The sequence below is a fragment of the Genypterus blacodes genome, unplaced genomic scaffold (assembly GCF_046128005.1).
Source record: "Genypterus blacodes isolate CSIRO-AG114 ecotype Tasmania unplaced genomic scaffold, CSIRO-AGI_Gbla_v1 ptg000118l_1, whole genome shotgun sequence".
In the NCBI taxonomy this organism is placed as follows: domain Eukaryota; kingdom Metazoa; phylum Chordata; class Actinopteri; order Ophidiiformes; family Ophidiidae; genus Genypterus; species Genypterus blacodes.
The window spans coordinates 1,059,621-1,131,123 of NW_027466921.1; the positions used below are offsets into that span (position 1 = coordinate 1,059,621).

Here is a 71,503-nt window from a genome sequence, read left to right on the forward strand (position 1 = left end):
GACAGGCGTGTCGCGGGAGGAGGATTGGATTGTTTCATACTACTGCGTAAACACACGATTGTGTATTCTTTGTTTTTTTCCGTCTGTTTCTGTGTCTTTTGTTTGGACAGGGGATTTACTCTGTGATTGGAGGACGCCGTCGCTCCTGCAGTCGCTCTTCTCTTTCAGCTGCTGTGCAGTTACTGTCATTTTGTTAATTTCGGCTGCCTCTTGCACACAAACACACACGCACTCAAACACACTCACACACTCACACACATTCACTACAGCCCCAGTGTAATGGGAGTACTTGGTAGAATGACACTGTGAGCCAGGTGATGTTGGCTCTGATCCAGGCTGGAGCAGATTTTCCTCCTGTGTGATTTGTTGATGTCAGAAACTTTCAGGCGTGATGAGTGACAGGTACACACGCCCATGCTCATCAGAGTTCATCTCCTTCGTCTTCCTCTCTGGAGCCTTTTTCTTTGCTAATTCATTTCCGTTGCCAAATGAAATGTAATGTTATCACTCCTGCATGTATCTGAAATGTGCATCGCTTCAATCCTCCAACTCTGTCTCTCTGTCTCTAATAGTCTTATGTGTGTACGAGTGCAAACGATGCTTTATGCAACTTGTAACACTTTTGAGTTTACTTGTTTGAAAGCTGTTTCATGATAGGAAAATTGCGCTCGTACTCACACTTTTTAAAGATGTATGCATACTCCTCTTTGTAGTCATTGTATAGCGACTGAGGGTTGATGGCTTTTATAAAGAATAAAATTTCTTCAGGTACGACATAATTTTTCCTCTTTTAGCAAACGGTGTGTGTGTGTGTGTGTGTGTGTGTGTGTGTGTGTGTGTGTGTGTGTGTGTGATATGAATGAGGGAGGTTCACACATGTACAAGGTGCCTGCAGTGCTAACTTGGACCTTCATGAGGCCCACGTTTCCACGGTTACACAAGATGTGGGGGCTTTTTCTCTCTTTATCCCTGAGTGCTCTATGATATGACCGCCATGTTGCAGATCAATCCTCCAGGTTTTCTTCCGTTAACGTTGAGTGAAATGTTTCTGTTCACATTCTAAAGCTCACCTTACATAATCTAATATACGATCAAAGGTCAAACCCTCATCTTTAAAAGCAGTAATGTAAAGGGTTTGGGTCTGTTGGCTTCTCCTCTGTAGCAGTTTGATCCTGGAGCTTCCGGGCTCATAAATGTGACGGCAGGAGACGATCCCGCTGCTTTATTTCCCCTGACAGCACTCGGGGATGAATCAAAGGGCTTCTCTCTGAATCAACCATGTCCTCCCTGACTTTATTTATGATTCCCCACATACACACCAAATGAGATGTAGGCTATAGTCCAGGCTGCAAACACTGTCGCACTCTCTCTCTCTCCCTCTCTATCTCTCTTTCTCTCTCTCTCTCTCTCTCTCTCTCTCTCTCTGGATATATTTATTCACAGAGATGCATAACGACAGGAGTAAAAATGAGAGATGACACACAAACACTGTTTTCCTTTATGGATCGTCACAGATGAATACAATTTCAGTCCACTGGTTAAGAATTGACGAGGGCATCAGAATTGACGTCTGTCCTCTTTATTTGTCCCTTATTAAAATGAATAGCCCTCTTTTTATAGGTTTCTACGGTGATAACATCACAATCCCCGGCTCTGATTTGATAAATAAAGGCCAAATTTACTCTCGCATTGGGAAGTTTGCTTGTTTTTTCCCTTTACTCAGACGTTTCCCATCACTCATCCCAAACAGGTCATTGGCTGCTGTCGCATTTTACTTTTTCATACTTTGTCACAGCAGCAGCAACAACAAAAACACAACATTGGCATCATCCAGTAGGGAGACAGCATCTTTGGATCTCTCTGTTCATCAAAATGTCGTATCACAAAGTTTAGAACATGAATCAAGCAGTCTATGAATACGTGCTCAGTAAAATAGATCAGAATAACACTTATGATTATGAAACATTTTTTTTATATTATATTTTTAATAAATAGAGTGTGACACAGCAAACATAGAACTTTTTTTTGGTAAATATGTTACATTATAAGGCATTTTTCAGGTCAGAAGGCACTGGCACAAAGAAACACAAACACACACACACATGCTAATCCACAAGTACATAAAGAATAGAATAAAATAAATAGAATAAGACAATCCCAAACAATAAATAATGAACTGAATCAAGGACAACACTGGTAAGGTCTGTGTTGTAGAAAGGCAAAGTGCTGATCTGCCCTCTGGTGCTGATGGATGAAATATTGCAGATATTCAAGTTAAGATTCCACTCAATTAAATGATTTCTGCAGTTTATGTGACGTTAATGAAACATTTGAACTTAATAGATCCGAAATGGTAATAAGTCTTAACTGTAAATAATGGCTGGCTGCTTTGTTGACTGATTCTGGTGAATTTGGAGAGATTACAATACTGTGAAAAAATGTAAACCTATAATTCAAGTAAAATAATGAAGTAGTGATGTTCACCAATACATCTTTGTTTTGGACATTACGTCATATTGGAGTTATTTATTCAGAATGTCCAAATGCATATTTGCAGCCCCTTAATGCATAGCAATGGGATTTTCATTTCATTTCAAGTTACTCTATAATGCTTTCTGTCAGTCAGGGTGGACACACTGAGTGGCTGATAACTTCACTGTGCTACCTGCAGTTTGGACTCACTTTGGTCAAATAGGAGCTGAGGTGGAGGCTGGTTTTGACCCGTTTCTCCCTTTGGCGCCTGTTACAGAACCAGACTCGGACCACTTCCTTCTCCAGATGGAGGCCTTTTGCTATGCGGGCTATTTCCTGGGACGACGGTTTACTTTTCTCAATGAAGCTGCGCTCTAGAGCCTCCTTAGCGCCCAGGCTGCAGGGGAAAGATAAAGTGAAAGTGAGAGTCTAACCATAATACTATAGTGGCCGTGTTTGCTGGTTTAGCCATGTTACCTGATGGTGGTTCGTCTTTTCCTCTTCCTCTCATTGATGCCCATTTTCTCACTGTACAAGGCTGAGGGAAAGCCAAAGAATGCACATGTCACAACTGATTCATGCGTCTCATGGGCTCAGGAATGACAAGTTTGATTCAAAATAATACATTTTCTTGATGAACGACATAGCTGGGATAAAATTCATGTTTTTCTTTCTCCTCTTTGACTCCTGATCTAAACGCATTCAGCATGAATAGACGTCTGTGTGACTCACCACCGGCCTGCTCGGCTTCTTCCAGCCATTTAGCCAGGATGGCTTTCAGCTTGCAGGCGTTCTTGAAGCTGAGCTGGAGATTTTCAAAGCGGCAGATTGTGGTCTGACTGAACTCAGAGCCGTGCACCGCAGCTAGCGCCTCGCCTACATTAGTCTGTGTGTAGCCTGCGTTACCAAAGGACACAAAAATAGAAAAAAAGCTGTTTACATCATCCACAAACAGAGAAGCACACAGGGATTTACAAGCAATATCTGCTATTCTAAAATTTAGTGAATCAGGTTACTTCCAGCAATCACAGGTATTTATCTTCACACTTTCAGGTACAGAAACCATTCAAACATCTCTCAGGCCTTCACATTTCAATCAGGCACTTGGCAAAAATGATCAGCAATTGCCGTCACAGCATGCATTTGTGGTGTTCTTATGTTTTCTTTAGTAGTTTTTTTTTTTGGCAGTTAACTGCTTCTGCATACTTAAACCTACAGACATCATTCAAACAATTCCTTTTCAGATAGGAGTTATGGATTTTGTGTGAGAGCCAGTTGTTCCACATGTGGTTTTCAGTCATCTTCTGCCTTCAGACTGTGTGTCTGCTCAATTGGCTGCACCAAACATTTTTTCAGGCCTTCAGTCTTTATTCTTCAAGGGTTCTTTTCAGCATTTTCACATGGATTTTCAGAAAGTGCCAGTTAAAAAATGCATTTTTTAAGCCATTCCCTTTCAAAATACATTCAAATTTCCTTAATACATTCAGATACAGAAACCATTCAAACATTTTTCAGGTATTTCAGAAATCAATCTTTCAGGCACTTGTTCAGCATTTGCCAAAACTTTCAGCGTTTGCAATCACAGCACATTTTCTTCAGGAAATGCATTTTCACTTATTCTAAGCAATAGTACACTCACCAAGTTTGATCCTCCTTATTTTAAAGTCGTTGGCAAACCTCTCCAGCTCTCGTATCTGTGGGGAGTCCATGGCAGGGGCATCCTCAACATCACGACTGCTTTTTCTATTAGGGTCTGTTTTCATCTCTCCCACACTGGGGCCTCCAGGGGCCTCATCAGATGAGAGGAGGGCAGAAGGCAGTGTGGAAAAACCATGGCTTAATGCGCAGGAACCACTGCTGAGACCATGATCAGGAAACTTGTACAAGCATGGAGTCAGAGACCCTGGGGGAACGGAGGGGGGCACACGGAGAGAGTTTGAAGAATTTTGAAGCAGAAAATTGGTTGGTAGGAGACACAGGAATGAGTCTGCTAAAATGACACAAACCAGCATGGGAACTTGTATTTCCCTACACCGTCCCTGACAGCCTTTTAACTTTCCTTTTGCCAGCATAAGAGGAGCTCACAGCCCCACCATACACACAGTCTGAAACATCAAGAATGTGAAATGCTGTCCTAGACCATTTACTTGTCCTCAAAATGTTATTTTGTTGAAGACCACTGAAACTAATGATGCTGAACTTTACTCTGTGATGGCTCTCAGTCATCCAGGTCATGGCATCCAAGGAAAGTTCATCCTAGGCAACTGGACTTGCTAGTAAGTGCTTGAAGACATTTCACCTCTCATCTAAAAGGCTTCCTCAGTTCTTCTTCAGTTCTGAACTTGACATCAACCTTCCAAACAGGATTACCAGCTGTATGGAAAGCTAGATGCCAGTTAGAACTGTATCTGAATCTTACAAATCATTCGCAAAGGTGCTCTGTTAACATTAACCGGTGGGATCTGTCTGTATTAATGAGGGGATTAGTGCCAGAGCAGCAGATGGGAGCTCAGTAAATAGAACTGGAATGTGATGCATAACTAATCTCAATGAAAAGGCAAAATTATATTTAGCAATTCCACTAAGAACAAACAATTATCGACAGGCAAATATCTAATATCCATAATCTCAGGCTTGTAATGTTAGCTGATTTGTAGGATGAGCCAACAGCAGTCTGACACACGGGACAAACACATTAGTCTTCCTTCGTAAGAACATCTTGTGAATATTGTAGACGCTGAAATCACAGGATGATTTGCATAATAATGATGAGCAATGCAACACTCCCCTCTTGTGTTGGCAGCTTTGCAATGCAGCACAATTTCCCACACAACCCTGTTAGTAGATGAATACACAGTACAGCCCCAGTGATTAATATTTTACGATCAATTATTCAGTTGTTTGCTTTTGGAGTCTTCGCCTCATTTAAACACACAAGGATATGACATTCCACAAGCAAACTAAAGGATTCCGTGTTGAAGCCTTTGCTGAATCTCTCTGGAGCCGCGGCGTCAGTGTGATAACAGTAACACAGAATGCGGTGACATCATCCCAAAACCCATCCCACCACCGATTCACACCTTCCAACAGCCTTGCTAGCTTTCTCCAGGAAACACAATCTGACCTCTGACTGCCTGCCAAGATGGTGTCATACACTTCTGCTGCTCCTTCAGTGATGCAACAGCCCACAGCGCTATATTCCCTCCTGCATCATGTATCTTACTCTAAGTTGTAGAAGTAGCTGTCTCCGCTCAGGCTTTGCTGCTGAAAACAGTCACACGCCTCCTTGATGTTTCCTTCCACGTAATTCTATGGATTTTCACCCCAGTAGAATGTGAAATGAAAGCCTTTGGAGGGAACAGTGATGCTTTCCCTTTCCATACTTGCATGTAACATAGTGACAGAGCTGAAGGAGCTAATTACTGCAGGTATTTTTGTTATTGTTTGTGTGTTTATGTCTCTTTATGAGTCACTAAGTTTGTAAAAAACAAAATCACATTGGTTTAAGTAGTGCAAAGACCAAATATTACCGTTACAGCCTTGAAAGAAATGTCCTCCGTCAAAACTGGACAACTGTGGGACTGCTATTCATTTCACATTTCATAAAGAAACAAACATTCTGCTGATTTTAAACTGAAATAACAAAATATTAACAAAACGCAACCTTCCACAGTTCAAGGTCTTCTTTTTTTTAACTTTCCAACTTCAAGACAAGAATGTAAAAACGGACCTGGTAAAAATCAATCCACTTCAAAATCACATTCAATTCAGCTTATTATTTGTCCCTGAATGCAGCGTGTTGACAAAGCATAAAAGTCAGAAAGCCTGATTGAGAGCCATGGAAACGAAGCTCAACTCCTTACATGCTGTAAGGTTTGTTCCACTTCCATTCCTCACCTTGAATTACGGAACTTTCAGATCGATACGATCAATATTTCAGTTTATTTTGTCCGATGACAGTTGTGTTGAAACCAAATCCCTACAGAGCTCCAGGCTGAAGCTCAGTAAACAAGTTTGAGGTTGATTACCAAACATATCAGATTTGAAATAAAACAAAAACAAACAAATTACCTGTTCAATTTACTAGGCTTAGTAGGCAGTGTGTGTGTGTGTGTGTGTGTGTGTGTGTGTGTGTGTGTGTGTGTGTGTCTCTGTCTGTGTGCGTCTGTGTGTGTGTGTGTGTGTGTGTGTGTGTGTTTGTCTGGGTCAGTGCATGTGTGTGGGCCAGACCCGTGTAGACAAGAGTGTTTAGTGTTGACTCATTACCTTGCAACGTGCTCGCACCACTGACCATGTTAGGGTGAGGAACGCTACACGTCTGCAGAATACGAGTCTGAGAGATGCTGGCAGAGAGCATTTCCTGAGCTGGAGGAGAGAGAGAGAGAGAGAGAGAGAGAGAGAGAGAGAGAGAGAGAGCACTGTTATGACCACATGTGATCATTATTAGAACTACTTCAGCTTCATCACCATCAGCTCTTGTATCATCCCTCATATCATCTCCGATCCCACAAATCTGCCCCGTATTGATATTCATACGCAACAGAGTGATGATCCTCCTTATTACCATTAATTACCATAATTATCATCTGCCAGCGCAGAGAGGTATCACCTTGGCCACTCACCTGTCATCATGCCATAGGTGGCTTGCTGGTTGCTATAGTGACACGGGGTGACGGGGTAATGTAGGCTGGGGGGGCCGTTGCCCAGGGTGTTGCTCAGGGTGGAGGTGGAGAGGTGCATGTGGGAGCGCTTAGACGACTGACCCAGGGAGAGTCCGGGCGGCACTGGTGGAGATAAATGTAGAGAAGTGAACACACACACACAGTGTAGATGACGACCAAGTAAGATCTCATCCCATCTTTCATTTGATTACTGCCAAAACTGATTTTTTTTTTGGTCCTCCGTTATATATCTGATGTGAGGTTAAACGTGTCTGCAGTGTGTTTGTCTATTTCTGAACGTTCACACTTTCATTACAGCACTTACACGGGCAGAACAACAATCTCTGGTGCCTTGGTGAACGCAGCGCAAACACATGACAGATCTCCTCCTTGCGTAAGCTTCTAAAACCAGCCTCAAACGGATCCGCGAGGAGGATAGGATGGCAGCGCTCCAAAACAAATTTGCGATTCATAGAGGGCAAGAATTGACCTTGAGACTTGGGATGTGAGAGATAGTTTGAAAACTTAATATAGCACCTAATCCCCGTGTTCCTCCCGCTCTGAACACGTGCTGGTGAAAGTTTTCCTCTGGCAAAAGTACAAAATGTAGCAGAGCATCTCCTGCAAATCATTAAATCACTTCATTCAATCAATTCATTTCACTTCACGTTCACTTCATATTAAAGATCAGATTTGATGAAGCATTGGGAAGCATAAACACAACAGAAATCAATTAATCCAACAGCAAATCCTGACTTTTGCCTATATATTAACATTTTACGCTCCTGACCAGGTTTCCCCCTCAGAATCCCACAGCGCTGACTGATTAGGAAACATTTGACAGGACGAAGATATAATTTAACTATCTAAAAATATTGAATGACTAATGTGCTGCATTATCTAATTTGTTCTATTCTGAGATATGACAATCAGCAGCTATTAAACCTCCAGGAAGTTTCTCCCCACAATGCTCCGTGGTGAGAAAGAAGACGTCTGGGAGTTTGTCGTACTGATAACACATCCTCAAAGCAATTATGCACAAAGTGGAGGCAGCTGGGCCAAAGCAGCTGATTAGGCACATTTACATAATTTACACTGGATTTGAATAAATGTATTCTCAATATAATTCATCCTCGCGCCGCCTGACGGAACCGGGCGAGGGTTGATAAGGACGCGTCGACACGTGGATCTGACCGAGGCGGGACGCGGGGGACAATTATCAGCTCAGAGAGGGGGCCACTTGTGGAGACGCGATCAATAGTTTACAAGCGAATCCCTGCTTTGTGAGAACAGGATGGGACGTTTTGTTAGTAAGGAGGTCAGCGTTTACCTGCGGACACCAGGTTGTGAGCGGCGTGGGTCGTGGTCGGCAGGCAGTCGCTGGCGGACGCGTGGTGCATGAGGATTGGCAAGGCCGAGTCCCCTCCTGCCAGCGTGGTGAAAGAGTCGGCGCTGAACGCCTGACACGCCATGCCGATGGAACAAATGGCGGCGAGGGGGGAGGCACAACTTGTCAATCGGATTCTTCTTCTTCTTCTTCTTCTATGCTTGCCTTCTCTTGTCTTCTTGTCTTATCTGTCCAGATGTTCTGTCGTTGTCCTCGTCCTGACTCGCTCTTTGCTTTCCTGGCCTTTTCGTCCTCGTCCTCGTCCTCGTCCTCGTCCTCGTCCTCGTCCTCGTCCTCGTCCTCGTCCTCGTCCTCGTCCTGGTATTGACGTCTTTCCCCCCCTGTCCGTCCTTTTCTCAGTCACTCTGGGTTAATTGTCGCTTTGGTTGCTTGGGGACGGCGTAAAAGTGTGATAGCTCAAACACAAACTACTCTAGGCCGCCATCCGTCACAGTTCCGGCCTCCGTCCAAGGTGAGCAGTGATGAACTTTGGCAGTGATTGGTGCGTCTGCGTCTCAGCCTCCAGCCTCTTCCTGCAGTGATTTCTCTACATAAACCAGCGCCTGTCATGTCACCGCCCCGGTCTAGTAGTGCAGGTATTTATATATTCCACCCACCACCGTCTACCGCCCCTCTCTCACCCATTATTTCCTTTGGAGGTGCTCACCCACTCACCCTCCCACCCTCCCCCTGTGGTGGGTGCTGTCCTTACCTGTGTTTGTCCTTACCTGTGTTCTTCCCATTCTGTTTCCAAAGACCAGGATTAGAGTGCAGAGCTGCTGAGAAACCTGATCCCCCCCCCGCCCCCCGCCGCCTCCCCTTCCTCACCCTTCCTCGTCTCGTCTCCCTGCTCTCCCCCTCTCTCTCTCTCTCTCTCTTTCTGTCAGTCACTCTCTCTTGATTACAGGCTTGAGTTATTGTAGACGGGGGAAAGTAAAATGAACACTCGAGGGCTCATTAAAATAACAAAGACTCGTTTTCGCTTTGTCGTAATGGCACATCAAGCACGGTTACTGCAAATACCCTCAACATCCTGAAACACTCGTTGTTTGACTAGCAAACTTTGGGGGGGAAATTGAAGAAGTGTTTAGGTGTGTACGTGTTGGTTTTTTGTCCAGTTTGACCCGGATTGACCTGAGGTGCTTTATGTCTCCGTCTGCTTGCTTGACCTCCGCAGAGCCGGAGAGCCTGCAGCATTGTGTCAGAGGAAGTGGCCGGGGAACCTCTGCATTGTTTCAGCATGGTGTCCATTTTGTGGTAAAGACAACAGGTAATCGGTTAATCGAAGGAGTGTGTCCTTTGCATGTGCAATCTCTTATGTGTGCGTGTGTATTTGTGTTTATCCTGGGCTCTGGACGACTATTGTTGATGTAGGTAGGCAGCAGGTGGAAGAAAGCATGTGGGAGGCAGTAGGATCCAACTCGCTAAACACGCAGTGTGAATCCGGACTGGACACGCTCGCTCCTTTAACAACGTCTCAGGCAGAGCAGAGCTGATAATTACGATCTAGGTCTTGGATAGAACAAAGGATTTTGGAAAAAGAATTGGAAAAAAAAGGGTGATTCACCTCCTCTGTGCATGGATTTCCTTATTTTCCAATTTATGGGTTGTTCCTGTTGAAATTCACACACCAATGAAACCGAGTGTAAGAGCCACAGCCTGAACATGCTTTGTTTCAAGAGGAAGAGATACCGTCCATGTTTCTGTTAATTGCCGAAACCTGGAATTTAAATGATCTTGTCTGTTCCACCGAATGAACACAGACGGTAATAAGAGCCTTTGTGACAATTTCCCCAAGCAGTGTAGTGAGAACTTTCCGAATCTTAACAAGGCGCTTCAAGGGTAAGACGTGATTATGTGAGAGCAAAAAAATATCCACCATCAGCATTACGATGGTTAAAATATTTATTTTGCTTCTTCTTTGGTTTCTGCCCAACGCCTCCCACTCAGGCTAAAGATCATCCTCCCATCTGGTAACTATGCTTATTTTGTCTCGCTGAGAGTGAAACACCTCTGTTCCATCCCAATCTGTATGCAAATATAAACCCCCAAATTTATCTGCACATAAGCCAAAGTTGCGTCCTCACATTTTAGACTTTGGACTTGCAGCAAAGAACAAGTCGCTACTATTACAATTACTGCAAACAGGGATAAGCACCAGGTGGTTAAAGTGCAGGGATGTTCTAATTGTGTTTCCTATGTGTGTGTGAACTGTTCATACCCTTTATGGACAAAAGCATAGGGCCACTTACACATTATACCTCCAGGAGCTTTTATGACATCCTATTCTTTCTACGAGATTGTGGCGTGCATCTGTGGGAATGTTTGCCCATTCTTCCAGAAGAGCATTTGTGAGATCAGACACTGATGTTGAGATGGAGAGCCGGGCTCTAGTTCATCCCACAGGTGTTTGATGGGGGCCCGATTGGGGTCAGTGGAGTTCTTCCACACCAAAACCACCCGACTCAGGCCTTTATGGAGCTGTAGGTATTGTGCCGATCGTCCTTGAATGCAGCACAAGCAGCTGATGATGTAACACCTCATGATGTAACACTTGATGGTGAATACTGTAGCTCCTACACACAAACAGCGTCTGTGTGTGCGCAAAAATATCGCTTCAGCCTTTCTATCAGTGCCGGAGCCACGTATTACACACAGGCGCAAGCAGCTGCTCAGGGGGGCCCTCGTCAGTCCGCCTAGGGCCCATAAAATGTCAGACCCGGCCCTGGTTTCCATACCACTTCACTGGGGCACCAACCAATCCATACACTCCCAGTACAGTCCAGTCAGCATGTTTTCACACACTCACTAAAGAGTTTTGTCTGTAATGCGATTGAGGAGAATTGCGTGCATGTAAACATATGAAGTCTCCACTTCTGATGTGATGAAGATGATGTCATGTTGGTTCTGTCTCCATGCAGAAACCTGATGTACTGCTGGTTTCCGTCTGCATGCTCATTAGTGTGTTTCCTTAAGTGTCAGATAGCCGTGGGTGTGTGTGTGTGTGAGGGACATCTGTGTGGACAGGTCCATGTCAAGCTGCTCAAGAGCTTTAAGAGGCTAAACAAGGGGAAGACAAGTGAAGGCTGAGGGAGCTGAAAAGCCAAACCTTTCCCACACACACACACACATACACACATACACACATACACACACCCACACACACGCATACAAACTTAATTAGCAAAAAGACCACGAGTCAAAGGGTTCTCTTCAAAGCACCTGTCCCACCCCCCCATTCACACCACGTACCCTATATACACATACACACACACATGCACCCACGCAAACACACACACACACACACACACATGCATACACACACAATTTATATTCAACTGTACTAGATTACAAGGGCTGTAGCAAGCACGAAAACAGAAACAGGAATATATTCTTACCCTCCTCCCATCAGAGACTCCCACCACACACACACACACACACAGACACACAGGTGGGAACAGAGCACAGTGGCACATTCTCACAGGTATCCTTACATACAGTGTGGACAGCAGGTGGACCGTGTGTGTTTGTGTGCATACATCTGTGCGTGTGCGCCGGTGCGTATGTGTCACAGTCGTGTGTGTGTGTGTGTTTGATGAAAAATAGCAAGACCCTTTGCTGTGCTTTGGATCACATAAAGCCTCGATAAAAACACAATGCAAATGACTCTTTGTGTGAAAGTGTGTGTGTTAAAGGTCACACAGCCACACATTCACCACAAGAAAAAATGTTTCTGTATTTCTAAAACGTTTCTAAAAGACTGTTTGGAATAGAAAACGAGATGCTGGTATCAAAGGGATACAGAGAGAGGAGGCTGCTGTGGACTTCCATTATCCTTCATCAAAGCTGAAAGTATTGCAGAATATAGATGTCTGGAAATATGCATTGGTATTATTTCTATTATTATCATTATCATTCTTATAAGGGAACTATTGATCATTCAAGATGTGTGACACAAATGTTCCTTCTCGTTTTCTCTTCTTTCACTCCTCTTCCTCTCCGACACACTCGTCCATATGAGCTGCAGTGCTTCCTTTACCTGCAGTAATAATGCTTATTATCCTCATTTAATTTAACCTCTCCAGCTCTCCACAACCTCCAGTTAAATTCGTCTCTCGCTTGCAAAAATGTGAAGTGTCACGGTGCAGCCACATAAAAATTCAGCTAATTAACCTATTCATTTCTCATAAAACCATGGAAAGAAAAAGAGGGGCAATGCAATTTAAGTAGTAAGTGTTTTCATGATACACTGTGAATCTAATCAAAATTACATTCCTGGTATCTTTTATTTTGAAACAAAAGGAAACAAAACAACTAAATCAATCTTGACAGTCGTTGCAAATGAGGAATTAAATCAGTGGTGTGTGTGAAGGTTCTCAGTCATCCAGGTCACAGGTATCCAAGGAAAGTAAATCTTATGCAACTGGATGTGCTTGCAGACGTTTCACCTCTCCTCTGAAAGGTGGAAGCGGAAAGCAGTGGCATTGTTGCATGGAGTGTGTGACGTGAAGACTGTGCACAAACAGAAGATATCTCTCCAAACATCAGCATAAGGAGACTTCTGACTTCTGAGCTGTTATACTTTAGAGATTCACAGCTGAATGTGTCTTTTGCATTTATAATAAATGCTGTAGTTTGCCGAGCGACTCTGCACTGCACCAAAAGATTCTTCACACGGCGACCTTGAATGTTCACTCCCAACAACCAAAGAGTACATTCTGTGGATTTAGTCAGGATTCAGACGGACGAGCTGATTTTGGTTTCACCCACAGAAACATGAGAGAAGGTGGGAGTGCTGGCGAGATGAACACAGCTTGTTTTTGACGCTCAGCATCCATCCATTATGCAGGGATGAACTCCGAGCGAGGCCTGTTGCATGCTCGACTCCACAGCGCTGGAGGTCAGGGCTCCTGATGAATATCAAGCGTTCCCCCATGCACCACTCCCACCGCCATCTGCCCTGTGCTGAGCCTGACTCACGCACACCAGGACATAAACACCACCCGGACCCTAATTTCATCAACATATTCAACAATGGTAAAGGTTAACCTGTCTATAGGAGGAAACAGGAGCAGTTCCTCCGTCTCTCACTGATTCCTATCTGTGTTCATTAAGTAAATGTCACTGACAAATATGACAGTATGCCAACATTCATCTTTCTCACCAGACTAAAAGCGCTTCTTGACTACATTTTCCTTCCTGTTCTGAGCTTCCATTTCCTCTTACAAGTTTTACATTTATTTTCTGTAATTTTCTGCAATCAGTCAGGCCCACAAAGCCAACAAATGTTAAAGGAGAAAGGAATGCAGAAAAGCATTCAGACTCTGCAATCTTGCTCTCGCCAACCGCTCCTGCCAACATATAAGAAGAAACAGTGTGTGTAGGGTGACAAACAAAGTCATCATTAACTTAACAGCTGCACTGAAATAAGGCAGAAGGAAAGGCTTTGAAAGAAACTAACCTTTAATTGAGGGAGTCTCATCTCCTCCTCATTCATCCGCCTCCGTTTGTCTGAATGGCTCCGTGTAAGGCTTTTAAAGAGCTGCAGCACATGTGTCACTGGCATTTTACCATTCAAAGTTTACCAATTCTGGACTGTTACCTTTCCAAAAATCAGGCAGTTATCATATCCAACAAATGCTCTCTGTAAATGAAGTGTATTTCCAGCTGGGAACAAACTAACATTTCCTTTTCCTTTGAAGTCTCATTCAGCCTGTGAGCTGTGTGTGTGAGCCCTCAGCGGTCCTCCTCAAACACAACAAGATTATTGTGCTTGCTCAATATATTTATTGCTCGGCATGCTGAATGTTTAAAGAGACTTTTATTTTACAATCCATATACAACCAGAGCAGTTTCGCCCTCTGTCTGTACATAGTCAACACTACATACGTGTGTTTGTCACCGCAGCTGTTGTCTTTATTTCTCTCCTGGCACGTTGTGAAGGACGCAAACACGCTGAATAACAAGGTAAAATGGTAACTCCATCACTGTAAATCAATGCTGAAAAGGACTGAGAGAATAAAGAATGAAGGAGGTGGAGGTCACACTGTTTTACATTCAGGACGGGGACCGTGTGTTTACAGATGCCACTTGCCGGTGTCTTCATACTGAAGCCTTAACTCACAGCTTTCCATTCAGAGGGAACTGTCACTCATACGAAGATCAACGACATGTTTGTTTGCAAGTCAAAGCCGTGATTCTGTTACAAAAGACAAGCGAAGGTGTGGAATACAGGACATGTGATAGCTAATGTGTTCATCTATTGTTACCTTGAATTAACAAGAAAATTGTCTTGTTTTCTCTAGAGAATCAAGTCAATTTAACAACTTCACATCCACAAGAAATTTACATCAGACATGACACACAGGACTGGATACTTTTAGTTGTAATACTACAAACAACTCTCAGCATAACGTAGTCCAGTAACTCTGACCTCAGACTTGAGTCAGACTCACTGGAGGTGGCAGCAGCAGACGCGGGACATCACAGGCTTCTAAAAGGATCACATTTACAGCAGAAACACTGCATTGGGTTCCATTATATCACACAGATGCTTCTACTTTTCAGAGAATGAACAGGATTGGGATATATTCTGAATTGGACAAATGGAAAGAGAGCATAGATAAAAGAGAGAGAGAGAGAATAACAAGGATGAGACACAATGACAGAGACAATGTATTCTACCTGCCACTGATTATGCCACCTGTCCATTTAAGGCATCTCCCAGCACCGGCAAGAATGATAAAATACAAATGAAATATAAATCCTACAGGATGGATGTAGGCGGTAGCTAGGCAACAAGCACTAAGGCAGGGCGGTTTACCAACGCACCCCTTAAGTCTACAAGCTTTATGAGTTTCCATCTCCATTTGCTAAGCAAGAGCCGTACCCTGAGGGTGTCTGTACCTTGAGTGTTGGTGGATTTATCTGTATGTAGTTCACAAATACACACACACACACACACCTGGAGGGAGGGAAATCAACTTTGTTGTCAGTGTGGGATAAGTCAAAAACATCCAAAAGCAGAGGAAATCTTCTGAAGATGTGCTTTGTCCTTCCACTGCGACGACAGAGTTTGTTGTTTAAAGTTGTGACTTTGTTCAGAGAATGTATTTCTTTTTAGACTAGTCTTAGACATCTATAATTCATCGATCCATTTTGAATCACTTATCTGGGTCCGGGGTCACAGAAGCAGCAGGTTAAGTGAATATCCTCCAGCTCTTACTTGGTAATCAAAACATTCGACTCCCTTTAGTGTATTCTGGGTCAGCCCTGTGGTCTCCAGCCTGGAGCCCCCCCCCCCCCTTGACAGCCACTCCAGGAGGCGTCTAAGTAGATTTCATGCTCCTGAGAAACTTCCAACTCCTTCACACGGTGCAGTATCTCACTGTCCACCTGGAGGAGACAACCCACTGTACTCCCAGCATCAGATCTGCTGTGGAACCCAGCCAATAAAGTGACACAGCAAGGAGCGGAACAGCCAGAGGAAGAGGGACGACTGTGGTCCCCTTCGCCTTGACTGCTAACGCCGCTATAAACATCCTGTCCTTTTCCGACTCGGAACGCTTGCTGAGCTCTGACCTCAGCCTGAAATTAATGGTCAGGGTACATTTCATTACACAGAGAAATTAAAGCCTGCTGAGAGGGAATCAATCATTGTTGTTGTTATTGCACGGGATAGGTGAGTTTGTTGGCAAGCTGGAGCTAAATGTCTCTGGGTACATGAGAAGATGTTGACTGGCTGGCAGACAGATTGACTTCATGCAGGGATCTGTCCTGTAACTCACTGATAGCTGTTCACATACGAGGAAAGCTCCAGAGATGAGCATGCAGAGTGAGGCTGAGCTCAATCTACTATCCTGCCCTGAACAGACAGCACTTCATCATACACTGTCTGATACATCTGCAAACATGGCTGTCTGCTGGCTGAAAATGAGACAACCTGCAGATCATTTAGACAGTCTCTCATCGCAAATCTAAATTTAATGAGTCCAGAAGAAGAAGAAGAAGAAGAAGAGTCTACAGCAGTGTTATCAGCTTAATTATTAGCTGGAGATAGGCTTCAGGCCCCCATGAGCCATAACAGAATAGATGCATGAAAAGGTTTTTACAAGTCTAAAATTTGATATTTTTTAAATGAAAATTCCAAATCAGATGAATTATTAAAGAATTAAATAGTCCACAAGGATAAGCTGTAGGGAAGTTGGGTTGCTATGCAGACCGGGCCTGGACCTGGGCATGCTGAACCCCCGAAACAAACTAGTTTGGTTTGAGCCTTGGGATCCCCCAGGAGGAGCTGGAAAAGTGATGCTGGGGAAAGGGAATGTCTGGAATTCCTTGCTTCATTTTCTAGATTAAGTGTGGTGGCCTTAGAAATGTCTGAATGGTTTCTGTACCTTAAAGAATGAAGAAGTTACAGGCAGTTTGAGTGGCAGTTTGAGTGGTTTTCAGCTAAAGCTCAAAACCTCTAAAGCTGACGATTGCTTATGAGCAACAGGTGCGGCTAATTAAAGCAGTGCCACAGAGCTGAGTCAGTCTGAAGGCAGAAGATGACTGAAAGTATGAGGAAGTATGAAGGGCCTTAAGGTAATGTAATATATTTTCTAATAACCTTTTTAACTGGTGCTATCAAAGACCAATGAAATATGTGAAAATTCTGAAATTAATGAACGAATAAAGCCAGTGGGAAGGCAGAGAATGACTGAAAACCACGTGTAGAACAACTGGTACTCACACAAAAACTGTAACTGCTATCTGAAAAGGAGTTGTTTGAATGTGTCTGTAGGAACTTGAGAACCAGGAGGACTTCCTGAACTTCCTGAACGGAAGAAACAGAAGAACAAGGCTTTTGGTATTGGTATTATATAAAAGGTTTCCTCTTTTATAGTCAAGGATTTTACCTGCTAAAGAAAACCTTGTCATTGATGTTCAAGAGTCAAGCCTCCTTGAGCATCTTAAGCAGAGGCCACGTGTCATTAGTCAGCGTCTGTCTTTGACTGACAGATAAAAGACAGGATTACACACAGACTGTTTCCGTTAAATTGATAAGCACCAGATAAGGCAGTGCCAGTGCCGCTCTGGTTTAATATGTGAGCCATGGTGTAGTGACAGTGAACACAGCGAGAGTGACAGAGCATCACATCTCAGCCCGAGGATGTTTTCTCTTAAATTCAAAGAGCAGCCGTGATAAAAGTAGCAGGAAACACACTAAAAGGAGCGACGACGCCAAAGCAACGACAACACGAAATATCAACGACAAGACGATAAAATGTCTAAATAATGTCTTCTCCCCCCTTCGTGTGTCTGCCCGGGTGCCGTAAAGAGCTGAACCCCGGAGCCCACATCAAACAGTGATGGGATGAAAAGAGCAGGTCTCCATGGAGTGATGGAGAGAGGAAAGGATGCGACACAGATCAGAGAGAAGGGCCAAATGAAGGCTAATTTGCCCTGATGAGCCGGACTGCGTCTGTAAAGCTTCAAAGAGCAGCAGCAACAAATCCAGATCATCGGTCACCTCGTATGCAAAACACTTCAACGTGCCGCCAGAAAGACTGTAAAGCATCTCTGACAGTCTTTAATTCATTACAGACGTGTGTGTCGTTCTGCTGATACTGAATGCTGTCGATGAGGTGATAACTTTGCATAGTTGCATCAGTTTTGTGAATCTAACCCAGATAATTGTTAGCGAAGGAAAAAGTCACATTTTAGGATGTATTTAGCTTTTTTCACTCCATGGAGACCTACAAGCCTGTTCTGCGATGGTGTGATTTCTAACAGCATTTGAAGGCAGCACTAGCTTGTTACTTTAATGAGCGTGGTGCATGGCACGGGTGCAAAATCTAACCGATAATGAGGCAAATACTTGATTTCAGAGCCTTATTGAGACTATTAGGATGTATGTTGCTAATGCCTTATTTAATTTGCAACCATAGATTGCCCTTTTTAGCGCTTTAGAGAATATTAGCTCAGCTGTGATCTTTATTTTGGAGGAATGATAACATGCCAATACAACTATATATCACAATCTGTATAATCTGCCTGGGAGAGCGACAAACAAGCTTCTTCTTCTTGTGAAATTATAGAGTTTGGGTCATTTTATTGCCAAATTTCAGTTTGAAAGGCCACCGCAATTCTCTTAAGTAGAACTAATCGTTTTTGTTGACGGCGTTGAGGCAGAGGGGAACAGGGTGGGGACGGTGCTGCAGCAGCCAGGGATGGTTGGGGATGGAGACAGACCATCATCAGCCTCTGCAGATCTCTACTCTCAATCAAACGCTTCTTCAGGCTGTTCTATAATTTGATCATTTTCTCATCCAATCAAACAGAACATATTCCAGTCTTGACGGCTTGCTGACATGTTTAGTGGTTCGTGTATTTAGCGTGCGCTATCACGTGTGTGTGTGTGTGTGTGTGTGTGTGTGTGTGTGTGTGGCGCTCTGTCTTATCTGCATCTGTCACATGAAGCAATAAAACGCTTCAGCAGGGTGGAATAGGACTCGCAAACAACAACGGCAAAAACACACATTTTAATGACTGTGCCAAAAAGTTAGTCAGTCTCCATGGCAACAATGGACCCTCCAGCTAGCAAAGCAGCAGATTAGTTGTCAATCAAAACATCTCATGGAAGGAGGAAGTGTCGACCTGATGAAGGCTGAAACGGAATCTGTATGCTCGCACGGACTGAAAGCAATAATCAGTTAGAGGAGATGTAGGAGGATGATTCAAATGAGTTGACACCATCTGAACATTTCCCTTAACTACAAAGATGCTTTAATAGAGCTTTTAAAGAGAGTGGTGGAGATGAAGTCCTCTCAAAGACATTTTTCGCGGTGGTTGTTCACAAAATTAGAATGTGTGACACACCACAGGAAAGGGCTCGGTCAGTGAGGAACTTTTTAAAGACTTCATTACTAGGCCTAATGAGAAGCTGGACAAGCACATAAACAAGTGTTGAACTCCTCATTTCATTCTGTTAATTGATTCTTCTCACTCCAGCCTGGACGTTGCACTCAAAGACACAACAAAAGGTTTACATGGCGCCGCTTTCATTTTCCATTCCACTGGAATTTTTACCATGGACAAACTAATCAAACTTTCACTTTTAGATCTTGGAGTGTGTCAGGTCTGATCTGTTTTTTCCTCAGACAGAGAATAGCTGGAAAGCCCAAGCCGGACAATAAAGGCAATCTGGCAGAGAACAAAGGCAAGTGGCTGGTGTGTGTACGCAAAGAGAGAAGGATGAGACGGTTTGGGAACGCTTTTTTATTTCCCACACGTGTTTCCCACACCAAGGCGGGCGGTGCAGCCATCTGCAGCCAATACGGAGAAAACCTATGAATACTCAAGCTTAAGATATTTTTAGGGTCACCAATCACATTGTTGTTAGAATATGAGCAGGGGAATAAAAGAAATACAGATAATATCCAATTTTCCAGTCTGTGTACAAAGGGAAATATTGCCTGTAAACTAAACCACGTTGTTTTACCCAAATATATCCCTAAATCTAAGGATATTGTTATGTTCTATTGTCTTGTCCTTCTGCTGATCTCTGTATTGTTGTATTGTCCCCATAGGCAGTAGAAGCAGGAAGTCTTATGTCTTGGAATGCAAGTGCAATTGTTCAAGTGTTCCCCAAAAAAAATTGATTCTTTGCGTTATTTTGATTCAAGAAAACAAACTCGTCCTTTTAACTGCAAAGAAAAATCACTTTTCAATCACGGACACGGGTCTGTGTTTGAATAGACGACACATTGAAACAAGCAGATTGAAGACTCGGCACAGAGTCTTTTCATGCTTAAATGTGCGTGGCCCTGACAAGGACGAAAGCACTTAAAAGCACTTGATATGGCAGAAGAGAATCGAGCTCCAGCATGAGAGGAGAGGAGACTTTGAAGTGTAAACAAGCAGTGGGCGAGGAAGAGGAGGACGCAGGTTTGAGAATCTGAAAAATTGGGAACAGCGAGAGAAGAAGCGAAGCATGGCGAAGTAACGGGGAGAGGAAGTGAGACGTGGCGGTGTGTGTGTGTGTGTGTGTGTGTGTGTGTGTGTGTGTGTGTGTGTGTGTGTGTGTGTGTGTGTGTGTGTGTGTGTGGAAAGTAAGGATGAGTGTGTGGAGGAGTGAGGGGTGATATGAGACGCTGAAGGCCGGCGTCTCTTTCATGTACAAAAGCAAGTTTCATGTCAAAAGCCGAAAAACGGTCACACGACTAAAGAATTGTTTGCAACTGAATCAATATGTGCACCGCATTCAAATCAGGCCATAGAATCTTACCTGCGTGGCATTGATTGATTCTTTAAGCTCATTCTATGGAGTATATGTTGATTTGTATCCGCGCTGCAATCGAGGCATAATGTGGCGTCAAAGGAATTCACGCCTGGATGGAATGAAGAGGACTCTGTTGTTTCCTGAATATACATGACTAACCTCTTAATCAGCTCAGGAGAGGAAGTGCGCCAGGTGAGGACGTCAGATGATGCAGCGCTCACATGCTTGAGGAAATCACTTTAACCCAACTGTATCATTATGCCTGTCACTCACAGGACGCCCAGGTTGATTCTACGCTGATTTTCAATCACGTTCACAGCGTCGAAGGTGGAACTTGACTTTTTTTCTACCGTTTTCGTGACCTCGGAAACAAACGGCGTGAATACTGATAACTAACTGAGACAGACTCTACCTTCTGGAGCTGTGTGGTGTTAATTGAAAGGTGTCTGGACTCTGACCCGCGGCTGCCACGGCGCTAACTGTGTCTTTAATCCTGTCTCCACTCCATCCAGGCTCCCCCGTCGTTCGCCCAGCTGTTCACTTTTCTTCACACTTTCTCTTTTCCAGCTCCAACCGAAGCTCAGCATCCAAACGTCCTTCCGGAAAACCTGCGTGCGTGCCTCCATGTTTCCGTAGAGAGAAACCACGACACACACACACACACACACGTCGACTCAGTGTACCTGTGTGACCCGTGCGATGATGATTCTCCCCTGAGGACCGCCGCCGCCTCCTCTGCCGCATTACCTGACGTGTTTGTTGGTTCAGACAGTCACACAGAGGAAAGACACGCCAGCTGTGATTCTCACGGTGACGCTCACACCTTCTCCATCTAACACCATGCTGAGTGGAGGGTTCTACTCTGTTTGCTGTGACAGGATGCCACTCACTCACCTGCTTATAGTGTCTTGGAAGCCGTAAAGGAGACACAGAGAGGTAGGAATCAACATACACTTGTATGGCAGATACACTATCTGCTGTACAACACATTTTGACAGTGAATAGATTCATATAGAGCGCAGAGATGTAGTCTGACCCCTGCTGACTTCATGCTAAATGTTATTTCCCATGTTTGTCTTTCCATAAACATCATCATCATCATCAAATCACCCAGAAACCGCCCTCAGATGTGTTTGATTTGGTTTATTTATTTTGTCTCCAATTACTGTCAGATGCTCTTCACTCTGTGGGCGTTAAGGCACGAACAAATGTTTGGCTGCAGCCATTCAACAAGGTCACTGGGGTTCGCCGGTTAAAATACCTTTTTACAAGCGCCGCTCTGAATTTTCCTCCTTGCGCGCAACAGTTTGCAGTCAAACTCTCCGCAGTTTGGCCGACCCGTAGTTCAGAGCACAAACATCGGTTCAGTACACAAACATTCATCTTCCTGCATCATCCCGAGTTCAGTCCCAGTGTGGATCTGAGTCGCCTATCGCCATTTTGAAAAGACAGAGTGATGTTTAAGTGGATTTCGATGCTATTTTGAATTGAAAATGCTTGAAGGAAACGGCAAAGATTGACAGAAAGGTCGAAAGGTTTCAGATGACAGATTGAAAGGTGACATCTTACCTGCAGGTGGAAAGTGAAGAAGTTCAGATCCAAGGTGAATGTGATGTTTAATTTTGGATGGGGAAAGATTTAAAAAGAAGACATTTGACATGATCTCACTGAATAAAACTATTTTCTTATATTGTAGCAGCCCCAAACAATTGTAAACAGACTACTGAAGCTTTAGATTTAGGAGATATTACATCATTTGTGACCACAGTCCCATTTTATTAGTGTAACTTAACATTTGTTGAACATATTGCAGCTCCTAACAATAGTTTATATTCGCAATTTTTCTCTCAGTTTATACACACACACGCACACATGCCATTATCTTATTATATACTCTTGTTCCCATCAAGAGGAGGCTCCACTGTCAACACAGAATGGACCTGTCATCACTCAGCTAATTTAAGGCGCAATAATTACAGAGGTCTCCTATCTTGTAATCATTTTGTACGCTTTACAATTTCCAGACCATCAAGAACATTTAGTTATGATTTTAACAAAATGCTTAGCACGGCAGATATATTGTACACCACTGGATGTAGGAGGAGGTTAACACACATTTGGTACTTTTATTATATCACACAAAGTCTGATGCCCTTAGTGATGCATGTGAGAGTTTCAACCACTAGGAGTGCTATAGAGCAATGCGTCGCTGTGTTGTAGTGTGTATCTGTAGATCTACCGGCATGGACACACACTGACGTTGCATAGTTTTGCAGTAGTTTGAGGCTAACAGAGCAGTGGAGTCGTTCTCTCCTCTCTCCGTCAGTCTCGCTCCCATTCCCATCATCTCCATCCATCCGTTCCTTAATCTATCACATGATGGAAGCTGCGACCATCTGCTTCAGTCCATCTGTAAGGCAGCCTGGATCACGAGGACACATTCGCAAACCTCAATTATATTCCACCGAATGAATTTAAACTCCCAATTTCCTGCCTTAAATCCCCTAAGATCACTTTTACAGCATCGCAGGAAGTTTTGCCAGGTTTTAGAGGCTGCACAATGATATCAAACGGACAAACTGTGAACACATCCTCCCGGTCCATCTTGGAGCCATAATAACCCACCTGTGCTCAAGTAGCTTGACCCCCAATGCGTCATGTTGAACTCCAGTTCCACGCTTTGGAGCTCAGATGGTGTCTGACTGCTTTGCTGGCTGCTTGTGAACTCACAATCACCGACCACCATTCTCAGACTCCCTGTGTCAACTGGCAGCGCATGAGGCTACAAATCCATGGCAACCGGCTTCCGCAGGGTTTACGCTGGCAGCGACAGGCTCCCCGCTCCGACCCAACTGCTACAGTCCACCGCTTCTCCTTCCATACGCCTGCTGGACTGGTGGACTGCAGCTCGTTGGCTAGAAACACGGCATCAGGTCAGGGGTGAGCGCTGACTGTACAGTAACTATCTGACGGGGAAGTTGCTGACCTTCGTCTGCTACACATTTGTCAAGCCTCAAGGTCTGATAATGAGAGCAAACAAACAGACTGGCTCCAAGGGAATATGGTGAGGTCTTAGTGCAACAATGACAAGACGAAGAGCGAAGACTGTGCCACACACTTCTCGAGCAAACGTGTCCTACAGGCTGTGATTGTGTCGGAGCAGATGTCTTAGATTAAATTGTCTTCCTCACTTGTTCGTCGGGTAATTAAAGCAATAACAGGAGATCCTTTACAGGCGGGCTTGGGTCCCTCGTGTGTGCCGACTGACAGTGAGCAAAACAACCAGCAACTCACCTGAAATGACTTTATTCCCCGTTGGGAGGCACGCAGGTAAAACACAATGATGGCAAAGCTTTGGCCGCAGCTGGACCTCACTGCACATTTACGCTCTATGCTTGGTTTTATCAAAAACGCTTTGAGTTAGTGAGCGACAGTTCAGCTTGTGACAAATAAAACGGACAAGAAAAGTAGATTTTTATCAAAGCTCTGTGGATTTTGCCCTCTGGCAGCTCCAGCATGGACATCACAGCACAATGACACAGGGGTTAATCTGATTCAACCTGTCGTCTCGCCGCTCTGCGTGTTAGATCAGAACAGGGACCGCAGCCAACTCTTCCCACCCCGATCTCTTCTTCCTCTTCTTTTGTAGTTTTTTGCGCTGGCTTGATTTTCAGTCCATCTGGTGTCAATTCTTCTTCATCTTCTTTTTTTTTTTGATAGACCCAAGCGGCCACTAACTCCATCAAGTCAAAGTCAAACATCATTTTCATGGCAGACGTACGGGACAAAATAAAGAAAGAGAACATGTTTGAACACACACACACACACACACACACACACATACACGGATAACCTGAATGCTGGAAGTCTGTGAAATCCCTGCTGGGCCCTCACACACACACATACACACACATACACACGTGTATAGACGGTGCGGCCGGTATAATGTGTGTCTTTATAATGAGCTGAGCGCAGTGTGAGGAGCACAGAGTCACAGCAGCCACACACTGAGCAACACAGTGAGCTCGGCCAATTAGAGAAGCTGTTCCATGTGTGGACACGGACGACGCCTTTTGTTTTTGTCTCAAACTGCGCTGCCTGTCTAGAAACGCGCACATGCGGAAAGAAATTCTCACAAATATTTAGACGCTTTTTAATTAGCTAAATCTCCTCTGTGTGTTTTCGCGCCTCTGTGTGAAGTGTGTGTACCTGTATATCAAGAGCAAGATTGTAAAGTCTATAACTGTGTGTGTGTGTGTGTGTGTGCAAACAGTGTGTGCTCCTCAGTGACGTCCTTAAATGAAATGTCATCCAGTGTCTGCGCATCCAACTTGACATTTAGGATGAAAACACTGTATACACACACTCTTGCTCTTGTTATTGAAGGGCTGATATGGCCTGATGCAAAAGCTTAATAACACACACACACACACACACACACACACACAGTGCTCCTTTACAGCACGCTAAGTTCCCAGATTGCAACCTTTGGCAACTAAAAGCTCAACAGGTGGAGATCCATTTTCTGCAGCTGGACTGAGGGATGAACTCTGGTCTCCTCTCTTTAGGCTCCCCGTGGCTGTAATCTGTATGTGTTTGGTTGATTCACCCCCGAGGAGCCATTGGACTGGAGCTTCGCTTTTGTTTTGGTTTGTTCATTACATCCCCTGCTGCTGGAGCAACAGTCTAAACTCATGCATTTGTCAGATAAACATCGAAAATCCTCCATCTTCCTCCCTGTGCCTGCCATCCTGCTCCCCCTGTTGGCACCGAGTGTCACAGCAACTAAACACACGCCATTCTTTGTCGCGTTCACTCGCCTTGGTGCTTTTGTCATTTCCTTTCTTCTTGAAATTTGCATGTCGGTGCCTGGAACAACAGCGGCGGTGTAGAAGCCATAAGAGAGCTGAGTGGTTCTGATTCTGGTGAGCCAGGTGCTGATGTGAGTTCTTGTCTGTGTTCCACGTGTTTGTTGTGTTTTTCCTGGCTGAGCTTTGTTGTTTGGAGCACGAAATGTACCATTCGCCTCATTCAAAACAAATCACTCTGGCGGTTTTCTGTTCACTGTATTAGAAAATGAGGAAGGTGCGAGGAGACAGCTGCCCGACAAACCGTAAAGCAAATGATTACGATCCCATAGCTGGAGTTTAGGAGGCTGGTAAAAAAAAAATGGATCCGGTGTACGAGCCTGCAAGACAACAAAACCAGCACTTTGTTGAACTTTGCTCAAGTTATGAGTTTGAGCTATTTTACGACCATATAAGGAGTAATAAGGCTGTGCAGAGCGGCCCCACGGGTCAGATAGAAGTTTGATGTAAGATTGCGGCATTGTGTCCATTTGGGTCGGATGTCATCGTAGCCTTGGACTCTGGAAGTTCTTGAAAGAGCATTTTTATATTTTTTTACAGACAGAAGTTTTTGGCAATTATCCTTAAAGGAGTAATGAGTTGTGCAGAGTTATTAAGGGATAAAGTAATATGTTGGTGATGATCTACTTGACAGCTGCAGCGGTGGACGGCCTGCAGGGACGCTCAATTTCCACGGTTAAATTAAAAGTAGAAAATTCCGAGAACATTACTCCCTTTTTTCTTTTAAGTGTTTTTTTTTCTCCCCCCTCTAATTGCCAGGTTGTTCCATTCCCTTTCCGAGGTTATTATGCGCTCTGGAAATGAATACAGCTCCTTTTCACCGCGACAGGAACAGGAAGTCAGTCAGGCAGAGTTAATCTCACCCTGGTGTGAATGAAGATGTCTGGGCGCAGAGAATCACAGCTCTGTACGCCGTCAGATATCTACGCATTAGAGGAATAATATTCATAAAACTCAACCCCCCAATTCTTATCTCATGACAGAAAGGGTTTTCAAGGCAGTAGGTGTACGGTCGAGGTTGTAACTTTAAGTTTTTAACGCCGTATCGCTTTGAGTGCTGCACTTTACTTTTCTTTGTTTGCTGTCTGATATGTTTTAGGAGGTCAATCTAGCAGCATATGATTGTGTCTCACAAGACTCAGTTGGACAGGGTGAAGTGTCATTTCCCATCGAGGAGGGGAAGACGATATTCTGACACGCTGACAGATCAATCATCCTCACACTGTGGCCTCAGATGAGACCAGATAAGACAATGCGAGAAGACGCCTGGGTCTGATGTAGACGCAGAGTCGTGCTAGCAGCGCCGATCCTCATAACTCATTAAGCTCATAAGCAGATCAATACGTGTGAGTTTGCACATATGACGTCTGCGAGCCCGTTGTTGGTGTCCGATTGTTCTCTCCTCTGAAAATGGATGAATGAAAGGATGGATGAAGGGGTGAAATTGGATATGAAGGGGACGAGCCAACCAGACAGAGAAAACCGAGAACAAGAAACTAACAGAAGATTGTGCCTTTCACCACTTCAACACACAGACGATTGTAGACACACACAAAACAATATGTGCCGCTGAGTTTCAGACTCTGGCTGTAATCAAACTGATTTCTGGCACAGTCTTCTATGTCATATCTAAACTTCTGTTCCACTAGAATACAGATTTAGTTTTTCATTCTCTTTTTTTCTGCCTCCAAGTTTGAGTGAATGCCAGGTTCTTCATTTCTTTAATCTATTTTGAAACCTTTGTGATACTTTAATGTGCAAATAACAAAATCATCCACATTTAGACTTAACTGCTGTTGCACCACCGTGCACACTGATGATCAACAGGACATTGTAGTTGCTGTTGCTTTATGCCCGCCCTCCTGAAAATCCTGCTGTGTTCCGATTGGCCAGTTGTGTCCATGTCCATATTGTGACAAGAAGGCAGGCAGTTCCAGACACACCGGAAGTGTAGAAGTACAATGTGCTCCAAACAATCAATGATTATTATACATTAACAAATTGTATGTATAGAGGGTTCTAGTTAGTGGTAGGTTGAGGATTATCTAGCCCAAACTCACATCAATACGACCATATTTGCATAAAACAGACAGAGAAGAGCAACATTTTGGTGTCATGTGATAACAATTGATAAATCATCTTGTCAGGACTCTAAAACCTGTGACTGTAACCAATCCTCAGGCTCACTAGCTTCATAATTGGCGTGTGTGTGTGTGTGCCTCGTGGGTTTTATGATACATGAATAAACCTCCTCCAGCTGTGTTACGCTACAAACACAAGCAGAACAACTCTACCATGTCCCCTTAAAATGCTCTGCAGCTCAGATACTCTTTAACTACTGTGATATTAGTCATCTTTCCTATTCTAAATCCAGAGATGTAATAATTAGAGTATAACTGGACTTGCAGTGTCACACCCCTCACCCCCTGACACCCACTCACACACACACACACACACATACACATATATCCAGAACACTGAATCACCATCTAACCAAGACCGAACAAGTTGTGAAATAACTGTACATTTTCTGAAGTGCTACTTCATTGTGATTATGAAAGTACGTAAGTAAGAAGTGTTTTCCGCCCACTCGGCATCTGCGCGGAACAATGTCACCGTCTGAGCCTGAAGTTCACACTGTTTCAGGTGGCGTTCAGATGACACGGCCTGATATTTAAGTGTGTTTCTGGGAATCACACACGATTAAGCTAATGGATGTAAAAAGGAAAGGCGATTCATTATCACTCTGTGCCACTGTGCCTACCTGTTGCTCAAATGCTCAAATCAAATGTCACACACACACACACACACACACACACACATACACACACACACACACACACACACACACACACATACACACACACTCAATGTAATTTGCATATTAATACAGAAAGAATCTCTTAGTTTCTCAACTAGCTTTCCAGTGTGGCTCCTTTTTTTTTCTCGGTAGATCTCAAAATGAAAACTCTAAGTAAAAAACAGCAGCAATTTGAATTACAGAGATGAAAAGCAACATGTGGGAGTGTATCTGCATTAAAGTTCAAAACGCCAACTGTTCTCCTTGAAAACCTTTGAGGAGGGAACACACTGCTGGCTGTCACTCACCGGGTTTTAAGAATCTCTAATCAGAACACAGACAAACACGACCTTGACACCTGGGAGACAAACCACAGACAAAACATGTTAATTTATTGCATTTCATTTGAATAGTCGCCACATTTACATTTTTGACTATTTTCGTCCGTTCTGCTATTGAGGCAAACCTAAACGTGGATTAATACGCTTCTGCAGTTCGTCGAGTATATACATGATCTGTTGCTCAAGGCTGGATTTGTCTGTCTGATGACATAACCAACATTCATCCCTGTTAGTAAAGTGTTGTTGATGTGAATACAGGATCAATGTTGACGCGAGTAATTTGGCCCAAAATCGGTATCAGGATCAGGATCAGGATTAGTTGCTGTACCGAGTAACACACAAAACAACATGGGGTTAAAGCTCCTCCTCTGTAATTAACTGCTGCGTTCTGCCATTCAGCATTAACAAAACAAAGAGGCAGAATATGACAATTATAATAATAATTGAAATCATTCTATTGATACTGCTGCACACCAACTAAAGGAAACTATCTTGTGTGATAAAGGCTTTTGGCTTTTATGTTTCAGAACTTAAGGTATCCGCCCCTCTGACCTTCAGGCCCTGCTAATGTTCTCAAAACAGAAATATCTCTCAAACCTTGCAGCAATCCTTCGCTGAATAATTATGTGATAAAAGCTTTGTGTGGCAGCTGCTGATTTGGCTCATCAGGGAAACCGGAGCAGCGCAACTGAACTGCAGTTTCTCAGAGACCTCCACAGAAGAGACAGATAGAAGAGGACAGAGGCTCTTTCCTGTTATTTACGGAGAAGCAGGCGGATTAAATAAACACCTGAATTACCCGACCAACTTTCCTCAGAAGATTAGGAAAGAATTAAACGCTGCTGCAGTTTAATTAACATGAAATCATCTCATTTGGAGAATAAATCTGAGGTGACTCTTGTCTCCCCGGCCTCAGTTCTTCAATTCAGTGCAAACTCCACCAGAAGAATGACACAATGTGGCGTCGCTGACATGACAATGCATCAGGCACCGGAAAAGGTTCTGCAAAAAAATGTGCAAAACCGTCTGATAGAGTCCATGCATCAGACGGCGTCAGATGAACAAAGCAAACAAATTACCACCGAGGCCCGCAGCTCTGCTCCTCACCAGCATTATCTCGGCCTCCATTATTTGATAGCATGTGATCTAAATGAGAGTGGACACCCAAAAAGGATTTTGGTGTAATTTTGCGTCGAGCCAGCGGCAGCAGCAGCAGGAGCAGCAGCAGAGGCAGCCTGTGTGTTTATGGAGAAAAGGAAGAAAGCACAAGGTGAGCAGAGCCTCCAGCAAAACCATAACAGCTGATGACATTTGATCTCATCTGTACGTCCGACGTTATGATCAATGACTGTAGGACGTGAGACGGACATCACACTGCATGTTTATATTGCATCCAAATCAAATTATGGGATGTGAAGTAACCTTCCCCTGAACAGTGTGAGTACAAATCCACAAACTGAGGGACAATCCAAACCCAAAGAGGTAAACACAATCCACCGCTCATTGGCTCGGCCTCCTGTTGGCACTGCGTTTTGATTAAAGGAAAAAACCAAGATTCACTTTTCCTAATTCAATGACAGGCTCCGATGCACAATTTCATCTATTTTGCGTCAGAGACTCAGGCCAAAAGCTGATTGAAATTTGGCGAAGACCTCAAGGACACAAAGCTGCGGAGATAACAGCCGCTGGCATAACACAAACCCCGAAACGAGCCCACAGCTGGATTCAGGCAGCGAAAGCGTGCCGTGCGGTAAAGCACCGACGTCTCTGATCAATGCTATGGGTGTTCTGAAATATGAATGGTAAAATGTGTGTGTGTGTGTGTGTGTGTGTGTGTGTGTGTGTGTGTGTGTATGACGGCAGCAGGCATTGTGGCGGGCGTTCATCAGATCAGACCGGTATCATTCTTTGTTTTAGTTCCGTCTCAGTCATTGTCAAAGCGTGACTCATCCCCTCTCAGCTCAACCACACATGTGTATTTGTGTTTCTGAGTGTGTGTGTGTGTGTGTGTGTGTGTGTGTGAGTGTGCAACAGCAGCAGCAGCATCTATTATCTTGTTTAGTAAAGCCGCCCTCAGATGAGCCATTCTCCATCGCAGTCCCACACGTTGTTTGACTGAATGCCGAGCAGAACCCCCAACTCCTGGCAGTGTGAAGGTCCGTATGGATCCTCTGCTGGGCTTTGGACTAATACACCAATGGATTTTTGAATCCCGACACCAATTGGATTGTGCTGACTGAAACGGTCTCACTTTGATTCTCTCATTCATCCCGACAAAGTCTACAGAATTAGATGGGGAGTAATTAGTGCTCCAATAAATCAGACCTGCTGCTTTCAGAGACATTAGAGGAATCTGATATGTAAGCGGATCCTATTTAAAGAAAAAAAGAAAAAAAATTAAGTATTTACAAGTTGTACTGAGGAATTTAACAAATGCTCCAATTAGAAAAGCGATATTCTCAAGCATTAAATGAATGTGTTGTCGTTGGATTGCATTATTATGAAATATAATTCTGCCAATCCTTACAATAACATTTTGTGGTCATTTTGTGTTGCTTGGCTATCTACGTGTGGCTATCTGATCCCTGTTCCCGCTTGCTGATTGCACACACCTGATGCCCATTGAGTGCTCATCAGCGTCAGTAGATAGACTCCAGGTGATTTGCGCCGCTTTGTTTCCACTTTGATTCCAGTTTGCGGCCGATCCAGTTGTTTCTTGGTTCTTTCTTGTTCATTCTTGTTTCTGTGGCCTCTGTTTACTTGGGACTTTTGTTGGGCTTTGGCGACCATGCAGTGTTTCTATGAGTGAAACTTTCCGTTGTTTCCTGAGCCTCAGGATTTAGTTTTTGGCTCCACTTGCACTCGCTTGGTCAAGCATTCCATTTCAGTATTTCCAGCCGCAGTTCTGGTCTCTCTGTCTCCAGCCACAGCTCTACTTGTCCTGTGTTCTTCATCCTGGTTTGTGTTTCCATTAAAATTCTGTTATCCACCTAATTCCATGTTCTGGTGTCTGTGTTCCGCATAATTGGGTCCCACATTAAAATAATGTGATCGCCTGCCGATCATAACAGAGACAGAATAAATGACATCAACAAAAGTGATGTTTCCCTCAAGCAAAATTTTTCAGTAAAAGGAAAATATACACTTTTGAAAAATGTATTGTTTTTACTCTTTCAGGTCCAATTGTTTTGTTGTGGCTAAATTTGTATTTGAGATGAAGTCATATTAAATCACCGTCTCGCTCTTATGACTGTTATCATTTCCGCCCCTTGACACTTCAAGCTTTTCCTCCAGTTTTCGGTTTAACTCGCTGCTCTGCAGGTCCCAAAACTGTTTTTGCTTTTGAGAATGAGTCGTGTTGTGGTGACTCACAACGTCATGGTAATTTCTACAGCAGTGGTTTTGCAGCGCTGTTGTGTTGTGTTGCATTATGTAAGGTGTTGAGTGAGAAGCAAAACGATAGATTTTGCATCATATTCAGAGCTGCCATCCTTGACTCACAACTTGACAAAACTGAGTAAGTCAGTTATTTTCTATATACACACACACACACACACACACACACACACACACACACACACACACACACACACACAGGTGAGCTGAAGATCTCGCGTATAATACAATAATTTCAGGGATGAGTCACTGTGCTTTTCTGTGTGTGTGTGTGTTGTTTTCTCAACTACCAGCGTCAGTGGAGCTGCGTCGTCGGGGGAGACGCAGCTCCACTAATTGCTGAAAGGATTCGAGCTGAGGTGGATGTAAAGTAACAGCAGCTCCGGTGTTGATGCATTATTCTCTAGTCAGGAGCAAACTTCTCGCATATTAACACGTCCAACATTTAACCTTATTACTCACTTAGATGGCCTTTGTTCTCCGCTGCCTGTGTAGGAGGCGAATCAGTGCTTTTCCTATTTAACAGCATATGAAACACGATCTGGTTTTCTGTTCTGAACTTGTGAATCCTTAACAAATGAACAGCATGTATCGTCACGTATCGTCGTCGTCGTCGTCGTCGTGCCTCTGTTCGCTCAGCCTTCACACCGCCGTCCAGCGTGGTCGCGTTGTCCGGCTCGACTGCAATGCGAGGGCTGGAAATCATGTCATGATGACATTCTGAAAGTGGTGCCATCCATCTGTCTCTCTTAAATGACTAATAAAGAATGCTGAACAAGACAGTATTCTCATCTCAAAGCAAAGGTTGTTTCACACCGTCTACCCTCAGCTCTGCTCCCACGTTGCGGGTAGAACATTTGGTGCAAATTATTTGTGTTGCTCTCGAAACATAATTGTGTAGGAGGTAAAATAGCTGATTTGTTTGGGAAATAATGCACTACAGTTCAGTTAAATAGACACATGATGTTTTGAATGCTCTTTAAGCAATTGATCCTTTATCCTTAATTTACCGCTCTTTGATATTAATAAGAGTAAGAGCTATAGTAAAGCACTATATCATGTAGCAGACAAGACCTAATGAAAACACTCTTACGCCGTATTTTGGAAAGTAAATGTTCTTTTTCCAGGTGTTATTTACTACATCTGCATGTCCTTTGATAGTTTTAATACCAGCCAGAAAGGAGAAAGCTGGCTCCAAAACTCATTTTGGGGAAGTAATGAGTTATAATAATTACGATGAAATAAAAATAGGCCACGGCAACTTCAATAAATGCACCGAGCGGTTTGTCAGCGGGCCAAACTCAATCTTCCTCTGGGATTTCAATTTCTGTCTGAGCTCTATCGCGGAGGAGCCACGTCAATGTGATTTTCACCTACCAGCCCCATAGAGCTTTTGCCTATATTACCATTGACACCAGATCTGACACGCACACGCACAGCCTATGGATGTGTCGCACGTCGATAGGATGATGTTACTGACTCGTCCGCCTGACTAAAACTCCTAAAGTCCTAAAAAATGAAACAGATCTGTAGAGAAACAGCAGCGACGCTTCATTTCTGCGGTTGGAGGTCAAAGGTCATCCATCCCCCGTGGAGTTTCAATGATTTGGTTTTAACAACGTGATGCAAGTTGCTGCTCTGAAACGTTCCCTCCGGTTTGTGTTTCCAGGTCTCTCCCTGCATCTGTACCTCAAAAACAACACTGAATAAAACATCCTCTTCTTATTTACTGAAAAGCGATTTACAAAATCTTGGCTAAATCAACAGCAGGAGAAAGCATCAGTCGTGTAATCTCGCAAAATACCTGCCCGAGCTTGTTACATAACCTGGGTGTCGATAAATCTGAACGCAGGCTGGAGCGGCTGGCTTCTGTTTTTAACCGTTGAATGATTTGAAAGCCTGGGATTGTAAATTACCGTAGCCAGCGTGATAAAATACAAATCGTACGTGTGAATAACAGACAAACCACTTATAAAGTCGCTGATGATCAAACGTTTGACTAATTCAACGGATGATCCAGCAGAAATTGCATTATGTGGAGTAAAGCAGCACTCTTGTCTTGTAAAATCCTTATTACAGGTGAAACTTACACATACTTCAACATCAGATAAAATTATAGGCTTTTAGCTGCATTATAATGTTTTTTTTAAACTGTTTGATGGCTACAGTTATTCACCCGGGAGCCTGTTTTCCCACAGGAGTTTGGTTTGCCAATAACACAAAGCCAAATACATTATAAGTGGATAAACTAAGGGGGGGTTTCACTTGGCAGATTTATACAGTTAAGTACTGAAAAAAGAAAAGGCTAAGTTCCTTGTACCGTGACGTTCCCCCTATTACTCAAACCCACCGCTATTCCCATTGAACGCGAGGGGCTCTAAACTCCCACAATGCAACAGACGAGGATCCCAGGAGAGGAAACACGTGACTCCATTAACTGTCTTTCTCCTCTCTTAGGTTTGTTAGAAGCTGCCGTTTACTGTCAGTTCTAAGTGCGGCGTAATGATCAATAGCCTTGTTCTGAATATTCACACAGCCGCTCAGGATGAAACGTGCCATAGTGAGATGTATCGGGACCTTATCTGTCTGTATATTGTGTCCGTTCCCAAATATAATCTCCCTCAGTCAATAGCTGATTAAATGGAGGTTTTTATCATTTGGCACCAGGCGCTCTGTTCCTGGTGACTAATATGTGTTGCTGTAGGCAGCAGCCATCACACAGCTTCATCACTGCAGCCAAATCACTGCGGCGTTAAAAAAAATGTCCACCTTAATAACACAATTAGTCTCATATTCATGCAGCCTTACATTCAGGATTTTCCTGATATCAGCGGCAGAACAAAAATCCCACAATTCCACAATTCCCAATCGGGGTTTGTGACAGAATGCCTGGCGTCACATCGCCTGCCAAAGCCCCAAAGATGTGCGGATAAAAGGAGATTCATCCTCCACTTACCAAACAAACTCTGACTGATTGTCTGATGGATTAGGGTGCTTCTGTTTCGTGATGAATACACACATCTGGCGGCGATTCACATCTGCAACACATCAGATAAAGTGATGTCTGACAGGAAACTAAATGAGTTAACACATTCATTGAGATGCAGTTGAATTTTTCAGCGGCGGAGGGCTTTGCGACGCTTGAAAGCTTAGAGGGAAGTGAGTTCAGATCCAAATCTAACACCTCCAACTCAAACTGCTCCATCCCCCTCGGTTTTATAATCACTCTCTCCCAGATCCAAAGTTATTTTAACCAGCATTTTACCCTTTTTTGTGTGTATTTGTTGGCATGTTCTCATATTTAACCCTTTCCTCACCTGAGCCTCTCCAGCGCCTCTGCGTGAGCCTGCACACATATCACACCGTTCTTTCCTTTAAGTGAATGTGTTTCTTCACACTAACACTGTGGTGGGCACGTCACTTAATGCCAGTACGCACTTTTACAAAGGGAGGCGCTGTTAATGCTGTTAATTCACACACAGCCTCTGCTCGGTTCCTCTCACATGTTCGCTGTAAAGGAAGATCTATTCATCCCATCTGAACACCGCCTTGCCTCCTCGCACATGTTACTGTACACGGGATTAGAGGACACTCTGCAGCTCGCGGCAAATGTTTGGATGTGGATTAAAATGGTGCATGAGGAGATTCAAAACAAACAGGCAGATAAGCGGTTTAGTCTGTTTACATTTACAAGCTCCAAATGTTTAATCCCCCTCTCATTATTCAATCAGAGACGAGTCATTTACACCAATCATATCCTTAACTTCTTTAATATGAAGCGCTCTGTGCCCTTGTAGGGGTCATGATAAAGTTCAGTTTAACCTCCATGTACACAGACAATATTATAAATGTATGTACTACTTGTATTTTCAAATATCAGTGTCTTATTCATTCTGCTTAAGCTTTAACCCGAGTGCACTTATGCTTCCTATAGGGGCTCCATTAGTATAAATATGCCACATTAGACCCTCACCACCTTTAACATACACTGATACATGTACAGTATGTCTCTATATGTGTGCACAGGTGTGCATGCTGTCCAGGTATGTATATACATAACTACACATTTATCTCTGTGTCTGCTGTTTCAGAATCTCTCATTGGGTCTGATTGACACACATACATACAGTCAGTAAGTGTGTGTGAGCGCTCCAGAACATGGCCCTGGTCCCCGGTCCAACAGACGCGTGTGGCGCTGGTTTCTTACTCCTCTTGTCTCCTCTCTCACCTCCTCCTTACTGACGCACCTCTCTGAGCTCACATGTGTTCCGCGGCCAGCAGCAGGCGCGATCCCGCCCCGGCCGCGCGTCCCCGTGGCGTCGACACACAGTAGACGGGTGTGAACGTCGCGCTGCTGTAAATGGGAAATAATCGGGAATCTATTAAGGAGTGTAACATTCCCCCTGGTTGTGCCTCTTTGCCTGTGTTCTCCCAGCCGGCAGCGGAAGCCTGGTAAGTTTATCTCCACAGGTTTCTCTTATTTGCTGACACACTCGCACACACTCGTTCAGTTTCTCCAAAATTCGTGCTTGCGAAATTAGGAAATAGTTTGTGTCCATGCGCTTTATGTGACAGCTGCACGGGTTTTTGCCTTGTTGCTATGAGCGTGAATGACACCCTGTTGCCCGTCTTCATCTTCATCCTCATCTTCATCTTGGTTTTTCCCCCCCAGCACTTGTATCTGCATATTAATCAGCCTGAGCAGAGCGCTTACTTACTCCACCTTTAGGCTGAATCTTTAATATGCATTATTATGCAAATGATAGAAGACATTCATGACCTTGTGCACTTTAAAAACGATCTTTCCAGGGTTAATTTGTAAATATTTCATCAGAGTTTTCTTCAGTAAAATCTGTTAAATAATGAAGATGATCATTCCCTGTAAAAACTGTGATAAACGTTGCTGGCATTGAGTAAATGTTAATGACACTGGCTTTGTCTTCATCCTGTCGTGCTGTAATTATGTGTAAAGATGGAACATTACATCACTTTGCATGTTAGAGTCTATATGTCTCCATACCTGCTCATAATGAACTTCAGATCCCACATTGTGTGAAACCAGGCAGCACCTCTGGAATGCAGTTTTTTAGTGTAATAATACAGCTCTCAGTCCATCAGGATCCACTTGGACTAACCAGTGGGAGCTTAAACCCTGCAACATTACATGTGTGTGTGTGTGATAGGGATGGAGGCTGTGTGCTGGAGATGATAGAGGAGAGGGAGACAATTATGTACGTGTGGCAGAGGGGCGTGCACCGTTCCTGCAGGATTCATTTACTGCGTGAGAAAAAAAAAAAAGAGGGAGGAATCAGGAGGAAATTACATCTGACAAATTACCCTGTGTGTGTGTTTGTGTGACCATCTAAAACCCATGTACGAGCGTGTCCATGCGTGGCCACATTGTGAAGTCCGAAAGGGCTGAAGGATGCTTTACTCTAGTGCCATTCTTGCACATGAGAGCGCACCATTGGAGTTCAGTGGAGGGCAGTATTGAGGGATCATTTCAATTAAGGAGATGAAATAAAGATGGTCTTCACACACGGGGCTCCTTTTGGCCAAGGAGTCACCTTTCCATGCGCTACTTCATTAGAGTGGATGACAGATGCTGGAAAGTCAAATAATGGACGTCATATGATGTGTAGCAGAGTCAAACCAAGGACACATCGTGGCTGCTGAGGATTTTAGCAGTGATCATTGTGTGCAGCTCAGTCTTTAGCACCCAGCCAAGTAAACCTTTATATGCCGAACACGCTTTGGAAGCTGAGATTACGGTAACAGGCCAGGGAGGTTATAAGATGCATTTAATGTCTTACGAAATGCTGCCATTTATATAGTCTTACACTTATGTCATAGTCCACAGTATCTTGTTTTTCATCCCACTGAGTCTTCTAGTTGATCCTGTGCTTATGAATCAAGTGTAGAGTTTTGATTAATTCTCCCCAATTTCTTCATTCTCACTTCAACAATGACTTGTATTTCAAAGTCCTTAATTTTGTTCGACTACCACCTTCTGCAGGCACCTTATTTCCCTGTGGGCATAATTACTCTTCTCATATCTCCTGATATTACTGCACACATGATTTTATAGGATGTGTAATAGGAAAAGCAGAAGCGTGCAATTGTAAAAGGTTTTTATCCACTTTGTTCTTTAGCAGAACATTTCTCCATCCTAAACCAGGACTTCATTTGGGTAAATGCAGGTTGTAAAGAGGGAATGAACTTCTCTTATGTGCTTGTGTGGCTGTGATGTCATAAGCGTTGAATCAAAGGGGGCTGGTGGCTCATGTTGGTGTGGTGGAGCAAAGCTGTCGTGCTTCCCAATATGAATGAGTGTGGAGCCAAACCACCTGTTAGCTTGACTTCGTCACAGTAACAAGCCTCACTCGAGTTAGATGATCATTCAAAGACGTTCCATGGTTTCAATTTTGCCTCACATTGATCTCCATCTTAGTCAGACATTTTAGAGACTCAGAGCTGAAGTGTTTCTGGGATTTAGTCCCCTGCTACTCGCATGTGGTGGTAGACCAAGACCACATCGACCTTCACGTCTTCTCACACAAAGCTTTGTCTTTTGTGGCTTTGACTTTGTTAATGCTGTCATTGTATTATCCTATTATCTGAGGAGGACCCCTTGCACACTCAGTCTATTCAATATTGAGGATTTTTTGTGCGATGTCACAGAATCGGGAGGCTCAGTCAGAATGTGTCTGAACACATCTTACCTATTCAATACTAACAATGAATCTTGGGCTTTCGAGCCCTGCGTTTCCTTTGTGCCTGCTGTACTGCCTGCTGTGAAAATGACTTTAAAATGCTTTTTCCATTCGCTTGTCAACAACACCCTGCACCCTCTTGAAAAAAAGAACATAGCCTCTGGGAATCAATGTTTAATTAATTATCAACAATCCATGACATGAGTATTTAAATTAGGTGTTCCTTCCCCAGTGTAAGCTGCCAAAAGCAGGAAATGTTAGACAGATTTTATTCTTTATTCATGGACTTCCAAACACATCACAGTGGTCCTCAAATCCAAAAAAAGCAAGTGTAGCAATACCCCAGATAGGATGTGTGTCTGTGTGTGACAAACACACACAATGCAGAGTCATGCGACAGATGGTGTGTGCACCTATTGTCTCATCCCTGTGGTCTGGTTGGCAGATATTATTTCTGGGGCTTATGACTGAGTTTATAGAGGTGAACACTTCATGGACTCAAGCACCTGAAGAGACTATTCATCAAATGACCACAACTTACAGAGTGGACCACCATGAAAGACGCCCTCCACTCATCGCCACTTATAGGAAATTGACTCTTAAGTAACAAGATTCAAAGCAGAAAGGCCCACACAGTGACAGGTGATTCATTAAACGCCAACATTATTACAATTTTGCTCATCCTTGGACGCTACACTAGTGGGGCTTCAACCACATAGTGTAATATTTGAAAGCATCTATTTGGTAGAATTTTCCGAAATCTGTGAAAAATACTTGTCTCTGTAGTGCCGCCAACTGATGGAATCTGGTTTGGGAAAAATCCTGACAGCCCCAGAATTTACCACGGGGTGAATCACCACAGTCACCATCAGGAAGGTGTCAATCCTTAACAATCCCACCCAACAATCCCACCCAACCATCTTACAGTCTGCTACTGTAATGGACCATGACTTTCACCACAGGATTGTGAACGTGCTCTGCAAATTTCCTGACAATTATGAGATACCTGTATGTTATATACAAAGTACAGAATTTAACCTCAGGGTGGCAAAAAGCGGAAATATCTAGGCTGGAAATGGGTCATATTGATTAGGATGGAGCTTGATTAGCCAGAAAATGTGTCTCAAACAATGTCCAAGGCAGGTGAAGGTGGAGGTTTAAGTCTGCCTTCAATCAGAGAGGACAAGCTCATCAGTGGCTTTAGCTGTGACCTACAGAATCTCAGCCCTGCATGACACCTGGTTAGAGACCCATGATCTACACTAAACATCACTTCAATCAAGCCATCAGTTCTTGAGATGTTTAATCACAGTCCAAAACCTTGAACAAGGGAAAACGTTGACCTGAATGTGAGTTATTGCGAAACATCCCCATATGAAGGATACGGTTTAGTTTCTTTTTGGTGGAAATCTGACCAGTGGCTCTCAAGGAATGCGTGATGGATGGATAGAAATGTGCAGTGCGGTCTGATTGAATTAGACACCAGGTCATTCACTGTGACCAAACATATGCCTCAACGTTCCAAACATTGTTTGATCATCAATGGATATAGTGGTTCCTTCATCCTGCAAGAGTTCCACCTCTTTATGTTTGTCATTAAATGTGTGAACCTCATTGCATTTTGCCAAATGTCAAATTTCAAACACTCTGGACACAGAACGGACTTTCTTTATCTCGAAGATGAAAGGGCTGGTTATCGCTTCCTTGTGTGACTTTGATCATTTTAATGTTGCCTTCTTGGGTAAGATGCTCTCGCCACAGACACAAAGCGCCTCATCAGTGAGTTCTTATTTCCAGATTGCGTGGTCGGAGTCAAAGATAAATATTAATATGCTTGGCAGGTTGTGGACCCAGAGGCACATCAGAGTGACTCCAAACTTAAAGAGTGGCTTCGGTGATTCAGTCCAAACAGAAGTCTGCACTGTCTTATTAGCTGGCATGCAGTTTGAATACTAATTTGACAAGGGCTTTTCCCACTGGCCCTCTGTAAAGTTTGAGTTGGGGATGACTTTCAACTAAAAGGTTCATTAATTCCTTCTGCTTGTAGTTTACTTAATGGCCCTCTACATTACAACAGGGGACACTGGCACAACTAACATGTCAGTTCTGAAGTCCTCCATAGACCGCGGCAAATGTGTTGTGAATACTTCAACAAATGAGCAGTACTTGATCTTTTTGATTTTGCGAGTGATGTGCCAAATTGTGAAGCTGGCTGATTATCAGAAGTGATTCACGTGTCAAAATATATTTGATTGTCCAGCACTTTTCTATTACTCATCCCAGGAGAATTTGCGAGTCCTGGACTGCGTCCCTCTGTTTTTGTACAGAATATCTCTCTCTACTTCCAAAGCTATTAACTTTGTGTGTGTGGGAGGGCTGCAGATGCAGGCAGGGTGATGTGTGTGTGTGAGTGTGAGTATGTGGCCAACATTGTGAGTATGTTTGCGAGTCGTGTCTGAGCACGGTGAATTATACTTCCCTGCAATCTTAACCACGTCTCTCTAATGGATATACTGCCGGGGACTGAGTGACAAGGCAAATAATTTGGTGTGTTTATGTGTTTTGGGGGTGGGTGTGAGACGCAGAGAAAGAGAGAAAAATATGGATTTATTAGATGAAGACAGACTGTGGATGCGTCTGCATAGTTAAGCTGCTGTGTTCCCTATAGAGACGGGTGCTCTGTTTTCAGCAATAAGACAGCTTGCAGCTTAATGTTTTTGATGAGCTTTATAGAACCGGTTTTGTTGCTTACTTGATTTATACACAAAGTACATTTATATGTACTTTGATTATAGCGCTAAACGCAATAAATCATTTTCATTTCACACTATGTGCCTAAATGCAGATGAAATTGGCACAAATCAAAGTATACTCACTCCGAATAACAGACCTAGATTATACAATTGTTAGTTCATTTATAGAGGTATGTAAGTGTCAAATGTTTATCAAAAATGCTGCATCAGCGTTTGCTAATGGTTGGACTCGCCTCATACTGCGATTACACAACACAAGTGTACTGGGAGGGCAGCAGACTCCAGCATTTTTTCATTGCCGTAATATCACAAATACTCCAGTATCCAGTGCTGGTAAATGGACAGACGCAGTGTCTTCTTCCTGATCTTAATGTAAGACTGTGTAAAACTTGTCCTATCCACTTTTTATTTTCCTGCCATGTTATTAATTGCTTTCACCTGGTACATGTTTAGCACATATAGCCTGATATTAGTCAAACAAAGGCCTGGCTAAGACCTCTCATCAGTCTATGTTTAGAAGATTGATGAATACATTTGTTTTTATTTGATTAAGTCCAGCTGTAAGAGGTGGTTCAGGATGGAAATGGCTGGACGGATATGTTTTATGATGTGTAAACTGTTTTTGTTTGAACTAAAACAGTGTGTATGAGTTCAACTAGTGTAGTAGCACCGGTAGCATGACTGCTAACTAGCTAGCATGGTGGCAGGTACCATGGGTGGACGGGGTTGTGTTCAACTCAACTGCCAGTAGAGTCAGTCACACTTGCAGTAGCTTAGCCCAAGCAGATACAGTGTGGTTATGAGACTGTTTAGTCAGGGTAATAACAGCGCTGGGAAGAACTGTACATCCCAAATGTACACTTAACAGGAATCATTAATCGAATGTTTGTAATAAAAAAACAAAAGTAAATCAATTCCAGTGAAAAGACAGGGCCAAAATGTTTAACTTTACTTATTGAACAAGTATAAGCTCACACTTAATACCAACCTGCTGTTTAGGGATATTACATGATGCAGAATAATGTGATGGGGACGGGGAGGCAGTAGTCGAGTGGGTAGAGCTTCCGCTTAAGAACCGGAGGGCCGGTTCGAGTCCCTGCCGAGGTGCCCCTGAGCAAGGCACCGAACCCTCAATTGCTCCCCCCTCTGCGAAGGGTGGTAATATAATGTAATGTAAGTCGCTTTGGATAAAAGCGTCTGCCAAATGATCGTAATGTAATGTAATGTAATGTGATGGTGGGAGTGAAATATTCAGAAGGTAATGAAAGATGTCATGATTTTCCATGAAGCAAGGGAAAGGATTTAGGAGAGGTAACATCACCTTCCAGGACCTGTGAAAAAGGCTTACATTCAGACTAACAAAGAAAGAAACTGTATAATGAGAATAAAGTTGAGTTAGCCAGACATTGAAAGAAAAACAAAAGACCAAAACCAGCAGCAGACAATGCTGGCAGGGGAGCAAACACCACTGAGCTGAAGTACAGTCAGGAGCAAAAGCACAAAGACACAAAACAAAACAAACAGAAACAATAAATCCACAGGTGAACAGACACACTTGGGACAACAATAGTGTGAAAGCGAAACAATGAAGCAAGGAGGACAAGGAGCAAACAAAGGGCTTTAATACACATTTTATATTTGTTGAAAGAGGAACAGGTGTGCAGGCAGGCACCTGGGGAGGCAGCTGATTGGCTGACGTGGGTCAGGTGTTTCAGGGAGTACCAATTCAGGGATTTGAAAGATTTGCGATTAAGCTCAAAACATCAGAGAGTATTCACAGCCTTTGTTAACATCTGTCTTATCCTGTCGCTATCAGGGAGGTCAAGGTGTTCAGTGGGGAAGCATTCATTCCTCAAATCTGCCCGCGGGTTGTTAGCGTCACCAGCTCTGCTCCTCTCTCATTCATGAAGTTAACTGAATGGAGGTTGCGACTTGTCATCAATCGGGACGTGCCGCTGAAACGTGGACTGTGACAGCTGAAGCAGTAAGTTATTAGTGATTACATGAATGATTAATGTTCATCAACAGAGCAAGGAGGAAGAATGGGCTTAAACAACAGATCGCCTCCTGAGAGACAGTCCCAGTATGGCCCAGATAAGAAGCATGCCTAGAGGATCCGTGTTAATGCAAGATGTAAATATGGCCGCCTTATGTGATTGCTCGTCACTCCTTATTTCTGCTCTGAGGATCGAGGAGGATTCCCAGAGGAGTTTGATTCAGATTGTGATCTGATTGGTCAGAGCTACTACACCTGATCTAACACACTGACAAGAGACAATATTCTGTCCTGAGTCCTACCCATGCCTCATCCCCACCTCATCCCCTCATGGCCTGACATTGACAGTACTGCTGACAATGTAAACATCTCTTTTCTATTGGAGAGAATTTCATTAAAACTTATATAACCAATAATATGACCCAAACCCTTCAAATTAAGGAACCATAAAACAGTAAACTAATGTCTCTTATATTACCACAAATCAAGGTATTTCTGCGGTAGTCAGTGAGATTAGACCCAAATCTAGACTCAGACAAAAATCTGTTGTAAGAAAAGGGTATTTCCCAGGAGAAAACAGAGTAGTTGTGATGTCTGGATGCAAGCAGGAATTGAAAACCCGTCCCAGATAACAAGGCAACGGTACAGAAAGGTGACGTCCAGAGACAAAACCAGCGGCCTGATTGATGAAGCGAGGTTAAGGGGTTAAGTAGCTAAGTTCAGGCTCAAGTCTGATTTTCAGATGTCACAAAGCTGCCTCACCTCTGATCTTCACTCTGTCGCCATGGTAATCTAGTTTATGCTCCACAACTAGCCGGGTCTGGAGCAGCATATGTCTTAGCTTAGTTGGGCAGAAATATAAAGCACCACCTCTTGACCAATCACATTGTTTGGAAAATAGCGTCACTTTTCGTGCAGGATCCCCTTGACAGATTTTGGGGTTGGGTCTCCAACAAGATACAGTCATGACGCAAGTGGGTGCATTAAGAAAGCCAAAGTTAACAAAATGTCTTGATTAGCAGCATTGTGATACTGATTTAACCTGATTGTGGGGTTTCAATTTTGTCAAGCCAATTTACACAAACAAGGCTGAGGTCTGTTGAGCTTTCTTCGCTGTAAATGCCACAGGTCTGAAACACAGGAATCTAGACAAGGAAGATTAAAAGAGTAATGCTGGAAAACTAGGAACAAGCACTAACAAACTGGCATTAAGTGGATTGACGACAGGAGTAGATAATCTGTTGATTTGAGGGGTTTATGGCAGCATGTGTGCAGACTGGGCAGGTGAGGTAATCAGTGGTAGTCAGGAGGGATGAAGAAGAATGATCAGGGAGGGCACCTACACAGAGAGACAGACAGGGGTCAAACAGGAAACATGGGGGAAAGGGGTACACAAGGAGTCATGACAGAGCCGTGACTATTGATCTGATCGAATCCACTCATGCGCTTGATAAAACATCCTTAGTGGAAAAGCTCATTGATGATGCTCATTGAACATTAGAGTTGATCTGTCCGAACACCTGAAAAAAGGTCTTAAAATAATCACAGAAGAGTATTTCAGACTCTTTGCTGACATAAAAACAAACTGCTGATCCAGCAGTGATGTATTGTGTTTAGAGGGCAATGGAGCAGTGATTCAACTCGGAATTCCCATTTGGAGACAACACTATGCCAGTGGGCGGTATGTTGTTTTGATTTTAAATAATATGTAGCTTTTGTGCTGTGAAAAGGTATTGTAAGAACTTTAGCCTAATGTTACTGACGAGTTTCCCATGTGTATTGAGGCAAAACACCATTTGCTCAATGGTTTAGATTAATGGATGGAGCGATTCCACGTTTTCCCCAAGTAAACGCCCTGGAACGCTTTTTGATAGGAACTTGGGAGGATCGTCACAGAACTTTCCCAGGATGGATTGCAGGGTAACTCTTGGCGAAAAGACAAGTGAGGGAGATGCGGAAATGATCAAGAGCTTTAGAAGGCACCTCTGGGCTCTTTCTATTGCAGCCGCACCAGGAACCATTTGCCAGGAAGGCACATCTAATCGCACACACTCAATCAGCGAACACGGACACACACACACACACACACATACACGGCGGGGAGGCCGAGCTGACAGACAGAGGACCTGTTGCGGTGTGTGCTCCCTATAATACGTGTCTAAAATATTTGCTGAGGCCGAACTGTGTGTGATCTCTGATGAGGAGGTAATGAAGTCAAGATGTCAGCGCCTAACGACAGCTGACAAACGCCTCACCAAGATTGATTAGATTGCATTAGCCTGTACGGGCAGTAGGGCTTACCTAATGAACTGATCTATAGTCTACATTATATTTTCAGAATTTTGAAGGACAGATTGTAGCGATAATACTTGAGAGGATGTGAATCACAGAGCTGCATGTTGCTGCGCCTCTCTGTGCTTCTTGCCTTGCAGTTTCTAATCGCTTATCTGCAAGCGGCACGTCTTGAGTCAGCATATCAAAAGAAAAAGCCCACAACTTCCACTTACCTTTTTTTTAAAGTTTTATCTTCTTTATTTTCTCCCAGCGCCTCCATCTCTGCATCAGCCGCCCTTTCTCCATCAACTTCCCCCGCACACTTCACTTCTCTCACACACTCCGCTCTGAACACACATGTAGGGGTGGTCTCTTAAGCTGCGTCCTTTATCAGCCAATGCTTCCATCTTGAAGCGCCTCACCATACCGGAAAATTAAAGAATTTCATTTTTTACCAGCGTGAAGCTCTGGTTGCTGCCAAGCAAACAGAGAAACGATTACAGGGGAATAAAATGTAACAAAATTAACTTTTCAATGCAAATTTTGAGGTGTTTGTACAAAAAGAATACATAAATTCAAATAGATAAATTCAATAGGAAGGATGTGAAGATGATTACATTATGGGGAAAACAGAAGAAAATGACTTTTGCTTCAGTGCCTCCATCCAGGCCATTTATATCAAGGTGAACTCACTACATAGTGACCCCTCTGGAAATAAGTGATAAAGGAACTATGCATGGTGTATAATTCACTGGATTCCATTTGCTTGATTATGTCAATATTTAATTATGTCAACTTGTGTGTGCGTGCGCGTGCGTACGTGTGCTTGCTTGCGTGCGTGTGTGTGAGTGTGTGTGTCTGTGTGTGTGTGTGTGCGCGTGCATGTGTGAGTGTGTGTGTGTTTTATAGGGCTTTGAATTTTTAAAAACCCTTGGCCTTCTGCTGGTAATTTTTGATGAAACCAGTCTGCAAAATCAATATTTCATGCTTAAATAAGACTTATTATTATATACTAATTATTCACCGTTTTACCTGTTTGTGTGTGTGTGTGTGTGTGTGTGTGTGTGCCGTTAATAACATTCAAATTTATCAGCTCCACTGTGTATTGATCTGTGACAGTAGCTGGACACACACAGAGAGGAAGGCAGTGCAGTATTCCTGGTATGGGTGAAGGAAATAATGAGGTCGACAGGTTCCCAAGATTTGCTTGTGGCTTGTTTTAAAAGCAAACCGAATATACTTCATAGTTGAATAAAAACGAATAATTTGTACACTTTATTTCCTTTATGTCTCCGCAAAACATGCAGTAAATGTGTTATTTCCAGAGGTAAAGTATGCAAGCATTCGCTCAGATGGGTGATGTCATTAAACGACGCTCAGATTAAACCACCAACACAAACTAGAGCAGTTGTAGCCCAATGAAGCAGCTAACTGCAAAGCTAACAGAAGCACTCACGGTGATTTAGTGATCAAACAAAGGAAAACCTATCTGCAGCTCTAGTAGATGTGCTAAGTGCACTTTAGGTTGGGGAAAAATCACAGAATGTACATTTTGATTTGCTTGGAACTTTGAGTGCGTCTGCTCAACAAGCACACATTGCATACATATTGCTCATGAGCGCTCAAGTGCATGATCGCTCTGTTTGAGTTCATGAATATTCCAGTGATGTCTTGCATGAGCAGCTCTCCAAAGGTCTCGCCGCAGAACTACGTCTGGACTCTGGACCATCCGGGGCCGTTCTTGAACACCGCGTCTCCTTCACCGTAGTAGAGCTGCTTGTATGTTTTGGGTCATTGTGTGCTTGCATCAGCCAGGTTCTACCATAGCCTCAGGCGAAGAATTCTCCTGTAAAAGTTCTCAATGCAGTTTGGAATTAATTTTCTCTCCCAAATTCTGCAGTGCCTCTCTCGTACAAACACAAACACAGTAGTTGGCCGTGTGTCACACGGAGATTGCGGAGCTTTTGGCCTTTAAACGAACAGTAATGGACCTATTTTGTTTGTTCTCATAGTGGACATAAGGACAGAGACTCTATATGTCTGGCACTGTAACCCTTGCATTCTTTTTTCACCTCCCTCCGCATTCTATATTATACTGTGATACATTCTTATGGTGAGATCTGCAGCACACCCACTCATATAATCGCAAAAAGCACTAAACTCCTCCATTCGCAGACAGTTCTTCCTACTTTAGACAGATGAAGCAGATACGGAGGATTTTTGCACCCTGCACTTCATCACAGCACTTCTGCTCAGTATGTATCAGGTGATTGCATGACTTGTAATACTGCTATCTACATGAAGCAGGTACTGAAGGCTGGTAGTGTCGCTGTGTGTCTCCTTGTGCATCGAGACTCCAGCTGTGTCCTGCATCAAGTATTATCCAGTCAAAATAGGACAGGGGTCATTAAATGGGAGCAGTGATGCTACAAACACGACCACTGGCTACAAATGATACATAAGTACTTTCTCTTTTTGTCCCCACTCGTCTCTGCAATAATTTCAGCTGAAATAGGACTAAATCATCCTCTTTTTTGAAGTTTGTGACAGTTTTATGGGCAATTTGTGTGTTCTTGCAAGTGATGAAATGCGATATGAGTCACATTGTGCAAAACTTACTGCTACAAAATGCATTAAATATAAACTTTAATAGTGCGGGTAGTGAGGGGGAATTACGGGAGAATTAACCTGAGACGTGTTTGTTGTTGGAGGAAACCGGAGTACCTGGAGGAACACAGCAAGGGCCGAGGCCTGCAGGGGACTCGAACCCAGGACCTGGTCCAACCTAAATACAACACTGTTTTCCAAAAATTACAGAAATGAACAAAATCATTATTAAATCACATTAAAATCCTCCATTGTGTTGCTCTGAAATAGATTTTCTCACCCCGTGTAGCACTATTCATGACTTCCTGTGGTGCTCCATTCTCTTCAATGCTTATTTGAATCAGATTTTGTATTGTAGGTTGTTTTTGTACCTCCGCATCAATCTGTGCCATTTGGACGCAGGACATTTGATTCCAGCTCCCGTGTGATTGCAGGGGGAATCATTATTGGGTCCCCTCAGAGGGCGCCCTCTGCAGCTCTCCTCCGCTCACATCCACTCATTTACCTCCAGAACAATATTACATAGACGCAGGAAATGAAGATAGACCAGACAAGACAGGCAGGCAAACGCATCATCCTATTGTGCTGCAGTTTGTCATTTATCTTGCACCTTTCCAGCTCCGTCACTTCAGTCCTCCACCTTCTCAGCACCTCGCAGCTTGTAGCCGTGCCAAACTGCTTATTTTGCAGGGATTACATGTGACAGAATTCCGTGTCCATGTAAAATGTAGGACAGATTGAATGACACCCTTGCGGCGACGGCAAGCCTTTTAAAAATGAGAGTGAAGATGGTGTTTGTGTGTGTGAGAGCGAGAGAGAGGTGGGATTAGAGTGTAATCTCTATATCTTTTGCTCCGAATGTCCAGGAAATGTGTTTCCATCCCTCTGCTTCTGTCAGCTTCTTTGTTTTCTGCAACGACCACAGAACATCGTCTCGCGGCACAACTGCAATAAATCTTGATATTGCTGTCATGTCACTACCTGAACAACTTAAATGTTTTAGTTGGTGATAACATACACAGATATTTGAGCTAGTACAGCTCATGGAAGCCATTAAAATGAATGAACAGCATAAACACTATGGTGTAACTGGGAAATAATGGCCCTGGACATTTCCTCTAATCTTCATCACAATGTAAAATGAATAAACTAATCCAGCTGCCACCTCCTTGGTATGCAGTGAACATGTTTCCTGGACTCTTAGCTGGATGCTGCGGCTGGATGCACATGCTGGAGTTCACTGGAGCTTATCTTCAGAGACCCGGCCCTGTGTTTTAGAACATTTCATGACAGAAGTGGAGGATTTCTGTGTTGGCTATAATGAAAGCCAGAGACCATAAGCACAAACTCAATATTCATGCTTTCTATCCAGGGACATGCATGCATCGTAATGACGTTACATATATAAATAAATGTAGATCTGCAGCTGAGGAACGCTGCAGTGTGAGAAATGCAGCAGTTATCATCATGTATAGAACTTAACAAACTAATCTGCATATTTAGCTGTTGTGTGTCCACCAAATGGATCCATAGGGAGCATCTGGGAATGCAGCACTGCTTCAATCCACACTAACAAAGCTCTCCTCCTAAAATGATAATGGAACTATTTGTAATTTATATTTATATGCCCAGTGTAGCTCAATGAATTTACTTGTTAACAACAAAAAACAGCTCAATTAAAATGTTTGAGGTAACTTCAATTTAGAAACCAATTTTCTCTCACCAATTAATAAAATAAAAAATCAGATTTATTAAACTGTTGGTTTCAGCTCTGAGCCTGCTGCCATCGGCTTTTCAATTATGTTCAACTGCGGTTTCCAGATAGAGTAACTATCTGTCTTACATACTTTCACTTAGAAATGTCATTCCACTTTGAAGAAACACTTTCAACTATTTCTCATGGATGCTGATTTTCCTGGCTGTTCATAGTTTCGGAGAAATTGTGACTTCATCATGATACTGCACATTTTCTCAAATTAGGCCCAAACACTTTGAAACGACATTTCAGCTTGAAACTTCAAACCTACTCCAAACTGTTCAGCACACCAAAGACTTTACAGGGTGTCAACAGATACTTCTGAAAACCACACACAGAAACACACACAGAGACACAAACACACACACATTTGCTGTCAGACTTGCATGGCTTTTCTCACATGCACATCATACACACACGCACACACACATGCACACACACACACACACACACACACACACACACACACACACACACACACACACACACACACACACACACACACAGACACACACACACAGAGATTCAGATACATTTACATATATATATATAGTACATCCTAACACATGCACACACACATACACAAACACACACATGCCCACCTAACCATCCCATACACTACAGCAGACGCCTTGGCAACATCCCTATACACAATAGCAGCCTCCAGGAACACCATAGCAACTGCCCTAGCAACTAATCAAAGCACCATAGCAACCACTCTCACAACCGCCTCAAACGTCACAGCAACCACCGACATTATCATAGCAACCACCTTGAACATCTTAGCAACCACAGAGATTGACCACTGAGAATTGTTCCTCTAGCTTCAACATTGATAAAGTTTTGATAACTTTTAATATTCTTCTTCAACTCAGCCTCCTTTTGCTGCTTTTCTAACCGTCTCAATCGCTCCACAGCTTCTTCAGAAAAACACTTTTGAGTGATGTATGACTTGAAGTATATGCAGTGGACCGTTTTCATCAATGTCTCTATGTAGGACAAACATCTGATCCAAATTAAATTAGGGCAAACATCTGATCGAGGCCACATCCTCCAAGAAGCAGAGAAGTAAGATGACTTTTTATTCCACTCTTTTCATTTGAGGTGTAGTTAGTTATGCTGAGACACTCCAGCGAGTCATGTGGGTGCTGTTAGGTAAGAAGAATTGTTTTACTGAATGGAGAAACATAATGAGACCCACATCCTTCTGGTGCAATACAATGGATTTATAAAACCACTATCTTAAACTTTATACGCTAAAGATATGAATGGTAAATGGACTGGACTTAGATAGCACTTAAGTTAAGACCTCACATTTGTACACGGGTGGCAGGATCACACCGTGCAAGGAGCCAAGTGGCACAACAGGAGCGGTTGGGGGTTCAGTCTGTTCTGTGAAAAAGAAGGGAAGTTTGGAAGTTTGATCCGTGAAGTGTCTTGCCTTGGTTGGCATTCCTAACCTCATTCAGGGGCCAGGTAGCGTTCCCACCTCCCCGCCGACCACAGACCAGCCTCCAGGGAGCTGAATGGTGTCAGCTGAGATTGTTCAGAGTTTGGCTGCCTCTGTGCTCTTATCATCCTATTGAATAAAAGTACTTCTTGTGTTTCTATAGCAACTGTTCCCACTCATGTCTTCAGGACACTGAGCAATGCAGAGAATGAAGAGCAGCATGACAGTCCTACCTGAGCATTTTTATTTATTTATTCATACAGCGGCTGTTGGCAAATTAAGAGTCGCCTGAAATTGATTTTTAAAGGCCAAACCTGTTACCGACAGTAATACTTTGAAGCCAGACGTTTGGATGGTATTTTATGTATTGAAATTTCACGTGTCCATTATAATAAGGTTGAAATAGAATCTGTTTAGATCTTCCAGAAGAATTGATTGGAGTTCTCCTGGTGACTGTTTGGGTTTCATCTGGGTTGTTCCTGTTTCCTCCCACATGCCAACAGAAAGTCTCAGTCACCAGTAGGTGTGTATGCGAGTGTGAATGAGTTTTGCCTGTGTAGGTGTGTGTTTTCCCTGTGTACACTGCCTCTCACCCAGTGAATGCTGGCACACGATCCAGCTCTCCCCCACAGCCCTGCACATGATAAGTGACTTTAGAAAATGGATGGATGGATGGATGGACGGACAGCTGGACAAATGGATGGAATGATGATGTATGAACTGATGAAAGGATGGAGGGAAGGAGGGAGGGAGGGATGAATGGATGGTTGCCTCTGAAATGGCCTTCAGTTGTCCTTGGCTGTTTCTCTGCTTTGTTAGTCAGGATTCTTCTTTCTTCACCTTTATTTCTCTTCTCTTTCCAACCCCCATGTTTCCCTCTCAGGTGTTGAGGAGTGATGAAGGTGATGTGATGGCAGAGGTGGCAGGTAAAGAACTCTGGACCAATCAGAGCAGACTGTCTGCTGCACTTTGAACCAAGCAGAGGTGACAGGTCAGAGCACTAACAGGTAAGATTGTAGAATTCTGTTTCTGTTTTCTTAGAAAAATTGTCCATGTTATAACTTCATCATATTTTCAAAGTACTCCTATCGTGTTTGTGTTAAAAGTCACCTAATACAATATTTCGAAATGTATTATCTTTAAAAGCATATTTGAACGAAAGCCTCTTTTCAATTGCTTAGTTATGATGTATTGAGTGCAGAAAGCATAGGTGTTCCCAATAAGAATCAGAAAAACAAAAGTGTACCGTGCAGTCGCAAAATAAATATTGATTCTGTTGAATATGTTTTTCACATACACGTCACTCTGACTCTCTGCAGAATGGATTTTACCAACTGTACAGACGGTGTGTTTGCCACCAGCACCAGCACCAACACCAGCGGTTATGACTCAGACGAGACCGCCCCTACCAGTAAGATCCTGCTCACCATGACGCTGTCCGTCGTGGCCATCCTCACCACGCTCTTCAACTGCCTGGTGATCACGGCCATCGCAGTCACCCGCAAGCTGCACCATCCAGCCAACTACCTCATCTGCTCGCTGGCAGTGACCGACCTGCTGGTGGCCGTGCTGGTCATGCCCTTCAGCATCATCTACATCCAGAAACAGACCTGGGTCATGGGTCAGGTGGTGTGCACCATCTGGCTCAGTGTGGATATCACCTGTTGCACGTGCTCCATCCTCCATCTCGCTGCGATCGCCATTGACCGTTACAGGGCCATTACCGACGCGGTGGAGTACTCCCGCAAACGCACCGGCGCTCGGGCTGGGGCCATGGTCGCCGTGGTTTGGTTCTTGTCCATCCTCATCTCACTTCCACCTCTAGTGTGGCGATACTACAGTGGCGATGCCGAGCATGAGGACCAGTGCATCATCACCCACCATCACATGGCTTTCACCTTGTATGCCACCCTCGGAGCATTTTACATCCCCCTGCTGCTCATCCTCATCCTCTACTACAAAATCTACAGAGCTGCTCAGACCCTCTACATGCGCAGGGAGGCCAGTCGGGCAAGCCGACACTCGTGCATGACCAACGGGAGTATGATACCCTCGTCCTACCCGGCTGGGGACGGTGACAATGATGGGGGACCTCGGAGTCCGGAACCCGTTAGCCCCCCGGAAAAGTCTTACTCTGAACCCTCGACTGAGGAGCCTCCACGTGAACGGGTGCGGGTCTCAGTAAAGAATTTCAAGAGCAAAACACGCCGTCGCGAGTCTCACTATAGTGAGTCACGCCGGGGTCCGATTTACCAAGGACCACGGATCTCAGGGTCACGAGAGCGCAAAGCAGCATCCACACTGGGTTTGATATTGGGGGCCTTTGTCATCTGTTGGTTGCCATTTTTTGTCAAAGAGGTGATTGTCAACACATGCAGTTCTTGCAGCACTTCCATGGAGATGGCCGACTTCCTTACATGGTTGGGTTACCTCAACTCCCTGATCAATCCTCTCATCTACACCATATTTAATGAAGACTTCAAAAAAGCTTTCCAAAAAATGGTTAGGTGCAGCCATTACCTCTGATGGGTACGGTGATTGTACCTGCACACCATCATGCACTCATACAATAAGAGAGGGAGGGGGTGAGTTAATGGCTGGAGGTGAGAGAGCACTGATTGAATGTGTCTAATAATCTGAAAGACAAAATGACTTACACACGTGACACTTACACACACTTTGGCAGACACTTCAAAAGCCTAGATGGCAGGAGCTCAGCAGTTTCTCACTGAAGTCCAAGCGCTGCTATTAATAGAACAGACTGAGGTCTCCTGGATGCTAATTGGTGTGTGCTGGGACAGCGACATGCTGGTTTGTAGAAAATGGGCCGCCACTGACAGTTTTTAGGTCTCGGTTCTGGGCATTAATGATCAGCCCCATTTAAATGTCTGGGAATAGCTGACCATTATGTCTGATCCATCTAATGACCTCCTTCCGTTCAGTCCTCTCTGCTGGCTGAAATATAAAACATGTGTAAAATACCCACAGCATACCATGTTGTGTCCTTGTGGTTTTGACTTTTTTCAGGGTCTCTTCTCTGTCACAGTGATTTGACAGAAATATTTGAAGAATTTGCTACATATTCAGCTTTGCAAAACATTTCAACATCCTACATTCAATCAATCAACAGTGTAAATAAGTCAATAGATAAATCTATTGAGTAACTAAGCCGTGGCTTCCTTGTCTGGTAATGAAATAATTAATTTTCTAATCCTACAATGAAAGTATGTTACCCACCAAGTCCCAATAGTTGCTGATTTACTCCTTCTCCATTGTGTTGAAACTCATTCTTGACCTGAGACACAGTCCATGCTGTTGTTTATCCATAACAAACTTTCAGAAACACCAGAGGATCAATGTTGAACAGGCGAGTTGGAACTGTTGGCTGAAGAGTATCGGGTTCATGTGACTCTGCCACTGGTTTTGCACTCTGATTGGTTACTTCTGAAGACATTTTGCTGTTTGTTTCTCCAGGAACCATTACACCCCCCATCCCATCTCAGGCCGCCCCCGCCTCTCACCCACACCATCTCCAGCTTTGAGTTCATAAATATGACCAGAACCGCTGGTGGAGAAAATACTCGTTACATTACTCCCACTCACGTTCTTGTAATAGAACTACTATTTCTTCACTGCCTCCAAAGAGGTCAGGCACTCTGTGGATGGAGACGTGGGTGAGTCAAACATGAGCGTGGGTGTGTGGCAGGGGGATGAAACAGGGCGACGTGTCTGACAGTGATGTATGTATACACTTTCTCTCACGATCTGTCAACAATCAATAAACAGCCACACCTGACAGCCATATCCTGCTGATGTTGTCTTTGCAGTGAAACACCTGCTGTGACTTGATGATTGGGTAGAGTATTGTTTTATCTGTGTGTGTGTGTGTGTGAGTGTGTGGAGAGAGATAAGAACAAGAACCATAGAAAACTGTCTGATAATCTGTATGTGTAAATGAATGCTGATATGATATATTGTAATCCCATATCAATGTGAAAGACGCCCGGTGTGCTTTCCATAGTCTGATATGATAGCGCCCCACTGTGGCAAAGGCCAATACTACAGTTGCCACAATAAACTGCATCATTCTTCTTCACCTCTCCAGCAAAGAATAATAAATGAAGAAGTATGGTATTGTTCATGCAGCCTCATTATCCCAAATAAAACAGAGTAAAAAAGTAATAAACATGAATATGCACGTGTGCCCTTCTGTCTTTGTTACACCCATAAGGTCCTCCTGTATTTGTGTATATTTAATGGATAAAATGAAATATTACTGTGAATAACAGACACAACAATGTTTTCACTTTTTTTCAAGCATCAGTGTTAGGATTAATGATAATGGAGTCATTTGTCTCTTTGCATCCATCATAATAAGGCTAATTTTTCTGTGCTGACATCTGCTGAATACGGGGAAAGAATGGAATTGGATAATTATGCCATCAACACAGCAGTGTCCATTTTGTTTTGAAAAAATGGAAATTCATATTAAATTTGCACAGGACATTTACTTTCTTATCCTCAACTGGCTGCCCAGACAACATTCACACAGAAACGCTTTATATTTTTATTACAGCTTCTCTTGTTTCCTCTTTCCTTTCACCCAAAACATTTGTTACGTACAAGAGAGAAACAGGAAAGCTGAGCAGGACTGAGGATCTGGACAATCCAAGGTTACACAGTCAAACAGCTGTAATAAAACAGAACCCCAAACAGCTTTAATTCTCTTATTAAGGCATATGAATGGTTCAATTCCATTATAATTTTGTAAAATAGTAACTGATGAAGTTCCACTTAATTACGCTTTGTGGGACCTTTGTGAAGCATTCATTGTCTACGGGGAATTAACCACCAGCAACACAGTCACACAGTTCAGTAGAATTTAATGAGATTTAAGAGACAATTAAAACTCAATAACAACTTGGTTGCACCAACTGCTGCTACAATTTAGCCCATATGTGCAACAAGCTGATACTTAAGACTGGCAAAAGAAAAACATTAATTTTGGTTTCCCATATTTCTTGCACTTTATTTCAGTAGCTCATCAAAACTGCCTTACAGAGACTTATGATCAGATGTGTTAAGATTCTCCCCATTAGGTGCATTCAAAGACACTCTGACATGGTAATTACATATCATGAAGAAGACGGTGACATCCAACCTCCCAGGAGCCTAAAGTCAAACAGAAGAGACTGGCTGAGATGAATAAGAAGATATTCTTTATTAATACAGGAGGGGAAATTAGAGATGAGTGGCAGCCTGGATGGGCTGATATTGGCTTATCTTGCATTATTAGAGTTGAAGGTTAACTTATTACCCATAATAACCTTTGACATTTATTTTTTTTAAATTGAGCCATCGTTGTAATTGTAGCTTTAGGGACATTTACAGGTAGCAGGAAGTCATTTATCTCTTGTGTCAAAGTTGTTATTCGCCGGGTTGCCAGATTGGTGCAGTTTCAGCGTGTTTTTTTGGGGGGGTGTCTGTGTCTTTAAACCTGGCAGCTGTGGCTATGCGCCGGAGCCAGCAGCCAGTATGGCGGACAGTGAGAGCGATGTGGAGACAGAGGGACTGGAAGCAGCTCTGGATGCTCTGTGCAGCAGATACTGCAGAGATGAACGCTACCTGAGCAGCAAAGACTACTGCACTCAATTCTGTGAGGTATGATTAATCAGCGACCGTTCAAAATCAAGCGATCACTGTCACTATTTGAAGCCCAACACTGTTAGCCCCGCTAGCTGACATTAGCCACCACGCTAAATGTATCGTTGTCTAAAAACACTTGTTTCAGCTGTCTGAAGCGTTTCCCCCCGTAAACACAGTAAAGCGTATCTGGGATGCTGTTACTAATATTCTGCGACGTAAATTTGATAATTTATCATTTCACAGGCGCTCTTTTCTTTGAATATGCTAATGCTATTGCTACCCAGGCGGCTAGCCAGGCTAGTAAACTCCCATCAACGTTATTATGAGAGCTGCTCATCTGCTGGCACACCAACTTTCCCTGTAATGACACTACAACCTGCGTGGAAACGTAATATCACAGATAAACGTTATTTTGCGGAATAGAATAACAAATTACTCCCAAAATAATAACATTTAAGAGGGGAATTCTTATGTGCGCAACTATTCAAACCACTCACACCAGTCTGATATAAGATGAGCTCACATTAAGCTATAATTATACTCTGCCAGAAGTTATAATAGAGATAATCATCATGTAATTAAATACATTTAATGATAAGTAAATACAGACAATTGCTGTCAGGCCTTTGCTTAGTAGATGCCACTTGTTTGCATAAGCTTCATCGTCACCATGGGTCTGTTGCACTGTTTTGACAGGTGCTGTTGACATGAACAGAAATAGAAATAAGAGTAATGTTAAAGAGACAAAGTAAGCAAGATCAGTAGAAGATTGATGATCAGCTGGTGGCGTCTTCTTGCATCCATTTGAATGTGTCTGCTGTGTTGTTTTTGTTGTTGTGCAGCTGGTGGAAGAGTACACGGGGCAGTGGCAGGTTCCTCTCCCTCAGCTGAAGGTTCTGCGGACGGCGCTCAGCTGTTTCACCAAAGCCACGGCCGCTTTCCCCGACGACTGTCAGCACATGCGCTATGTCCTCAGCAGTCTGGCCCTGTAAGTAGAACAAAAGTTGGTCTAAAAACAGAACTAGAAGTAGTAAATTGCACTCATGGCAGTTATTTCGCAACTAACGTGTCTTTGTTGTCTTGCAGGAGCTTCTTCGAACTGATGCTGTTCTTCAGCAAAGAGGAATTTGTGGAGGAACCTCTGAAAGACATCCTGGACTGCTTTCAGGTGAGGAAAACCAGATGAGAAGTGCAAACAAAGACGGTTGATAGATTCCCAGTATAGTATCTGAACCTGTTTGACTATTAAATGTAGGAGTGCCAGTCTGAGCTGCTGAGGCACCGGAACGCCTACCTGCAGCAGGTGAAGCTCACCATCAAAGGAGGAGGCCCGTGGGAGAATCCAGTGTTACAGCGAATTCTGAGGGAGGCAGACCAGCCACCCAAAGATGGTACGATCCAAATAAACAAGAACAACAGCAGAGAACAGTATTCAGCATGACCTAGTTTTGTTACACATGTATGCTCCTTCATTACATGCATTTACCCTCTTGATTCCCTCCGATGCAGTGGATGAATACCTGAGCTCGGAGGTTCCGCTGTTCCTGGAGCTGCGCGTTCGTTACCTGCAGGCCTGCGAGCGAATGCAGGAGGCCATGGCTTTGTCTAAGAGCTGCCTGGAGAATCGCCAGGCCGGAAAGCATCTGTACTTCCATCAGGCCTACCTGACGTGCCTGTACAAGGCCTCCCTGCACGAAAGTCTTCATAAGGAGGTGAGAGATGGAGCAGTGGCCCCTCAAACGCCAGTGATGGAGGTGAATGGAACATATAATGTAAAGATATGTAAAAGGAATCTGATAAAACGGTTCTTTAATAATGTGAATTTTGAAAGAACTGTAACAAACTTGTAAATTAAATCAGCTTTCTCATAGTCTTGATATTTGGCAACTCAGTTTCCTTATGACACATATCCAAACACCTAATAAGGGTATACTGTGGTCTCTATCTTCCCTCTTTCATTGTGTCTTGGTCTGTAGATGGCAGAGATCGATGGGCGCGACGCGGTGGAGATCATCTGTAACACAGAGAGCGTGGAGAAAGACGAGCTCCTGCTGTCGCTGTGTAAAGCTTTCCTGACCCAGCAGCTTCACAACGGAGACATGTACTACATCTGGTCAGTATGAGCTTCACACTCCAGCGTGACAATCAAGCTGATGGCACCGTTTCATGTTTCATGTTGTGTTACTGACCCAGATTTTGCGGTTATAAATGATTTTATTTTCGTCGTGTAAACGTCTTAATCAGAGCAAGACGCCTCCTCGAGCGTTTCCTCAGAGGAACTCGCCTCCTACTGTCATTACACAACATGACACGCACACTCAGACAGCAGCCGAATCCCACTGATGTCAATTGAAATTGCACTAAAGACAAAAACTACCTACTCTACACCTTGTTGTAGTGTAATTGTCGGGCTCTGATCTGTCCTCTGGTGCTCGCCCTGCAGGGACCTGGTGTTCATCTGGAGCCGGCTCCACCTCAGGGCTCACCCCTGCAGTCAAGGCTTCCTGGCTGAATGTCGGCAGCTGGCCTCCTCTGCCTCAAACGTCAGAGCCATCTTCCCCTTCATCAAAGTGGTCACTACAGAGGTGGGGCTCCACACACACACACACACACACACACACACACACACACACACACACACACACACACACACACACATACACAGTAGGTTTGTTTTCATTTGGTGCATGTTGTATGTGTGTGTGTATGTTGGCCAGCTTGCCGGTGAAGGCATGCAGTTCTGCGTGGATCTGTGTGTTCGGGCGTTGCAGCTGTGTGACCTGCAGGCCGACCATGTGACCCGCTCGCTGGTTTGTAAAACCATCGCCTTCCTGCTGCCTCACGACCTGGAGATTTGCAGAGCCTGCGCCCTGCACGTCTTCTGCCACGAACGCAGCCTGGAGGCCTACCGGACCGTCTGCTCGCTGTACATGCATCCGGACCAGGAGCCTCATCTGCACAACAGCCCTGTACGAACCAGCGTGCGCTTTCATATTCTACAGGTAAGATGGGGAAGAAGAAGAGGAGCTGTGCCAATACACTTAAGAATCTATACTTTCATATCTATAGTTGTGAATGTTTGTTTTAATATAACATTCTTGGTCTTGATGTATTTCTTTCTTTTCTCAGATTCTGAAGCAGCACCTGTGTTTCGACCCCGAGTTTTGGAACCTGCTGACCCTGAGGACCCACTGTGTGGAGATGCTGAGTGACACGGTCATGAAGGACGCCGCGCTGAGTGAGATGAAAGAAGAAGAAGAAGAGACGGAGTCGAATGAAGAGCCGACGACAAACGACTGCATAAGTGACGCCGAGCCGAGCGTCTGTGCATGCCAGTGTGCTGATGAGCCCTGTGAGAACCCTGAGCCTCCAGAGGAAGAAGAACAGAATGCTGTCAAAGAAGAAGAAGAGACGAAGTCCGACCCCCCTAAGCCTCTACTGAAAACGAGGAAATGGAAGAGGAGACTGCGAAGGAGGAAACGAGCTAGTTCAGACGATGAGGCAGAGCTCCATGATGATCCAGAGTTTAAATACAACCTCAAATCAAGTTCTGCAGAAAACATCCCTATATACTCGCTCAGACGCAATCATGTTGACGTGGAAAACACTCCTTCTGTTAAGTTCCCTCTAAACCGCAAGAGGGAGTACTTGGCCAGATGCGTGAAGAACCAAATCCTTAAAAGAAAAGGCCAGAAGAAGAGGTGGCTGCAGGGTCTCCCCAAGCTGGAACAGGTGCCGGCGGTTATAGAGACCAAGGTCCGATTAAAGGGGAAGAGACGAGGACGGAAGCCCATCTCACTGCTGGAACTGTCTTTCCCTGAAAATGAGATACGGCTGGCGGGGGAGGTACTCGGGTTTGGGTCGGACGTTGGTGCGGAAGACAGGCAGGAGGAGACAGAAGCAGGGCCTCACCTGGATCGTGAAACGGAACAAGAGCCAGAGGAGAGCGAGGACGTAGACGATGCTGGAGAAGGAGAAGGAGGAGAAGAACAAACCGAAGAGGAATCGGACTCGGAGCAGGTTGCAGGTGTCGTCTCTGCGACTGAAGCCGATCCAGAGCTCGACGGTTCAGCCTTACAGTTACTGGACTGTCCTATAGAACTGTTCCACAGCTACTCTCTCAAGTCCAGAAAGACCGATGCCAGCAAACAGGAAGCTTCTGCACCGGATGAGCTCAACGGCGACGCACAGCTGGAGCACCAACCCACAACCAAAGTTTCAGGCACTGAGGTCAGTTTTCTTCCGTTATTATCAGCTCAAAATCAGGAACCATAGAAGTATGTTCTGCTTTTTAGATGTATTCTGAGGAAACATTTAGCTTTATTTGTACAGTAATTCAACACCAAAACAGAGAAACATAATAATTACTTTGCTTGTGCCCCATATGGAGTAAGAACTAATAGATTTGGGAGCTCTTACGATGAAAATGTGCATAATAATAATAATAATGAAACTAAGTCATTTAAGTGCTTATTTGGATGTGTTCTTAATGCTGATACCCATTTAAACCTTAAGTGCTGTTCTGTTGCGCTTGTGTGTCTCCAGGTGAAAACTAAGAAAACATGGAAGGAGCGAATGCTGCGTACGCAACAATACGCCCACTTGAAGTACCATTGCAAGTTTTGTCGCAAGGACTACAGAGGGTTGAACGTTATGAGGCATGTCCTCTCCCACCTGAAGTTGAAGAAACTGAGGTGTATCCTCTGCGGAAAGCACTTTAAACATCTGCCTTTTGCCAGAAAGCATGTGATGGAGCACCTCGGTGAGATGTGCAAGCAGACGTCGAGCGGTAAGGATCTTTGCTCTCAGGAGGCTCCGGCTGCAAATGGAACGGTGGATCTGGTGGAAAATGATGACGGCAGACACGAGGGTGAAGATGAGCCGCCGACTCCTGAGGGAGACGTTGCGAAACCCAAATCTGCAGGCAGAGTGAAGTTGTCCAAACTGGGGAGGGAGGCGAGGATCATCCGGAACCTCCGCACGCTCATCAAGAAGACGTCTGCCGTTTACAAAAAGTGCAAGAACCCTGACACTAACATACGCAAGAAGCTGGACTTCAAGGACGAGCAGGTGGTCATCAAAGACGACCTGGTGATCGTGAGAGGTCCACTTGTGCACGAGGAGGCGGCAGGAGAAGGGAAAGAAGAGGCGACAAAGGAGGAGAAGGAGGAAGCGACAAAGGAGGAGAAGGAGGAAGCGGCAGAAGAGGAGAAGGATGAAGCTACAGGACAGAAGGAGGATGAAGATGCAGGAGAGGGGAAGGATGAAGCGGCAGGAGAGGAGACGGAGGAAGCAGCGGAAGATACTAAGGAGAGAAAGGAGGAAGCTGCAGGAGAAAATGGATGCGGTGTGGACTTCACGTACCACTTGTGTCCCTCAGAGACCTGTGACAGAGTGTTCTTGAAGATCAGCTCCACCCTGACCAGACACGCCATCAGGTGCCATATGGAAGAAGACAAGGTGCTGGAGAAGACTTTTGTTTGGGCCAAGCACAAGTGCACCCTCTGCTTCAGGTAAGACATGATGATGATGACCAGCACCAAGACCAGCAGTGTCCTGGATCAGTGCTTCTCAAACCCTGAGTCCCTGAGTGTCAGATAGACGTTATGTCACAAAAAAGCAAATTGTACCACCTTCATTATACATTCTACTGCAGTTAAATCTCTTGCTAATGTCAGTGAAACTCTCTTCTCTCCCTCATCAGGTCCATTCAGTTCCTCCAGCATTATAAGGACCACATGAGACTTCATAATGGACCTCTGCAACACTTCTGCTACCACCTGGAGTGCGACCAGCGCTTCTCCACCCGTCCGGAACTAAAAGACCACCTCAGGGCCCACCAACCCCTCAGACCCCAGTGCACCTTCACAGACTGCGAGAAGCTCTTCTCAGGCTTTGCCGCTCTCTACGATCACGAATGGAGACACTACATCCCCGTACCTCAGAGGGACGAGATGGAGTTGGGACAGAACAGGCAGAAGCTACTGCAGCAGCAGCAGCGGCAGGAGAGTCCCGAAGCTCCATGGAAACAAAGGGTGAAGGTGGAGGAGCTTTGGCTGCAGAGTAAAAAAGAGCCCAGTCATAAAAGCCACCAAGTGGATCTCAGCAACACGATGAAGAGTCAAGAGCAGCCGTGTGAATTAGGTTCCTCAGTCAGCAGTCGAGATCCGTTGAGATCAGACGCGTGTTCAGAGACGGCAGGCTTGGGTAACAGTGTAACCCCCGTTAACGGCTATGAGGAGGGCAGGAAAGGCCAAGAATTAGGGGAGAGCTCCACATCCCAGACTAATGCCGCAAGCAAGAAGGCCCGAAGGAAATCGCCCATCCTGGTGGACCAGCTCAACGTCAGAGAATTCGCCGAATCCTCCACTTTAGCCGAGGGGATCCAGAAGACTCTGGGAGAGCCGCACATCACCGAGCACAAAACCTTCAAGCCCGAAGATCCGTCGTACGCCACCTTCGTCAAAGCTCCCTTCATCCGCCCGCCGCCCTCCACCTACCTGGACGAGTCGGTGCTGTCCATGCGCAAGAGAGGCTCCACCGGACAAGCGCCCAAGACGTACTGCAGCTGGAAGAGAGTGAAGGCGCCCGAGCCGCAGAAGGAGCATAAGGGGCAAGACGCCGTCCCCGAGCACAAGATCAGGCACCGCTGCAACAAATGCCTCTCCTCCTTCAGCACCGCGGCAGAACTACAGAAGCACCAGACACTCAACACCTGCTCGGCTCTGTTCGGCTTTGATTCAGATGATGAAAGTGAGTGCAACCCCCGAGACAAAAGCAATTACTGTGTGTATTCTGAAGCGCCTGATAATCACTGTCCTCTTTTTATCCGTAGGTTAGTAGAGCGAAGAGGAGCCTGGACCGGACGTTTGTCTCCTGCCGGCTCGGCTCGGGACGAACCGGACGGATAACAGCTCCCGGTGGACGTTTCTCCACGCATGACACTGGAACGCTTCATCCTCACACCAGATCCTGCACTAAATCTCATACGCAGACATCAGCCACAGAATCTACATATCAAACAAACGGTCAAATGAAGGATTCTTCTCTTGGGATGAATTAAGAACGAATCCGACCACCAAATCAAGACTTCTGAACCCATTTCAGTGTAAAACATAATCATGTGAGAGGTAGACAAAACAGGAATAATGCTGTTGATTTCTTGATTATTTTTGAATTCTCCCATTTTGAAACGATATCATGAACAGTGAAAGCAACAGAAACATCTTAAGAAACCTCAAAGGAGCGACGTCCCGGAATGGAAACCAGATGTGTGCTGGAGATGAGGAAATCTCCACGGAACCACTGTTGGATTCAACTCCTCAGGTAACGTGCCGATGTGTGTGTTAGTAGAGAACACACAGCAAGGGGAACAGATATCTCCGGACATGATCACACACACACAAACACTCAGATATTTGCTTCTCCAGATCATGCGTGTGTCTACTGTGTGGAGCGTTCAGTCGTTTGCACTGCAGCATAAAAGAATGAAGCTTTTGAGCAGAAGAGGAGACGAATCTGCACCACTTTAATCACTATGACGTCATACATAATGAGAGAAATCCTTCTGGAAAGCCGTCCTCCTGTCGCGGCGTAGCTCCAAAACTCAACCACTAAGACTTTGACATATTTCCATATTTCTTGTTTCTGTCTTTTTGTTTTTTGTCCCAGTTTGACCCGTTGACATTTAGCATGGACTACATGCTGCTGTGGGTCAGAGACTGAAGCCTTAATCAAGCTGTTAAAGTGTGTAGCACTTTCCTTTATGACTCTACTAAAAACAAACACTTACATATCTAACACGGTCTAATTCACTGGTGTAGAGAAGCAGCCATGTTGTGTAGTCTAGTGTACTCTAGACTGCGGCCGTTCAAAAGCCATACCAAAAATGATCTCATTGGCCTGCGGCCGATGTTGGCACAGCGGCTTCGAAAATGATCCTGTAGACTAAAGCGTCGGTCCTCCTCGAGCTTTTCTTGCTCCCCTGAGTGGACACAGCGCCCCCTACAGCCTTTAAACTCCTCTGCTTAATAGTGCTGCACAACACTACGAACCCTACGTCAAATCAGTGAAAGAAAGTAGAGTTCCCATGGCTTCAGCATATGAGACATGCATGAACCGTGTTTTGACATTGAGACTTTCGGGCAGTGATGGACACACACACACACAACCCAACCCAACCCAACCCTCCTCCTCAACAGTGTTTCACTTTGGTCTTCCAGATGAATCCTGCAGGGTCATGAGTCAGTGATGTTAGATATCAGCGCCGGTTCTCTCCTCTTCCATAGTCTTCATGGTTAGAATCTCACATGTTACTGATAATAAGTATTCCCAGCTGTAGGCTCACGTCTGTGTGTGTGTGCCGGTTCTGCACTGGGGAACCGTGTTTGTCTTCTGCTGATGGGTTTGAGACCCTGCATGTCGCAAGCTGCTGTTAGTCACAGTAGCTGCGACCCAATTATCTGCAAAATGTAAATCTGCCTTCATTCTTCAGCAATATGACACTGAGCAGCACACAAGGTGTTCAGACGTCATCCGTGCCAGCATGGAGTCACATTAGAGGCTTTGACATGTAGATGGAAGAAAACACTAGAAAGTATTCCACTATTTCATGGACATGATTCATTACTTTTGCTAGTTCTTCATTTTTACTGGATTTGTAACATGACCAAGTACAGTATTTAAGTTTTTTTTAGAAGTTGTCATGTAAATACATCAGTTTCAATGTGTTCTATAATGAGACTGTGCACTGAAACAGGCTTATTTATATGTATAAATGTGAATAGACTGGATTTGTACTGGTAATGATTTTTCCTCTATTTTTCTTAAAGAAAAACTGCTCAAATTTGTTTTGAATAAACAAATGAAATTCACATCCATGAGGAAAGTTTTACAGGCTGATTTTGCGACGACGACACAATGAGAGAGACGACACCGGGTTCAGTATATATATATAGATTTAATTTAGCTCAGCATTGCATATTGATCACTGGCAAACATATTGCTTTGTTTTCCTGATACATGTGAGGTAATTTTAGCAACAAACAGGGAACATTAAAAAGAAAGTTAAAATTGTAATCGAGCTACAAGAATCAAATCCACATTAGTTCCATCCTGTCATATTTCTTCCTATGATATTTATTTCACGTTTCCAGTTTTACTCACACAAACCTGTCACTGAGTTTATCTGATTCAGCAGGTCTGACCTCTGACGTGACAGGCAGAGAGGACAGCAGAGCAGTGAGACAGCAGGACAGGTCTGTCCACCGTCACAAGCAGCTGAAGCCGTTCCATTTCCGTTTCCAGTCTCGAGTTAAGCTTTTGGTACTTGTAGCTTCTAAGTGAAAGACTCCAAAGAGTGAGAGTTGTTGTAAAGATGCAAACGGGGCTGTTCAGTACAGCAGCATGCAGTGTTCAGTACAGAGCATCCATTACTGTTCCCAAACCTTTTCTTTTGCACCTGAGATATGAACATATTTCATTGTGGGAACAGGAAGCCTCTTTCCTAAAACGCTTCACAAGTTTAACGCCGCCTGCTCGCTGTAGTTAACACGCCGCTATAACAGGGTGTCTGCATATCTGAGGTCAAACATTGAAAAATAATGTCAACGTTAAATCAGCCTGCGTGAGCAAACAGATGCACAAAACGCTGCTGTCGTCGTTTAAACTGCCGCGTTTTGTCATTGTGACTTGTGTGCATCTGGGCTACATAATAAAAAACATCGCGGCGTGTAATCGGTCGTTGCAGACACCCTGAAATAAATAAACTGGACTAACAATGCACGATAAACCCGCTGGATGTTTGTGTAAAATGGGTCTCGGCAGCATTCAGAGTTGGTGATAAACATGCAAAGTGTCTGCGTGCATCCCAAAGGGCTACAGCTTCCATAAATATTTCATCCCCACCCCCCTCCCACCCAATATATTTACAATTTCTCTACTAAATCTGTGCTGAAACACAGAGGTAGCACTTAAAAATGTCAAGAGGAAGACTGATCAGAGAGGACGGACAGACGGACGGGCTGGGAGCGTTGCATTTGTCTCTGCTTCCCTTCATACAGACTTTTAATATGGCTCGTCGAAGGAAGACAACTGCTGTGTTTGGTTCGCCCCCCCCCCCCCCCTGGTGTGAAGGTACGTCACGCCGTCGTCACGTGGGTTTGGAATATTGCACAAACACACGCACACACATGGTGGGAATCAAGTTATCAATTGAATCTGGAGGATTCTGTTTCTAGCTTCACTGTTTTGCATATGGAACAATGGCTGATGGAGAAAACGTCAAGGCTCCGTCTGTCTGTGATGAAACTGAACGAGTAAATGATCATCATGGGTGAAAACGTGACCTCACCAAAGAGAATAAGACTGAAATCTATTGTTCGTACAGACTCGCCATGGTTAGCACTTCCAACTCGTATACATAAGTCAACAAGACTGTCCTATGAGGGAGAACGATGACGTCACGGTGTGTGTTTGCGCCTCTGGCCTGTGTGTGTAACATGATCAGAGTTCTTATTATCTTTCTGGGAGATGCAAAGCATGATTAGCTCCTCTGTGTGTCTTCCATTGTTGGTTATGGCCCAGAGACAGTATACAAAGTCACATTTGCATAAAAGCATTTGTCTGGTTGAGCCGCAGCGTACTGTGCGTGTGCGTGTGTGCGTGTGTGTGTGTGTGTGTGTGTGTGTGTGTGTGTGGGTATATGTGTGTATGCCACTCCTTCCTTCAGTGCAACAGAACTTGAGAGCGTGAAGGAAGAGACTGAGTGCACCTGGATGTTTGCCTGTGTGTGTGTGTGTGTGTGTGTTTTCAGTGGCTGCTGTTGGAGCTCCAGTCATAAGGGAGGAAGGTGACTTTGGTCTTCCCGCCTGATATGACACTCTGCAGGCTGTTCTTCTTTGGAGAGTCACCCATGTGCTCCAGCACCCACGTCAGCAGCTGCAGGAGACACAAAACAACACCCGTTACATTTACTGCCTTCATACTGTGAAGCTCAGTGAGCCTTCACAGCCTCCTGAGCTCTCTGCTCTCTAATGATCTGCTGCCCTCTGCTGCTCAGCCAGAAGTCCTGTTTCTGCTCCTGCCTGATTCTATGCTGCTGATGGGGAAGCGAAGGAGGTTTAGTGTGTATTTGGAGAAGGATACAGTCAGTTATGTTTGACAGGGGAGAGATGAGGACATTGCAAAGTTGTTAGCTGTTTATGGAGAAGCTGAAGTGGAGCAGTTTGAATGAGACATGAAACAGACGCACCTTCTCGTCAGTCCCTCCGAAATCGGCCTTGTACCACTTGAATATCTGACTGAGCCGCACTTCTCTTTTCCCAGAATCCACCGTGCAGGCGTCGTCGTTCTCCAGGAAGGCCTCGGCCGCCGTGCGTAGCTGGCCGTCGATGTCCTGACGGAGGAAAGCAGAGTGAAACTAACCACACCAACAAACACTGTGTGTGTGCTGAGTCGGTGTAGGAAGTAATGTTTCTCTGTCTTACCTGTGGCGTGTACATTTTGATGGGTGGGCAGCCCTTTGCACCACAGTTCAAGGCAAAATGAATGAGGGGCTCAGCATCAGGAAGGGCCATCTGGCGGACAAGAAGAAAACAATATCTGTGGTGAACCGTCGGCAACTGAGAGAGAGAGAGAGAGAGAGAGAGAGGGAGAGAGAGAGACACAGACAAGTCGCTGTGATCGAGCGGAAGTTCAGTACCTGCAGCCGTGGGTCCGATTTGGAGAAAGGCCTCCGAAGCTGCGCGACGCCTTTTCTGTTCCCCCTCAGGACACCGTTCTCGATGTCCTGCAGCGTGAACACCTCTCCTCCAATCAGGTAGCTCACGTAGTTAAAGAACTACGACGTGAGAAAGAGAGAGAACGAGTAGTTAGCATGTAAACGTGAAGATGAAAGAAAACAGAGGTGCATCGTGGATCACATCTCTTGTTGTTGCTCTTACTCTGTATCTCTGCCACATGTTGGTGGGGGCCCCCATGCGCAGGTACCCGTGGATGACCAAGGCGTTGTAGATGTTGATGAAGAAGGCCAGCTTCTCCTCGCGGCTCAGTGACAGCAGCTCCACCCTCTGCAGCTGGATGGCGAGGTCGCAGTAACCCTGGAACACAGGATCCGCCGACATGCCCTCGTAGTCCACAGACTGCGGGAACCAGGAGAACAACACAACGTGACCCGCCTGCTCATTACTTCCATTATAAATCTAGCGGACGAGGACGTTACCTTGCCGTCGGTGGAGAGATGCTGGGAGAACAGCTTCAGGATCATGTCCCTCAGAAGCAGAGAGAGGTCGGCAGCTGAGACGGAAACACACAGATTGTTCACGGGGTAATAAACCAACATGGGGCTGTTCAGCGTGTTAGTGAGCCTCTAGAGTGCTGCAGATTAATACAGCGATGCAGAGCTGCCAGCGTCCCGCCACCAGAAGGAAAAGCAACGAGCAAACACAGAACACACGGTTCAGAAACAGGGCTTGAATAATAAACATCACCACTTCCTCGAATAGAAGTGAGAAATAGGACTTTTGGGAAGGATTTCTGCCTTTAATGACATCATCCAATCACATGGCTGTCAGCCTGATGTATCAGTCAAGCCCAACGTCTCCGCAAACCAAAGCTCACAGGGCCACAGACGAGCCGCCTACGAGGACCAAACCACCGCTGCAGAGGACAGATTAGGGGACATGGACGGATTCCAGACACATGGAACCTGAAAGCTGCACGTGTGAGTGTGTGTGTGTTGGGTTCCTCCACCCCCCCTACCCTGGATGGGGATGCACGCCGCGGTCTGTCCCGTGTTGAGAGCTGAGTGAGGGTCATGCTCCAGCAGCCTGTACAGAGTGTCTCCAGTGTCTGTCCCCTCTCCAAAATGTCCATCCTGTCGTCCACAGACCATGACCATGAACTTCTTCTGCAACAAGGCCTGCCCAGTGCCACAGGCCTCGGCCCTGGCTGGCACACACACAGGGGCGTCACAACTTTGACTTTGCTGGAATGAAGGACACTGTGTTGTTGGACTAAGCTGACCTGATGTGGCTGAGCCTTACTTACCTATCCCCTTCTGTTTGAGCAGCCAGTCAACCAACTCATCACCTGAGAAGCTCTGTTTGTACCGAGTCAGCCCTCTCCTGTTACAGCCAATCACACTGCAATGTTTGAAGTCCTCTACCAGGTTGGCCAACTCATCCTTCTCACACTCAAACTCTGCCAGGACAGACACACACACACACAGACAGATGCTTCATTTATCTCCAGCTTTGTCTTCAGTCTCAGTCCTTGCCTGGTAAATCGAGACACACTGAACCATCTTCACTTCTAGAGAAAAGTCACCACACAAAACCTACAGCCTGCAAACCGCCTCACATTCTAAAGTCTGTAATTATAACTTATGTCTTCTGTCTTATGTCTTCTGTCTTGTGTCTTCTGTCTTGTGCCTGGTTCTGATATTCCTCCTGCTGACTTTCTCTCACTCTGATGGGGGTTTGATTACTCAGCGGGGAGCCATAGTGATGAAGTGTGAAGAGGATGTATGCTGCTGAGCTCATCCACCGTATCAAGTGTCCAAAGTATCACCAATCCTAGCATTAGTGACAAGACACCAGTGCTGACAGGTACACACACACACACACACACACACACACACACACACACACACACACACACACACACACACACACACACACACACACACACACACACACACACACACACACACACACACACACACACACATTTGTTCTAGCAAACATGTCCACATACGCCCGCCCTATTACATAACGGCTTCCCGTTCTTGGCTCAGCTTTAACTAAACATGACTTTGGTCGAACCGGCTCGACTGACTCTGGCTCTTTAACTTGCTGTGAGGAGAGAAAAGAGTGGCAGAGTCATTCCAGAGCAAACCAAACCTAAACAAGGACAGAAAGGACGACACAACAACATGTGCAACCCCCCCATGTGTAAAGGTAATTAACTCCTCGAGGGTTCATCTGGAGCAAAACAGTCTCAAATCCCTCACCTCCGTCTCCCTCCTCCACTGTGTCCCCTGCCTGCTTCTCCTCCGGCAGAGGTGGAGCGTCTGCTGGAAGAGGCTCTTCCTTCACCACACTGACCAACCTCTGAAGC

General features: G+C 44.4%; 5 protein-coding genes across 6 annotated transcripts in view; 3 read left to right on the forward strand and 2 right to left on the reverse strand.

Moving 5' to 3' along the window:
* chmp2ba (charged multivesicular body protein 2Ba) overlaps nt 1-779 on the forward strand; it is a 9,075-nt gene extending 8,296 nt beyond the window's left edge. Inside the window, exon 6 of the mRNA XM_076162001.1 lies at nt 1-779. This exon is cut by the window's left edge and continues 592 nt beyond it. The gene's annotated coding sequence lies outside the window, so the exon portion shown is untranslated.
* Nucleotides 780-2,661: 1,882 nt separating this feature from the next.
* pou1f1 (POU class 1 homeobox 1) lies at nt 2,662-8,605 on the reverse strand. Its single transcript, XM_076162010.1, has 6 exons — nt 8,464-8,605; nt 7,095-7,256; nt 4,112-4,375; nt 3,205-3,369; nt 2,950-3,010; nt 2,662-2,869 (listed from the first exon to the last, which is right to left on the reverse strand). The coding sequence occupies exons 1-6, from the start codon at nt 8,603-8,605 to the stop codon at nt 2,662-2,664; spliced, it is 1,002 nt and encodes a 333-aa protein (XP_076018125.1).
* Nucleotides 8,606-53,059: 44,454 nt separating this feature from the next.
* On the forward strand, nt 53,060-54,265 carry htr1fa (5-hydroxytryptamine (serotonin) receptor 1Fa). Its single transcript, XM_076162008.1, has one exon. The coding sequence runs from the start codon at nt 53,060-53,062 to the stop codon at nt 54,263-54,265; it is 1,206 nt and encodes a 401-aa protein (XP_076018123.1).
* Nucleotides 54,266-56,982: 2,717 nt separating this feature from the next.
* Nucleotides 56,983-65,356, forward strand: znf654 (zinc finger protein 654). 2 transcript variants are annotated; one of them, XM_076162026.1, is made up of 12 exons: nt 56,983-57,400; nt 58,228-58,373; nt 58,472-58,553; nt 58,641-58,776; nt 58,895-59,139; nt 59,362-59,498; nt 59,829-59,970; nt 60,103-60,387; nt 60,515-61,615; nt 61,931-62,898; nt 63,090-64,138; nt 64,221-65,356. In XM_076162026.1, exons 1-12 carry the CDS (start codon nt 57,275-57,277, stop codon nt 64,223-64,225), a joined length of 4,422 nt encoding a protein of 1,473 aa, XP_076018141.1. In that variant the 5' UTR covers nt 56,983-57,274; the 3' UTR covers nt 64,226-65,356. The 2 variants fall into 2 exon arrangements, with proteins under 2 accessions (XP_076018141.1, XP_076018142.1); XM_076162027.1 differs by having other exon boundaries at nt 58,895-59,097.
* A 1,364-nt stretch (nt 65,357-66,720) lies between these two features.
* The window catches only part of LOC143009926 (uncharacterized), a 7,068-nt gene continuing 2,285 nt past the window's right edge, over nt 66,721-71,503 (reverse strand). The window contains exons 3-11 of the mRNA XM_076162029.1: nt 71,397-71,503; nt 70,433-70,585; nt 70,145-70,333; nt 69,606-69,679; nt 69,328-69,525; nt 69,087-69,224; nt 68,872-68,961; nt 68,637-68,780; nt 66,721-68,323 (exon numbers count right to left, since the gene is read on the reverse strand). The exon at nt 71,397-71,503 is cut by the window's right edge and continues 11 nt beyond it. Coding sequence (XP_076018144.1) covers nt 68,195-68,323; nt 68,637-68,780; nt 68,872-68,961; nt 69,087-69,224; nt 69,328-69,525; nt 69,606-69,679; nt 70,145-70,333; nt 70,433-70,585; nt 71,397-71,503 — 1,222 coding nt within the window. The 3' untranslated portion in view covers nt 66,721-68,194. The remainder of the gene's footprint in view (nt 68,324-68,636; nt 68,781-68,871; nt 68,962-69,086; nt 69,225-69,327; nt 69,526-69,605; nt 69,680-70,144; nt 70,334-70,432; nt 70,586-71,396) is intronic.

Bases quoted from the DNA above. Each gene is read 5' to 3' on its own strand.
- htr1fa (XM_076162008.1), top strand. From the start codon at position 53,060: ATGGATTTTACCAACTGTACAGACGGTGTGTTTGCCACCAGCACCAGC.
- pou1f1 (XM_076162010.1), bottom strand. From the start codon at position 8,605: ATGGCGTGTCAGGCGTTCAGCGCCGACTCTTTCACCACGCTGGCAGGA. The intron at 7,257-8,463 runs GTAAACGCTGAC...TATCTCCACCAG, and splicing joins TCACAACCTGGTGTCCGCAG to TGCCGCCCGGACTCTCCCTG. The intron at 4,376-7,094 runs GTGAGTGGCCAA...CCGTTCCCCCAG, and splicing joins CACCTATGGCATGATGACAG to GGTCTCTGACTCCATGCTTG.
- znf654 (XM_076162026.1), top strand. From the start codon at position 57,275: ATGGCGGACAGTGAGAGCGATGTGGAGACAGAGGGACTGGAAGCAGCT. The intron at 58,777-58,894 runs GTACGATCCAAA...CCTCCGATGCAG, and splicing joins AGACCAGCCACCCAAAGATG to TGGATGAATACCTGAGCTCG. The intron at 62,899-63,089 runs GTAAGACATGAT...CTCCCTCATCAG, and splicing joins AAGTGCACCCTCTGCTTCAG to GTCCATTCAGTTCCTCCAGC.